The sequence below is a fragment of the Gymnoscopelus microlampas genome (genome assembly GCF_963454915.1).
Source record: "Gymnoscopelus microlampas genome assembly, chromosome: 16".
NCBI classification, from domain to species: Eukaryota; Metazoa; Chordata; class Actinopteri; order Myctophiformes; family Myctophidae; genus Gymnoscopelus; species Gymnoscopelus microlampas.
Window position 1 is genome coordinate 29679518 of NC_139953.1, and position 72089 is coordinate 29751606.

Sequence of the window (72089 nt, forward strand, 5' to 3'; positions counted from 1 at the left end):
CGAGAGGTGACAGGTCAAAAGATGAAAATCCACAGCAAACACCTCTACCCCTGACAGAATGACTGGATCTACTAGATACACCCTCTGATGATCAGGGAAAGGGTTCATTATGACACGACTGAGATTTAGGTTGTTTAAAACCATCTGTTAGAAAACGTTTACTCTGGCTGAGTCTGAACCCAGATTTACACATTCATTGAAAGGAAACAGAGAGATGTTTCGTAATGTCATAAAAATTCATACCCTTTTTGTCATTTATAAATTCCTTAGTTTCAGATGATCAAAACTATAGCAGTTTTGGTGTTAAATCAAGTAGGCTACATTGTTCTCACTTTGAACTGGACATTAAAAAACATGTCTTAAGTTTTCAACTATAGTTCCTCAAACAGTGCTGTATTATGACCACAGATCCTCTATGATTAACTGAATTAAGTTTAAGAAAATACCACTTCGCACTCATGGCGTGCAGCATATCAATCAAATCAATGATCAATTATAGGCCGAGCTCCATACTTCGTTTTGAGGTATTCTAGTGACTCAGGGATAACAAATTACATAAATTCAACCACTTAAATGTCATGTATTTATTGCAACAACCAACCAAGTGTGTTGCAAACGGCTGAGTTTGTAACAAAATGAGGAAACTCACAAACAAAGAACGTTTCAATTATTTTATTAAAACTAACTTAACCCCATATGGGTAACCGGTGAGCCTCAGGGCTCAATACTAGTGTATTTTCTGTTTTGTGTTATTATGAGGAAAGTTTTGACTGAAAATAGCCGATCGACAAGCTCACAACGTGTCGCAGTGAGCTTGTCGATCGGCTATTTTCTGCTAAAGCTATACCCACTATACGGATACTGGGGTGGTTAACAGTGCTTAAAGGGCAAGACCACAGAGGTTTGGGTTGTGTAGTTACCTTGCCATGATGCATCTCCACAGGTGGGCAAGAAATCTAAAATAATTGCTCCATTGATAATAAAAAAATATGCTCCTCATTGAATTACATTGTAGGCTGAAACAGCTCTCATAGTCACTCTTTTAGCACAAACCAACACAAATAAAGTTGATTCAGACTATATAGATCATCACCAAACCCAGTACCGTTTGTTTTTTAAATAAAAATGCTCACATCCTGTTGATTTTGCTATTTTTATTAAAAAGAACTCGAACTGGATCCGCGGATCTGGATCTTCAAATAGTAAAATCAACAGGAAGTTGACATTTTTATTTAAAAAAAAAACAGTACTGGGTTTGGTGATGTTCTATATTGACTGAATCAGCTTTGTTTGTGTTCGTTACGTGCTAAAAGGGTGACTTTGAGAGCCGTTTCACCGTACAATGTCAATGAGGAGCATATTTTGAATGATCAATTTCTATTCAATTATTATACAGCAATTGTTTTAGATTTCTTGTTCACCTTTGGAGTTACATCATGACAAGGTAACTACACAACCCAAACCTCTACCACAGTGATCTTGTTCTTTAACAAGCAAAATCCAAAAGGCTGGAGTGCTCCCACTGAGCTTCACGGTGAGAGAGAGAGAACAAGAATGAAGTCCAGCCACCTCTTTTATAGAGGACAATCCAGGTGGGCCAGATCTCCACTGATGACACACTCCGCCCTCCAATCATTCTGACACACATGACACATGGTTAGTAACCATGACAACCACACCAGTCACCCTGACAACCCCCAGGGTTGTCACAAGAACGACAGGACTATATGGCATTTTGTTTATACTAAAGTATTGTATGACTTCATTTTTTATGACACAGTACGAGTTTAGTATGACTTTTCTCATATACTATTGTGTCAGTGTAGGAACTGAATTAATAACAATCTAAAGTCCTTTTTGCATCAACTCCTCCCAAGGAACAGGCCATATGGTGTAGTTGGCAGGGCTTTATTGAAGAAAAGGTGACATTAAAAACAAACAATTAGACAAATAATCATACATTTATGATGACAATGAAGTGCACATTAGCATTCACACTGATTTACATGTCAACCTTAAAGTCACATCAGACAATGAGCATGAAACTGTCACTTTTACAAACTGTAATAAAAGTTATCCTTGCCTGGGCGTACATCTGTGCTGGAGGCTGATGACAGGGGAACAGGTTCTCCTGAGAGCAAGAAGCTGCGATGGAGAGATGAGTGAATGACATGGTCCAAGGAGTCTCAGATTCACTGAAGCAGTTAAACCGTGCAGGGTACAGAGGTCTGACTGTTTTTTTTTTTACCACTATAGAACTGTTGTGTGTATTTGAGCATTGCCCTGCATGCTCTTCAGTGAAAGATTACAGCCAGCTACAAACATGAAAAAACACCTATAGTGTAGGTCAGGGGTCTTCAACGTTTTCAGGCCAAGGACCCCCTAGCTGAGAGAAAGATGAAGCAGGGACCCCCTCTATAATTGTATAAACTTGTGTTTCAGATTAAACTTTTTTGTTTACTTAGTCTGCTCTTTTTACCCTCTACACCTCTACATCTTTGCCAAAAATAGCCCACAAAGTTTTGGCGGACCCCCTGTAGTAACTCTGAGGACCCCCTAGGGGTCCCGGACCCCCTGTTGAAGACCCCTGGTGTAGGTATATTTTGCTTGTTACGGGGCCAGAGCTCAGCTCTGGACCTGTTTTATTACGGGGCCAGAGCTCAGCTAAGCAAAGCAAAGTTCGTTGTTTACCCAGGGTGTCGGACTAAGCACGAAGCTTGTTTCCAGCCGGACCCTGCATGGAAGCCTTGCTCAAGGGCTATTCAGCGGTGATTCATGATTGATGTGATGAATTGGGGAATCGAACTAGGGACCTTCCGGTATCAAGGCCGCCCCTCTAACCACTAGGCCACCGCTGCCAGCTCTGGACCCGTTTTATTATTGGCAGTATTTTAGTTCTTCTTCTGCCACTTTTCGCAGTTCTGGCTGAACCGTGCTGTCGCTTTTTACGAAACTCGGCAATATGGTAGATGGTAATGAAAAACGATCAAGAAATAATTCTCACACTCATTCGTCAAAAGGTGGCGCTATAGCACTCAATTGAAAAATGCCAACTTTGAACAGGTACAACTCATGCCCTGTTTGACCTACAGCCATGAAACTTGGATACACATATGCGTCTCCTCATGCTGAACAACTTTCACCCTCTGACTTTTGACCTCTGACCTTTAGATCGCCCACCATTTTGAATTATATGAAAAACAGCCATTGGCTCATAACTTCTGCATTTTTTCACCGCTTTTGTTTTGTCAGCAAAGGTCCTAAGTTCATGTGTAAAATGTTTCGTACAGATTACTCAAAAATCCCAGGAGGAAATAGATTTTAACTATTTCAGTTTTATGAAAATTATTCATCTGCCCCTAACACATACATGCAAGACTCACATTTCTTTGAAACGTTGCAGTTATGTAGAGAGTCATTCCAAATATCACTGAAACCAATCTCACTCCAATTGGCCCTTAGATTGTCCGCAATTTTGAGCAGTTTGAAAAACACTTAAACCCAGGATTTTTCAGCTATTTGCGTGAAACTGTATCATCTGTGTGATCTCCTTTTTCACAGTTCCTTGTCTGTTGTTCCAATGGCGTCTCCCTTAAATGAGTGCCTTTCAATCTCAAGGTCGCCAGTTTAAGCCTCACTTGATGCAGACTTCATTTAAGTTGAATTGCAAACAACATGACTGTATCAATGAATACATGTGCAAATGGTAAAGATGACCTGAAATGCTTATTTGAGAGTATGTTTTTTCAATCTATGACATACTTCATTCTGAAAATCTCAAAACTTTTCAGATAGCAACGTGTTTCTGAGCTTGTAGATCGGCTGCTTTCACTGTTTTCGGTTGCGAGGAGACATACAATTTCTCTATTGGCAAATGGTTTGTGAATGAGTGATCTTAGTGTTGGCTTGGTTCATGACAGAAGGCAAGAGTTTATGATCTTCAACAGACAACATCAGCCTGGGCAAAGCTATAGTACTATAGGTAGTGTTGCAGCATATTAGTCCGAAGGTTGAGAGTTCGATTCCAGTTAATGGCAATAGGATGAGATGTCCAATCAATCTATTCCGTTTCCATCTCTCTCTCATCAATCTATTCCGTTTCCAAGTCTCTCTCTCTCCAATCTATTCCGTTTCTATCTCTCTCTCTCTAGTATCCATGTCTCTCTCTCCAGTATCCATGTCTGTCTGTCTGTCTGTCTCTCTCTCTCTCTCCCCCTCCCCCCCTGGCCCCGTATTATCGCTGCTTGCAGCTATATTTATTCTTATGTTACCTCTAAATCTGTCTGCTTGTACAATTGCTTAATAAAAGAAAATGGCAAATGGAATAGCAGCTACCAAAAACAGAGATGCTTTTTATGATATATATATATTGTGTGTGTGTGTGTGTGTGTGTGTGTGTGTGTGTGTGTGTGTGTGTGTTCGTGTGTGTTCGTGTGTGTGTGTGTGTGTGTGTGTGTGTGTGTGTACGTGCGTGCGTATTTTGTAGTTCAACAGACACCAATTAGAGAATTGTGATTGTCTATAAAGTATTTATTGTGAATGTATAGTCTGTTGTGAATTGAGATGGAAGGGCTGTTCTAAAAATACTTCCAGCATGGTTATCGACCCCACACATCCGACCGGTGTAACTGTGTAAGCACGAGACTACTCTTTCCACATAATGGCATATTATTCATGAGGTGTCCACAAGGTCAATGTCCCCCCTTAGCCTTTCTCCTTGCCTCACATGCTCATGTGACTGACAGGTAAGAAGAACCTTGTTACAGTGCCTCCTAACCTGAATGCAGTGAATTGATATAGCCATTATGCAGATGAGCACTCATATTTACCTTACTACACTTGAGAGGACATCCCATTGGCTCTATTTATTCCCTGACTTCAAACCTCTATATAAATCATAAATAAATCACACCCACTACTACAGATACTACATACCACACTCGAATTGTACAGTAGATACTGTGACATCCCTGAACAACATCTTTCAATCAAGAGGCATATTAAACACTATAAACAGGCTAATTCTGTTTTCTAATATGCTATGCCACTACTGTTAATCACTCCAACAATAAATGCTATGTCACTGTGACTGACTTAGTACTTGGGCTGTTATTTCCCTACAGGCTTTATGGCAGACTAGTCCAAATGCTTTATCGCAAAAGACAATTGGCTTATTTTAACTGGAGAGGTAGCAATCTCTGAGCAGTGGGGGGTCCTTCGGACCCCAGAACAAGGAATCAAAATCTTCCTCGCCGACACCTCTCTCCTCTCGCACCTCTTCCTCCAACTGCCTCTGCTTCCTCTCTGATCGGGTTTGGCCCGTCACCAGCTGACCAGTCAACCTGTGGACCTCCTGGATGGCTACCTTTACATCAAGTTTGTCTCGCGAGGCCTTCAGAGTGGCTTTGTTGAACGGGAATGTCAGTATGAAGTCTCCAACTCTCAGCGGAGGAGTTCCGTCTCTGGCTTGTGCTCTGGTGCTTCCCCAGGGAGGTCTCAACGGCTTGCGTCTAGCACAGTGAATCAAAAAGCAAAGTTTAGTTTTCTGTCTTTTCTTCTTTTCTTTTTTTCAATTCTGTTTGTGTCTTTTCACGTCAAAGTCAGGCTCTCTTATAACGTTCAGCAAGTCTCAAGTATTAAAGATCATTTGAACTTGAAGGATAACTATTTCAAATGTATTTTGCAAACATAAATAGACCAATAACTACCTATGGATGTCCGGGAGCTTACAAGGCCCTGCTTTAACCAGGGCTCCATCGACAGGTGGATGCATCTGCCTCAGATAGCTATGTTGTGGCCGAGGGCTATCAGATTTCACTGAGGAAACATTGGCGTCTTCCGGCGTGTCCATCTTGGCTCTGTCATTGTCACAGCAGTGTGTAACTTCAGACATGAGGAGTTCCCCGTTGACCGTTGGCCATGATGCCAGAGCTGGGCGTATAGGTTTGTTTATGGGTGACCTTAAATGTGGGTCATGTATCGGGTTCACACCTCGCACAGTGCGGGTCTTCGTGGTTCTGCCAACATTGGTGTTAGTTACCCAACGCCTCTCTGCGTGTTTCCTTTTCAAGTCAAAGGAAGGCAGGTATCTTTGGCGGTCTGCTAACAGGTTATATAAACTCAGCTGGCTGTGGCTTCTTTTATGGGACTGGTGCTGGCAAATCACTTCAGGAAGAGGAAGTTTCTGAGTGTGTGAAGACCGAGTCGGTTCACAGGGGGTTTTAGCCAGAGTTTGTGAGGACTGACTACAACTCTGTCTCTTCCGAGTCTGGGATCTACTATACTTAGGGAGGACAAGGTCTGAGGTCTGGCTGCTGAGGCAGCAGGGCCGCTTGTGCATCTGTCTCTGGTAGCCACTCGCTCGCAGGCAGTCATTTGACCTGTAGTTCATCAGATCGATTAAGTCACCAATTAACCCCTTTTTTACCGCAACATCTACCTGGCAGTCTAGGGTCAGTGCCGGGCTGTAGTTGACCTCCAGTAGCCATGGTTTGAACTTGGAATCGACAAGAATGTCAAACCCAAACAGCTCAATACAGTTGGGACTGGAGGGGATGGAGGGGGCAATGGTGAGGAGGGTAAGCGTGACGATGTTGTTGATCTTTTGCCAAAGAGGGAACGCGTTGATGCCCTGGCTGTGGAGGAAGCATCTGAACTTACTCATGGTCCACTTGCACCCTTGGCCCACGCTCTCCTTGTCGCTGGTGTAGAAGGGACCAAACTTGTTGATGCTGGTGTTGGTGAGATGAGCGAAGAGATTGTCCAAAGAAGACAGGTCGTACTTCTCGGTGGCAAAGCGCACCAGCCCCTCCTGGTGTATGTAAATGGTCAGCGGGACGAAGCTCTTCACACACACGTAGATCCTGAGGTCAAATTTGTAGCCAGAGATGAGCAGCGGGCTGCTGATGTACCTCTGCACAATTACAGGTGAGTCGTAGACCAAGTCCTTAATGTCCTCGAAGATGAAAATGCCTCGGCCGCGGGAGAGACCAACGGGCTTACAGATCCAGTAGGCCGACGAGCCTCCACCTCTGATCAGACGGTGTTTGGTGTATTCGGCCAGGAAGCGTGTGTAGTCATTAGGGAGGATGAACACGGTGGGACTGAAGTCGTAGAGTGCTGAACCATGTGCACCCCTCATCCTCCTCAGGTGCCGTGCCAAATAGTCCTTCAAACAAAATACACATCAATGTTTTAGAATGTTTTGTGTGTTCCTGTACCGTTTTGTGAATTAACTACTTAAACCTGACTTCCTTTAGGCGCAACAGAAAGCTCCTGAGTCAAGGGATTTTGTGTTGTGTACTGTATATTTTAATGTATTGTACCTTTTAATGTTTTTATTCATGGGTTTTCGACAATTGTGTCAATAAAGTAACTAACTGGTTAAGCACTCACTCAGATATTTGTATTTGAAACTGAAACTGCACACGCTCTTAGATCCTATTTAAGCATGCATAATGTTAAAACTAAAATGTTTGATATACTTTTACACAGATATTACAACTGCTGTGCTGGCAATAGAGGTGTATAAATGATATCACTATCAAATCACCTTTCGTGTGATGCTACTAGTTTTTGGATGGTGGTTGAGGCGCTGCCATGGAAGCAGGTTCTCATGGTCTGAGTTGCGGAAGGTGGAGGCTCTCCAGTAAAGGTTCCAGTCCCCATCCTTCTGCTCCTGTTCATTATGCTCCTCCCATCCACGCTCCAGCAGCACCTCCCTCACCACTTCAGGGGCGCCGTGATGAAGCCGGAACACCAGGGGTGGTGGGCGGGGGTCCTCCCCCCTGTCGCCATCCCACATCAGAAACACTTTAAAACCCATTCAAACCAGGAAAGCGTCCGTGTCATTTTATATTTTAACTACATAGCAACATAAGTTTTTCAGAAAAGTCTTTAAGATTTAGGACATTGGTTTAGAACAGTGGTTCTCAAAAATAGCAGATATACAAGCGCTGCGAGCTTCTACATCTGCTATTTTTGAACATTTCTTTGAAAAATCTTGAAAGTGTTAGAATTTTTTTTAACGCAAATCTTCTCTTCTGGGGATGTCCCTGAGGGACAAAATATTTTCAGATGGGGGTCCACGGCCAAATATATATACCAATTTTGGAGGTCTTTGGCACAAAAAATAATGCATGTGAACTAGTGATTTAGAAGGCATTTTTAGAATCGGCCTCAGGTCTTAATGGTTAACCTGCTTCTTTTATGGATGGCATGGGGACAGTCACAGCACCACCAGATCATATGGATGGCATGGGTATACAGTGACAGCACCACCAGATCAATGGTCAGACGGTTTGAATAAAAATAAAACATCAGTTTGGTGTCTATACATTTTTATGATTAATGAAATTGTTGCACTCCTGTCATCTTAATTTTTGGTCTGGTAAAATGAATCCTCTTTAGCAAATGAAATGCCACCCATTGCTCACTATAAAGCACATGTAATAATTATAATTAATTTTCTAGCAACATTATGCAAATGTTTTAGGTATAGAGAGTGCAAGTTGGAGAATGCAGATTTTTTTTAAACTTCAAAGTTCAACCAAAATGAATAGGCTTACTACTTTAATAGGCAATACTAGATAGACATATTGGCAATAGATAGACGTATGGGCTAGGCTGGCCTATTTTATTATGCAATAAATAGACAACTGCTATGCATTCATTCTCAGTGCTTGGTTTTTCTTACCTTGCCAAGTCCACAACGTGCTGAACCCTAGTTATTTTCTTCAAAGTTGGCTACGTTTCTTTCTCCGTCCAGATCAACTCCGATCACGTCTTGATCGCCGACTCTTGGAATGTACACGCGTGGACTGTCGCGTCAGATCAACGTGCGCGTCACTGCACGCTTTGCAATCTACAGCGAGCAAAGGCTGCGACTACAGTAACGGTAACATTTTAGATGAGCCTCAAAGTTAGCCAATGGAAATTGCGATTCTTTGGGTGGCAGTGACGCCAAAAGGTGTGGAGTCTGCGTCTGGCCGAATGATATCTGTAGAGTGCAAGTCAGAAGAATTAATAGGCATGGTGTAACTAAGTACATGTACTCAAGTACTATACTTAGGTACAATTTTGAGGTATTCTTTTTTACTTTCTTTCGTATTTACAATTTTACACACACACACACACACACACACACACACACACACACACACACACACACACACACACACACACACACACACACACATTTACCTAATACTTACCTCTACCCCACACTACATCTCAGAGGAAAATATTGTACTTTTACTCCACTATAATTATATGAAAACTTGAGTTACTAGTTACTTTATACATTTCGATGATTATTAAAACACACTAACCACTTCAGCCCTATATATTTCATATGCCATTCGAAAATAGCAGATCTACAAGCTCACAATGCGTGCAATATTGTGAGCTTGTAGATTTTTAAATTTTGAACTTGTGCACAATACTTTAACTTTTGGTAATTTAAGTGTGTTTTCGATGCTCATACTTTTGTACTTTTACTCAAGTCAATTTTGATTACCGGACTTTCACTTGTAACGGAGTATTTTTACATTGCAGTATTGATACTTTTGATACGTAAAAAATGTGAGTTATTTTTCCACCACTGCTCTAGGCTTCTTATACCCAGATGATGAAAAAAAGCACATTTGTTTAGCTCCTCTTTCAAATTAATCTAGGCGTTCAGAACTTTCAAATCAGGAAACTCAAATCATGCTGCAGTTGGCAAGAATGAAGAGATCATCTCTTTCAACATCATTTGCATTTATTTCTTTAACAGGATTGACAGACAGTCATGTATTTCATGTGTAGATCCCTTCCCGTTGTATAATTACTTGCCACCAGAGGGCACTGTTTTACATTTTAGGCAAGTCCTAGCTCTGAAACAGGACTGTCATACCATGTCATGGAACCGATTGTTCCTGGTATTCGATTTTTTGACATTTACAACTCACATGTACATAAACGTTCAGATTTCAAATATAAAATGCATACCCCTGAGCCACGGATGTTGCAAGTTGAGCCGGCTTACGATAAGTACCCATAACTCTTGTATTGTTCAATAAAAAGCATTTTAATCTGATCAGCAGCCATTTTCATTTTTTTTTGGTAATGTATCAGAGTACAATACACCTCCCAACCAGTAGTGTCGTATAGTTGAAAGCTTCGGAGAAAATGGCCGGCGATCGGATTAAAAAGCTTTTTATTGAACAATACGGAATATACAGGTACTTAGACCTTTGCCGGCTCAACTTGTTCCATCCGTGGCATGGGGGTCAGCACTTTATATTAAATTAAATTTAAGCGATACATTTGAACGTTTATGTACATGTAAAAAATAGAAAACCAGGAACAAACGGTTCCATGAGGCTTGTGACAGACGAGCGTCATGTGAACCATGGCTAGTCAAATCCATGCTTTGCCGTTTGGGTATCTCTGAAAAGATGTGGTTGGTTACTGTTGCTTATAGTAAGAATGCTTACTTGATCACGACATCTGTGACTCCAACACTTGAGTCACATAGTATAATTCGACAGGTCACCCATTGGCAATATTGGTGAAATACCTGGTCAAACCACCTACACACTAGTTTGCAGTGTTTGGAGCATATGCGACACCTAGTGGTGAATAGAAGAATCAGGATAAACTATTTGGTTTAACCAAAGGGTTTAACTAGCATGCATGTCTGCCAACCTCAGACCGTCCAATAACAGGAGGTTCTCACGGCGTGAGAAAAAAAAATAAAACGGTGAAGAACGCCGAAATGTAGAAGCAGGGCTCCTAAAGGAGCGCTACAACATTGAAACGCGCCGGTGAAGCGTCATTCTTTTTCGACTCGGACCCCCCCCATGGGGAAATGTGAATGTCATTGCACAGGTATCTAGGACTCAATTGTAGCTGGAAGGTGTGTGGATGGGGAAGAAGATCAGGGCAGTAGTAGAGGAAGAATAACCTTTAATACATCCGCACATTACACATCATCAACAACATCCAGACATAAGATTTAGATCAGTGCTTCTCAAACCGGTTTTGCACTGGGAGCCCAAACTTACCGTTTATTGTCATGATTAACAATGGCTATGAAGTTGTTCTTTGTCCATGCCCCTCATGATTGACCTTCAGGTCCCAACCCATGGGTGAAGAAACACAACTGTACAATTCATACAACGTCCTGTGATGTCTCCAACACCCAAGTTCTTCTATCGCCAGCTCCGGGGCTTGTTTTGTCATGTGGCCCAATTATAGTTTAATGGTTCCATCAATTGGTTGCAAAGATATCCTGGTGGATTATTCACAGAAATACACGTAGACAGACAGGAGGCAAAAACACGCAAAACATATAGAAAACAAAATAAGAGCGGCATGTGTTCAAAATGTGATTGCTGAAGTTGCTTGATTTTGGACGGAGTGAATGTTTGGAGTGCAAATTCATGACCTCATCACACAGAGAGATGGAGATCTTTGGAATATCTCCTCCCTCCCAACCTTGAGACTTTTGTGAGTCTTCCTAGATGAATGGACAAGAATTGCAGTCAGAGGCTGTCTACATGCAGTACTCCTCTGTTTCAGGCCTATTTAACAATATCTTTCAGTGGTAGCAAATGTTTACCTCAATCTAAAATCCAAACATCTTCATCACTCAACATTACGCATTAAACACATTGTTGGGGCCATCTAGTTGTAAGCAACAGGGGACAGAGATAGGACAGTACAAAGCTTTTATGTATTTACACCATATTGCCCCATAGATTCAGTTATTTTCCTGTTTGGCCGTTGCATGATGGGAAATGGAGTTCCTCCACAGGACGCAGCTGATGGCACCTGGTGGTAAGGGAGCTACAATTTCAATGTGGCAAGCCTTGGTGTGGCCAGGCAGTTTAACATATAGCCTCCTCAATTCCCTTCACTGGCCTAGCCGCTGATCACACGATGCATACGTCTGCAGAGCACCCAATAAGTCCTTGTAAGACACGTCTATATGTGAAGGCAGGGAACTGTAACAGAGACAGACAAGAGAGGGAAGACTTTTAGGAGAAGGAAGACTTTGTTTTATCCACTGCAATATTGAAGTAACAGAGTAGCTTACAACATGGAACGTCTGGCCTTTAAAACCACTTTCAACCCAGCATCCCTATGTTGGGCATGTCATAGATGACATTTTTCTAAATTAATAAACAAATAATAGCAGATATGTAATGTGACAATGATTGTGAGCTTATAGATTGGCAATTTTTGGTGGCAACACCTTCATATAAGTATAAGTATAAAATATAAAAAAAAATAGGTCTTAAGTACTTAAGATCTAGGACACAGCATACCTAGTGTTTCCTACTAAATCCATTCTTTACGTCTACATTGAAAGCTGATGACAGCTGTGAGAAGACAACCTTTGAAATTATTAGAACTATGCTACTGTCAAAATTCTAAAAAAGTATTAAAGCACTTCTGCACTAAATATATTTTCTAAAAAAACATGACTGTACAAACAGAGCCTCAAAGTTAATACTTTCCAATGACAGCACAATACAACACACTAGCCTGCATGTGGACATGCACATCCCAAAGTATAGGAGGGAGCTCTTGGGTAAATATACTTTTCAATTGCTCCAGCTCTCCCTGCACTGGGTCACATGTCAGAATGAAACTTACTTCTACTGCACATTGCCACACTGACCATTCACATGGTGGCTACTTTGCTCTTATGTCATACTTAGGCATGGATGGGTATGATGAAAGAGCAAAAAGGTCTCACACACACACACACACACGTTTCTTACATGAACTCGGTGAGCCTGATGTGCCAGGGGAGGAATCCCAGTGTGCTGTCCACTGAACCAAACTTCACCACCAGCTCTGGGTCTGGAATATTCCTCGACTCTGAAAAGGAAGCAATATGATATATGATGATTTTGACATAACAGGAAAGGCTCTTTAGCACATGCATACCGTTCAAGTATTACAATGTCACAGAGTAAAAAAAGCCATTATTATGGCATGTCCCTGCAATAGGCTAGCCGTCTGACAGGGTGTGTGCATGTGTGTGTCTGGCGCTAATCTCACAAACCGCAGGACCAATCAGCGCCAAACTAGGTAGTACTGTATATCCAAGCTCCACACTGGAGCCACACAATTTCTATGTGGATCCCTAGATCCACATTTTTCTACTTTCTGTTTATTTTTGTATTGGTCTAATTTTACTCTGTGAAGCGTTTTCTGCCTTTGAAATGTGTCATACAAATAAAGTAACATCTGTGATCTGTAACTTTGTTTCTGTATCTAAATTAAACAGTAAGGGGTGATGATGATATATCATCTGGCCTGACAGTCTTTCACACTGTTTGATGTCTTCTGCACACATCATCTGCAGAAGTCACTTCTTTGATATTGCGTTGCTTGCTCCCTAAAGGAGATTCACAACTTTGTTGAGATTCCCACATAACCACTTATACTGTATATACTTGATTGACCGGGGTTCCCGAGGCAAGTAAGCCTTGCCGAGCCATGTGGCCTATAGGGCAAGAGCCTAGCTATCTCCTGTTTTTGTAGTGTCACTAGCGTGAGGAGGTGGTTTGATGTACAGCTAAATGGTAAATGTATATAGTGCTTTTATCCAAAGGGCTTTACATAGATTTTGGCAGAGGAAACCATGCAAGGCACCAACCTGCTCATCGGGAGCAATTAGGGGTTCAGTAAATGGTAAATGGTGCATTTGTATAGCGCTTTTATGCAAAGCGCTTTACATAGATTGTGCATTACATTCACCCATTCACACAAACACATTCATACACCGATGGCGGAGGAAACCATGCAAGGCACCAACCTGCTCATCGGGAGCAATTAGGGATTCAGCGTCTTGCTCAAGGACACTTCGACACTAACTCTGGGGGAGCCCCCCAACCTGGGATCGAACTGGGAACCTTGCGGTTTCCAGTTCACTCTACCCTGGTATGACCCGGCCAAGGTCATCCCTCTACACTAAATCTCTTTGCCCAGAATAGCCGATCTACAAGATCACAACACGATGCATTATGAGCTTGTACTGTAGATCGGCTATTTCTGTCAAATGTTTGCCTATTATGACATGCCCAGGAAAATGGTGTTTACCACTGAAACCCGGTGCCGGATGGAATGTCACTTATTCATTTCTCATTCATTGTCACATGGTGCTGGGTGAGGGTTGGCAGTGTGGAACATACCCAGGCCAAAGTGCATGCCACTGACCAGTGCTCACAGACACATATTCAGAGCAAAGAATATGACTCATTATCCAGCCTACCTCTCTGGGATTCCCCATAAACCTGATCCCAATGACTCCCAAAGGGGTGGGGGTTCTGTCTCTATCAGTTGTGCTAAGATAATTTTCAAAGATACATTTTCTCTGCTTCATTTTGATAGCACCAGTGAGAGAGAGACAGGAAAGGCGGACAGAGAGCAGTGGAATCACACACAGTAAACAGTCCACCAGCCGGCCGGGAGTCACACCGAGGACACACTGAAGAAGACATTTTGCTCCGGGTCCCCCAAGTTAAAAATATTTTAAGCAGAATAAATGATTTGCTAGTTCAGGCTAATAATTTATCATTACACAACAAAAGGAAAACAAGTACATTCTTTCACAGAAAGAACCCCTGAGATTTCATCAAATGCCCCCAGACTTTAGACAAACGGACATTGTAAAGGAAAGTCTATCCCTCAATGTGTGCCCGAGGGGTACATACATACAACTCTGAATGGGCAAGTCTTACTGGCAAAGTGATTATGATGCCTTAGAAACACACACACAAAGGGAATCCCGACGTCCCGGGGACATACAAATATGAATTTGGGACGCAAATTAATCTCCCCTGGGACACAGACGGGGCAAATAGGATTTTTTTAGCCAACTGCGCATATCAATGTCACTGCGCAAACGGTGCGCAAACTCGCAGCACGAGACAGTGAGACTGAAAATAAATATCATATCATCATAATGCTTAAAAGTTGCCGCAAGCAGTGCTGATCATCCTTTTCAGGTAGAACTTAGTTGCAAACTATTTGAAAAGGGTAACACAGCAGAAAGGTGGAGAACAGACATACTGCCAATCTGGGAACTATAGCCAATCCAACAATAAAATAGCTGATCTACAAGCCGTTCCAACTTCCAATCTGCCTGGTTATACTTTGTCTGTACAACAGCGTTGCGCGGTGAACATAGCCGATCTAAAAGCCCTCGAGGATGCGACGTGTTGTAGATCGGCTATGTTCACCGCGACAGTGTCGTTCTCCGTACGACACTGTCGTACGGACGAAGTAAAACCAGAGTTTACCGTAATTCGTCCAACACTTGTGCATGGTTCTTTACCGTAGATGACACCCACATCCCCTCTTACACCAACAACCCTGGCTGGCAATCAGATGTTTAGCCACAAATCACAGTATAAGAAATAGAGAGGATTTCCAAGCATATTTCACCAGCAATAATAATACATTAATGTATTAATTAAAAATATATAAAATGTTTTGGGACAGATACATTTATATTTTGGGTGGTGAAAAAAGTTAGTCTGGAGCCGTGGCGCGCACACACACACACACACACACACACACGCCTACCTCTTAGTAGTGCATCTAGCATGGAGACATCGATGTCTTTGGAGCTCCTCTCTTTCTGTTCCACGGCACGACACAGCTGCTGGGCTGCTGCAACGATGCTCTGCTTCCCATCCGCTGGTGACAGAACCTTCACTACCGGCTGACAGGACAGCACTGAGGAACACAAACACACACATTACAATATATACCCGACTGATTCTTGTCTCTTTTCTTATACAACACTATTTTAGACTTTCTCCTTTTAGCTCAGACAGTTTGCATGACACTCAGCTAAATGACTAAAAGGGAGCATGTCACTCACATCATGCAAACAGCCTGATAATCTGTAGGAGGCATATTTGAGATGAATCACTGACTATCCATTACTGAACCGAATTTACTGTCCAGCATGGAATTGACTTCCCTATCCATTTCTGAACTCAATTCACGTTCCATTACTGAATTGAATTAACTATCAGCCACTGAATTGAAATCACTATCCATCACTGAACTGAGTTCACTGTCCATCCATCACTTTATATCTATTTTCTGTAGAGGTCCTTGTCTTTGAAAATGTTATGAGTATTATAATAAGCACAGCTTGACTGACTCATTGCTGACTTAACTGCTCGCACACGCTGATGAAGCTGCTACCAGCTTTATTGTTATCTGTTTGTGTAAAATAAAATACATTGAACTTTATTCCTTACGAATCCACACTGGCTACATGTATTGTCCAACTGCCCGTAATCCTAACCCCTCCCTAAAATGGTCCTTGACGGATGAGAGCCAGCAACATGTGATGTCCTCATTCAACTCAGTCCTAATGTCCCCCTCAAATGGCCCTCAAACAGATAGAAGTACAAGAGCACACACACTGCAGAAGAAAAACATTCCCGCCCACACTGTTGAACTTTAGACTTGCATGCACCTGACACACACTGTTGATGACTGGGAGCTTTTATGACTCGACCAGATGAATAAAGTTCTACCAAGATGTATCGGGATATATAAGGCACAAAATTATACTTTGCTGGACCACTATTTTGCTTGAGTAAGAAATTACGTATTTTCAACTGAAACTTTTTTTCAGTCAAGTCAAGTGAAAGTATATATTAGTATTTAACTACATGCACCAACAACATTCATATTTGTAATCCAGTGATCTGTGTAAAAGGGTCAGAGAGTTACAAAAGCTACTTCAATTTATAAATGGAATATACAGTTGAGTATTTTAAAGGCATTTCCACTTTGTAGATGTAATGAGAGACAGTTGGGGGGGGGGGGGGGGGGGGGGGCATATGACATGATGAGCTACATTCAAACTCAAAGTCAATTTGTTTTGAGCAGGTCTACTCTAGACTCTGTACCTTCACTGTGTGGGACAAATGCTGACTATGGAAGCCACAGAACAACTCAGTTTAAATCACTTTTTCAGTTTTCTGTAGTTTTGCTTTATGCCACGGCCCCTTTTTGACATGCATGGATATTTTTAACCACTATTGGACTTACTGATGAAGTCCAATGGGGGGAACAACGGAAAGACTGCAAGGTATTTTGCCCTCTATACTGCCTGTATATCGTCTGACAAATTCCGTAGCTGAGGGACAATAGAGCTGTTCCGCTATCAGCGTTGAACAGATGGGCTGTAAGCAGACACTTCCTAGTCAGTGTATATTGGCTGACCGAATTCCATCTCCATTGGCCCAACCCTTCCCCTTATTAGTTATTTCACACCGACATGATGGTGTCATAAAAGCAGCTACTGTGGAGTTCGTCTTCTCCCTCTGAAACGAGATGTTCAGGTCTAACCTGAGGCTGAGAGGAGTAGAGCTCTGTCTAAAGGGTATTTAGACAGACCACAAAAACAATCAGAGAGAAAAGAAATGACTCTTTCACATCTGGCGGGTGTAAGTGGAGACCATAATGGACTTTGGGGTAGTTTCTGTCCCATTGTTACAAGTTCAAACCTTTTCTGCACTTGTTCTAACAACTGTTCTATGTCAGTTTATCATGACACTCAAGCAGAACTCGTCTGGTGGGTATTGTTTGGGCGTGCAACCGTTGGGCAATGAATGAGTGATGATGCAACACATGGCAGAAGGGATGCTGTACCGTATTTCCATCCATTTTTGTTCCTGCCAGAACGTGCTGATGAACAAATTCTCCATCAAGAACTAGGCTATTATAGTGTGGACAGCTTGGTTATAGTATGTCGCCTCTTGAGGCATTTTTATTGTGTATTAATGTATAATGTATCACATTGTAGCCAAAATGAAAATAGCCTTCTCCTTTGCTTACTGGGGGAAACCAACAAACAGGTGAGTTAAACTAACAAATGTTGCTGTGTACAGCCTGTTTCTGGGCACATTGTGAGATCTAGAAGAGCACTAGGCCTTACTGTGGGACCAAGAACACCAAAACCTACTGTATGCCCTTGTGTCTCTCCACTGTCCTCTCCTCCTTAAAATAATACTAAAAACATTATTGAGGCTAAAGTAGAAGGATGTCTTAGAAACCTGGGCGTTACTTTCAATGGTGACTTCAATCTGGAACAACATTGTAAAGAAGGATATTCAATCTAATTGTTATCATGAGATGTCCACTTCTGATCTGAAAAGGTTGTTCCTGCTTGCATTTCCTCACATCTTGACTACTGTAAGTCTCTGTACACCAGTCTTACCCAAAATTCTCTACATTGTCTGCAAATGGTACAGATTACAGAACACTTCAGTTTGGCTTTCAACTGCCTCCAAATAATTTGACAACATTTCTTCCATCCAAGCATCCCTAGACTGGTTTCCCATCTTTTAGAATTGATTTTAATCAAATTGTACTATTCATGTCTGGTCTCGCTCTGACCTACATTTGTGAACCACTTTCCTCCTATGAACCAAACCGTAGCTTGAGCTCCTCAAGCAAAGCATTGCTCATCATTTCAGGCTAATGCTCAATCCTCATAATTCTAATTTATTTACCATGTTTTCTTCTGTATCTTCCGATGCTGTCGTCTGCATGTGTATTTTATTACTTTATTTTGTAACGCTGCTTTTGTGAAGTGCCATAGATTTAACATTTATTTATAACGCCCATAATAATCCCATGAGGGATGGGCCACAAGGTGGCATGACACTTAAATAATAAAATAAATAATTCATTCATTATTCATATTATTATTATTGTCCATCAAGATAGACACAGGACTTCGAATCTCAACTCCTCAACTCAGCAACCACTAGCCCAAAGGAAGAGAAAATGTTAACGCCGGACCTAACAGCAAAGACTTTTTCTTCCCACATCTACTATCAGAGGGTGCAGTCATCAAGCCAGTTGGCATGCTTTATGACAGATGTTGTGTAATACGTTACTGAATCAGACAATAAAAAATGTACTGGACCATCCCTACTGTTAGTCTCTTAAGCTGCATCTACAGTATCTAGTATGATTATGCAAAGGACAGTTACATGGGATCCAACATCAAGGAAGCGGAAGCGGTTCCATCACATTTGGAACAGTTTCCGGAACCCGTTTATCACACTGTCAGAGCTGGTAGCTGGACAATTACAATACCAGTGGTTCTCAAACTTATTTTTTTTCAAGGACCCCCATAACTCTGAGAGTGTACAAATGGAACCAAATGCACCCGTAAGGGTCTATTTGGTTCACTCTCAGTTGGAACCCTATAGGAATAGTTAAATGGAACTGTTAAGGAATCGGACCATTAAGAGGGAATCGTTAAGGAACCGGAATCGTTAAAATCCTAAAGGATCCCATTCCCAACCCTAGCGAAAACGTAGAAAAGTTGAAAGCAAATGGCATTACCTTGGTGCTGGTGCTTGTCATTCCCATTGCTGAGGAACTGCATATTATATTTAGAAGCCTCTAGGCCCAGCAGGTCCTGTTGTTGCCTCTCTATCTCCTCCAGGAGGCGAGAGTTGTTCTTCTGGAAAACTCCTGGCAGAAGAGAGTTATTTTTACAAGAGCTATTTAGACATTTAGTTGACTGACATTTAGACATTTATTTGCATCAAGAACTGAGCCTGGAAGCTCTGGGGCCTGTCCATTATCAATGGTCAGTAATAACCACTGAGCCATCTCCTTGTCCCCTTGAGTCAAAATCACACTTCTTCATGGTTGTAAACTGTAAACAGGTATTGTGAATGACAGTCCTTGAAAATGTGTGGAGAAGACTGTTTGGAGGTAGGTAGGTGTGTGTTTTTGTGAGAGATTATGGTAAAAAAGTAATACACTTTATGTCCTGTTTGGAGAGGTTCTGGGTTAGGGGCTAATATGTCAATATTACATCAATACCATACATATCGTCTGGGAGTTTGGATATAGTAATATTGTTATATGGCATAAATGTTGTCTTTTACTGGTTTTAAAGACAGCATTTATAGTCATTTTACTAACTTACCTGACAGTTGTAGCTGTTCTATTTTTTTACAATTACCTTCAAGTTATTATAGGCATTACTGATCAAAAATCTAATTGTGTCAATATTTTGTGAAAGCACCAAGTCATCCTAACAATAAAAAAAATAGTCATAATAATAATCATTAGATTTTGTCCAAGATCACCCATATAATGCTACCATAATCAGGGGGAAAATGCTTTGTTTTTAAATGATCATATAGTCTATGTATTGTGAAAACAAAGTGTGCATGCAAACATCCTTAGATGTACATTTATATGTAAAAGTGTGAGTACATTATCAGGATTCTGTGTTTATGTCTATAGATAGAATTTGTCATCGAGATAGAATCATGACCGTGCAAGGTGCGGTCACAAATCTTTACAGGTGTGTGTAGTGATGGTTTACCCATGAGAGCCCCCCCTCTCCTTCACTGGAATGAATTAAGCATTTTCGGTCTTGTGTGGATACTTGACTTGTACAAACGAGGAAATACGTCAACAAAACATAAATATAATATGTCAATACTAACATAGGTTAAAGTTGACATAAATCTGGCACATTTCACCTGTTTCACCAAACTCTCATGTCATGTGTTCCATTGCACCATCTGATAGATAACTATTTTGGTAGATTTGACTGTTACTAGTCATGCCAATAAAGCAGGTTGTGAGTGTGTGAGAGAGGATGAGAATAGAAACACGGGCCCTGATATGGCCTAGGATCAAATCCTGCCAGAGAGCCTACCTTTCTCTCCCTAAGTGATTGTGATTCAAATAAGCCCAATCAGGGCTATTGTTTTTATCAGTAGTTGTATTGTTGACTAATCTCTGTAAGAAATAAGGGCCCAGTTCCACAAACATTAGCACAAGTCTATTCTTATGCAGCTATGGAGAAATTATTAGTAGAAGCTTAATAACAGGTCCGAGACACACAATGTGAAACAAATGACCCTTGTTAGTCATAAAGAGGAACTACTGTCATGTTACTTAAATGTCCCAGTCAGTAAATGTGTGTCGAGCCTTGAACTGGGGCAATCGCAATGTCAAATACAGCCTGAAACAACAATAGTTAAGATAACCTTACCATGATGCTATTGTATTGAAGGGCAAATGGGTAGCTTTCAAGAATCAAGAAGTCCACAAGATTGTGCAACAACAGCAATAAAATAAAGCAATACTTTAAGACAAGTGAAGGAGCTAACAGTGAAAGCTGCAGGAAAGGGTCGTTCTTGGCAGCATCCACATGCAGCTGTGAATTCCAGATATTTGTGAGGAAATCTATTTGCAGTAAATCGCTGAATTGGGTGAATGGGTCATGCCGACATGGGGCCTCAAAAACCAAACACAAGTATTTCGATATGCAGTCAGTGCATGAGTTGCCAAAATCAGAGGTATAACTTTAGCCAGTGCTGGGTCATTCTGCAATAAACCAGACACAATGTAGCCTGCCAGTCAGTGGGAACGTTAGACATGAGCGCCATAATTGTACACGTATTGAAGAGGAGGACCCTGGGCTAAAAAGCAGATACACAGCCAAATCCCCAGAATTAATGTATCCATTTATAACTGACAGGTGTGCAGTCCATTTAGGTTCCATTACAATTCACAATCTCTGAGTTAAATCAACACCAAAGAAGACTGTACTGTGTATGGTCTGGGCAAAGCCATGATTCAGGTTATTAATTTAGAAATGTAGATACAAATAGATGTAACTAGCTATTTAAGAGCAAGACCACTTCTTGTAAATAGAACAACCCCTGCTGCCTTCCAGAAAAACAAGAAGCTGGAGCACATGATCGTGCAGGAGGGAGGGAGGGAGGGAGGAGGGGTGTATTTCATATACATTAATTAAAACCATAATAATAACGCTCACCTTGGCTATCATACACACTGACATACGATATGCCGACAGCCATGCACCAGACCACGAGGTTGGCGATGTCCGTGTAGCTCAGCTCCTCCTCGGCTATCAACAAGCCGAGGTGCAGCGGCAGCTTCTCCAGAGCCTTGCCGTCGGCGGCGCACCGTGTGAGGCGGCGGCCGCCCGCCGAGCGCTGCTTCCCCTGGCCGCCGGACGCCGCCGGGGTGAGCTTCTTGTAGTGGTCCGGGAACCCGGCCAGTGCGATGGGCATGAGGAGAGCCGCCACCGCCCGCCTCCACCACGGCGTCGTTGGCGCGTTCCAGTTTCGAAGCCGCAGTCGGAACCAAGTGACCACCGTCCTGTGGAGGTGGAGGAATACGTGCAACACCCGCCACACCAGCTCGTAGATGAGCGCCATGATGAGTGAACTACCGTCCGTTCTCCCCACCCTCTTTTCCTCGGTAAAGAGTGTCAAAGGATAGCGGGTTAGAAGTCGCACCAGAGCCACATGTCACTTCGGTAGTAAGTTGTGACGCATACATACGCAGGCTAATCTACTTTAAAGGTTTGAGCCATTTAGCTTCGCTGCCAAGTTCCATCTCCTCAGTCCCCCGGCTGCCATCTTCATTCATCTGACTGGCAGCAACCCTTCACCTCTGAACCCGTGCAGCGTTGCTTGCCAGATTGTGTGAGAGAAATAAGCAACGTGGAAAACAAGCCCCAAAAGCCCAAAGTCGGTTGTAATGGTTGTAATAAGCGGACATGGCAACTCTGCTCTGAACCCGGTGCGTGGTGATTACACGGAGCTCGCTGATTAGACGAGACAGTGGTGACGCATGTGCCAAAAATAGCCGATCTACAGGCCCATGGCGCATAGCGAAGCGACGCCCCGTAGGCTTGTAGATCAGCTGTTTTTGGTGCGCGACTCCGTAGTACAACGAATTATATAATCTAAGGCTGTAGCAGTGACGTTGTGTTCTTATGTCGCCCTCTAGTGTGTATATGATTGCATACCATCATGTTCCATTAGTAGTAGAATTAGTGACAGACTTACCTGTCTATCAATTAACATCAATCAAATATATTCATATAAAAAAACAGTTATGTGTTGACCCCAGCAAAATACATTACGTTTAATGCAATCTCTATGCAGGACTGATTTTTGTTTTATTTATTAATTATAAATATCACCATCATCTAACATAATATTTTGTATGCATTCAAATCTGTAACGGGATACAAAAACACTGAAATAACTCAAATAATGCAGTGAATATCATGATTTAATTAGATGTCTGTTGCATCGGAATATACCAGAAGAAAATAATTCACAAAGACAATGCATCCCGTTTTAAATGGTGCTTTTATTGCAATGTGTTGCATTCTCACATTCATGGATGTTATAGATTTGTTAGTCAAAGCATCATTTCTTCAAGGTCAGCATCCTCACCTTGGAAAAAAGCAGAGGGACCAAATGCACGAGGTGTCAGTGTTTTTGAGTGTAGTCGGAGAAGTGTGTGTAAACTTTTAAAAACTAATCCCAGTTTGAGCAGCCACGTACATATGAATGAACATACCTCCAAAATATGGACAAATGACTTTTTCAGTAGATGCAAAAAAAAAAGAAAGAAAATAAAAAGTTTGTTTCTTTAACCAGCAAACAAAGAGTTTTGTGTTTGTTTTATCAGCCTACAGGGCTCTCATTCCCTGCAGGGACTGGACCCGGCCTGAGACTGATTGTCTACGACATTCCTAAGATCCACACACCTGAACAGAGGCGAGAGACAGAGACAGACAGAGAAAGAGCGAGAGGGAGAGAGAACATAACATGCATAAAAGTCTCCCACATGAACATCATTCATATTGTCCCGTTATAGCTGCTCCAAATTGGTGCCTCTTTAAAAACAAACTTTACAAAGTGTAATATACAAAACTGGACAAAAACGAGTAAAATGTATAATATATATTTATTTATATTAATTTGTACAGGGGAGAAAGTGGAACCTTGGTCTTTTTTTCTCTCAAGCTCTCCAGAGGAAGCATAATTGCCCAACCCTAAAACACAAAGGGGTGAGATACTGTAATAAGCCTTCTTTATCATCACTGTACCACTTCCAACCTCAATTCCAATAAGGCAGCACATACAAATACTTGACAAATATTGGATCAGCGACCCGATTGCTCCAGTAACTCACACACATAAAGTTGGGAAGAGTTAAAATACCTGCATTAGGAATGAGTGGGGATTAGGCCTACTACTAAACATGTAGGCCTATGGATATACGGCGCACCAATACCACTGATGAATTAACCACTGCTGGTTAACTACCACTGCTGACAAATTTAGTAGTGCTTCAGTATTTCTCAACTGGCTTAGTACTGGGACCCATATTTGTCAATGACCGTGCAGTAAGGAACCAATAGATCAATTTACACTTGAATACTTGTTTTCGAATTCCATCAAAGCATATCACGACAAATGTTTGGGTTCCCCAAGACCGCAGCTGAGAAATGCTGTTTTAGAAGAGTTAAATACATAACATATATTCAACTGCCAATCATTGCCAACGACATCCCATCTATTTTTGCTGTTGAATTCATCCATGGAAATGATATCAGCTTCAAATAGCATCGTGCTAGCAGTCACTTAATTCTGTGGATTTCACCGATTACAGACTGGTATTGGTGCACTGCTGTATACTTAGCAATAGGCAGCACATGATTATGACAGTGTGAGATGACAACTAGGTTAGTATGTTGTCATTTCGATCAGTGCACAAAGTGTTGTTAGATAGCAGAAGCACAGTCTCGACTAGCCAGACAGATGCGAGTGAGCGTCCAACTTAGTTTAAGGGAAAACACGCCGAGGGGTATTATATGGAAGAGGAGATGGATCGCAGAGACCTAGTGGTCATAGACGGAACAGAGTGGAGCGTGGGCCATTAAAGCAGAGCTAAGTAGGAATGTTCAATCGCTAAAGCTGCAGGACATTTAAAGTACAACTAAACCCAAATCTAAGTGAAGTCTGATGTCTAATGCTGAAAAGCAGGGTACTGAATTGGTGATCTGCTATTGGCTGGGTTTGGTGTCAGGTGTTGCCACACTCTGTGGGTAGACATCGCCTAGCATCAAACCCAGCCGGTAGTAGACAGCCAGTTTGTACCCTGCTTTTCACCTTTAGTATAAATCTTCACACAGATTTGAGTTTGGAGTTTTGTTGCACTTAAAGGTGAAGCTTAGTGTGTACTAAACAAGGGGAGAAAGGAGACGTGGAGGTCACCTGAAGAAGATAGGCATAGTTTTTATACTGAGAATCAGCTGGCAGAGACAGAGAGACGAAGAGAGAGAGAGAGAGAGAGAGAGAGAGGGAGAGATCATTTCATTACATAGAAGTTAAAGCATGTACAATTTCTCAATCATCATCTTGGATGTATGATATCCCTTACAACCGAGTTCTTTGCAAGAAGACCCTTTCAATTCAAGGACTTCTCATGAAAGTAACATAAATGACTAGTTTACTTTCTTTGTACATTCAGGGGATATCTTTTCTCTATCTCCAAATTGTGATCCGATTCAAACAGTAGACTTATGATGGCCTCTTTCCTCCAGTAAATTCAATATAAAGTGCAAAACTAGATTGTATTTGCAAATTCCTGGAATAATTTTTGATTAATATTGTACATATGTAAAAAAGTCATGTAAAATACAGTAAACTTGTTTTTTTTTCTATAAAGATAAGAAAGTCCTTGTTAACAAGGCCATTATCATTAAACAGTAAAGGAGCAATCTTCTCTGCAGAAAATATATACAAGAGGCACCTCAAATTTGGTAAAAAGTATTCACCTAATGAAAAGAACTGAAAATTTTCACAATAATTTTCATATGTGAGATTGATAGTTGAGAGAAGTCAAAAGATTATCAAGAACCCAAATCTAAAGTCAATGATGGGGAAAATGGACGATCCCATCTCCGGGAGTTTTTTTTATTATTAATGATTTTGTAAAAAGAAAGGTAACAATTAACTACAACTAACTTGACTATGAAATTACTGATTTTCGATTCAAGTCCTGGGATTTACTGAGCCAAATCCATGTGAAGAAATGCTTTTTTTTAGTAAGGTGCATAGCTAGCTGTTGCAAGGTTTTTCTTCCTGCAAATACTGATGCCACTTCGGGCTCAAAGGAGCAGTTTTGTGTTTCACTATGGGAGTGACTGGCAATGGGGGGAATGGGAGGGGATATCTAAATGAAACTTTGGGATCGACTATGTAATAAAATATGATATTGTTGATAGGCCACTTGTCAGGGGAGGTTACAAGATTTAAGTATTTAGGACAAATGCACAGCATCAACACATAGACTTATTTGAAGAGTGATTAATAAGCTACATCAGGAAAATTTAGGGATTGGGTACCATGAACTCTTTCAAATACAACTGAAAGGGCCGCTACATTATGTCTTGTCCAATGATGATGAGGCTTGCATATGATCTACAAACATACTGAAGCTTTGGTCATTTACTTTTGACAAATGCAAAAAAAAAAGGCTACATCAGTCAGTGAAAGAAAAAACTCAAGAAAAATAATAAACAAACAGAAAGCCCTCTCACAGAACATCACAACCCAGCCAGGCAATGCTTCTCCAGAAAACCAAGGCTCCACTCTCCCAAGATCTGCTTTTAAACTTTTTTTTTTTTACTTTTTTAATACAACAGAGAAAATTAAATAATATGGCCTTTTTCTGTCTGTTTTAAATTAACCCGTACAAAAAGCCAGTCCACACTGCTTCTCTCTCAGTAAAATCACATTCAGCAGTCGTCGCTTACAAAAAAACAAAAAACACAAAACCATTCTCTGGCATTTAAAGAGTTAGAACTGAACACCCACAGTTTGGCTGTGCAGGGTCGAGAAAGTAGAAAGAACTATAGAGCAGAAAAAAACAAGGACATCTTCGAGAGTTTTCCATCTTAGAGAGAACGCCAGATATACAGTATTAATCACGTACACACATACACACTCGCTGATAGTCATATACATACATACATCATCAGAGAAATAGAACATAAAATAAAATTAAAAAAATAGAAAAAATAAAACATGATGGAGGCAAGTAGTTATTTTACCACAAACTTGGAGCACTAAGTTTTTTTGTCGATTCTGAACAAATACATATTCACATTTGTCTGTTATATACATTATGGTAACATCTTGAACCAATGTTAAAAAATATTTATTCTTGTACCTGTTAACTGTAGTGAGGAGGAACTGTCTTTGCCAACTACCGGCTCTTGCATAAAAATAACGTCTAAATGGTTACATGTGCATCGTTTTGTATTTGGCATGTATTCATCACACGATCAGTTCTGACGAAGAGTTGCTGAACAACTGCGTTTTAACAGGGTTGTACAGGCGACTATATATATATATACAGGAATGCCTATTCCAACGGTGAAGAGAGGGAGGTGGAGGGAGGGTATATTACAATATGCATGAAAAGAAACAACTAATCTTTTCAAACAAACAAAATAAAAAAATAACACTTAAGTGAGTGAGTGAGGCGGAATCATCGGTTAGAGTAGATAAACGTACACACAGGCCTACGCTGAAAGTGTCCTTCCAAAATACATTCTGTCCTTTTTCGCGTTGCTTCTGTGTCTTTTTTGAGGTGTCGATATATTTACAAACAGACCAAACAGTGGCGCAGGACTGTCTGACCCTGAAGCCTCATTTATACTTTGTCGTACGACGACGTGTTGTGAGCTTCTAGAACAGCTATTTTCAGCGAGCGACATCGTCGTACGATGGAGTATAAATTAAACATCACACCGCTCTTTCAGCTAGGAAAAGAAAAGATCAGAAAGAGCTCTTAATTCTGTCCGTTATGAGGGTACAATTAATAGCATACTGAGGTAATGAAAAGGTGCTCTAACGTCTCAACTATTGATTATATATATATTGACAATTCTCTAATCATAAATATGTACAAAAGGAGTTATAAAAATAAGTGCAACTGCAATGCAACACTCGAATGACCTTAAAACTGACATCAGCGATGATCGGTATAGCGTTACCAATGGATCTGCTTGAGTTGTTAAGGAACTGCATGAAAAAGAGGATTTCTGTTTTTAAGGGTCAAATTGCAAAGCAAGTTGTGGGGTGGACTGTTCATGGGCCACTGTTTGGGTACAAAGTGCACGCACACAAGCACACACGCATGCACGCACACACACACACACACACACACACACACACACGCGCACGCACACACACACACGCACACCCCTGTACACAAAGTGGTTCTCAAATCACACAACAGTTGAGGAGTTGGCTGGTATATTTCCTAAGGTAAGGGGGCTTAGCAGGCAGGATGTTGATTTTGTGTACTGTCCCCCCTGAATTTGGGTGAAGTCGCACACTTTGTGAAATACCTTGGTTCAAACAGACCAACGTGGACTGAACAGCCAATTATTCCATCAATAGCTATTTTTCCATCCATTTTCTCCAGTCTATTTTAAGTGGACTTTTCAAACTTCGCTACATTGGAGAACATCTCTGCCAGAAAAAAATGAAATTGTCCTTCAAAGGGTTGAGTAGTACTGCTGGGCAAATTGACAGCGGAAACACTGTTGCATTGTGATTTATCTGACAGCAATAAATAGGTGCCTTTGTTTGCATCCATTCATCACTTATAGAAGTGAGTGGAATTACCGTTTTGCGATACTATGGAAGATCAACGAAATGTTCCATTTCTATTCAGCCGTTGTAATGCAGTATATTGTAATTTGCATAAAATACTTGGATGGAGATCTAGCTACTAAAGCCTTAAGGTATAATTTGAGCCCTGTATCAGTAGATACCAAAGAAAGAAACAATCAAACCAAAAACAAAACAAAACAAAACTAACATTTCATCTTTTCATATGCATCAAAATATTAGTGTACAGTATAGTATATTCATTTGGGAGTGGGGGCCCATTGCAAATGCAACAATAGCCTACTTTGCAACCAAGGTCTGGTCAGGGGTTTGTATTCCTTCTGTTTACTAATGTGTATAACATAATTCACACATTTTATCTTGCATGTTAAGGTGTGTTGTTGCCGAGGGACACAGTGTCTGACTGGGGAACAGTAGTCATAGAAGCACTCAAATGGGAAATTAGTGTGTGGTCAAGTGGAGTGATAGCACTGGGGTACGACATGTGGAGCGAACACAAAAAAAAAAAAAAGGGCTGAAATCTTAAAAGTCCTCAATTATTTGCCAGGGCACAATCTGGGATCTCCTGCTGAAACAGATTTTTGGAGGTGATGTGAAAAGCGATAATGTCTTAGACTTCATCACTTTTATTTTCTTCAGGATCACTCCTTGAAGTTTTTAAAACTTTTAACAATGGTAAAATATCAACAGTACCTTTTTTTTTGGAACTTCTATGACTAAAAGCTCTACACAATAAAATCCTCAGTGTTGCTTTATTTTGTACACTCAAGAGTTAACTCATTAATGACGAGAACTATTAAGTAAAAGTCTCAAATCTTTTCTATTAGAGGGAGAGAATTGAATTGGTTGATTTAAAAAAAAAAAAAAAAGCAAAATGATGTAAAGGAAATTATAAAATTCCACTCCGGATATTAATGGCTTAAATTAACACTGAGGATTTTACAGTGGACTTGAACATTTTGTTGTGATTATAATTATGACTTACGTGGCATGACAAAAAGGTTTTAAAACATTATAGAGAAACATTGCAGTGGTCTGAATTAGTCTGAAATAGGCTTAAGACTAAAGTACCCAAAGGTCATGGTAATGGACTCCCTCTCATTATATAATTTTATACAAAGTATGTTCTTTAATTTAACCACATGAACCCAAGTGTCCCTATTTTGAGGCAAACATTCGGCAAAAATTGCCGATCTACAAACTCGGACCTATTATAGAGCCCTGAGGACCCCGGTCGGGTAAGTATATATGGTTTAAGTGGTTGAAGAAGATTAAATAAGGGGGGCATAACTAAGGTGACCATGAAGGATAGTTCAGCAAACCACGCCACTTTAATGGGATGTATCAGTTTATCGTTTAGAACACCTCTTTGTCCTCTCAGAATTCCTTTGTTGAAGCTATATGTTGTGCGATGAACGACCCCGTTCCCGATTTGTTTTGCAGTTCATTTGATTGGGGGGGGGGGGGGGGGGGTTAGCTATTTCAAAATCAATCGCTTAACAATTGTTACTCAGATTTTTTTTTCACATTTTAGAAGATGGAATAATTTCCTCCTCCACAACAACAATTTGCACAATTACATTATGATGCCAAACATCAACGTTTAAACAGAAATGAAAACAAAAGAAAACATAACCGGAGCTAAGATTATTTGGATCAGATCTCAACTCTGAATAAAAAAAAAAACCTGGATTGAATCACACTATATATAGTTTGAGTTTTTCTGCTGTGAGACATCATTCAACAAACATTTCTTTGAAGAGGAAAAGCAGTTAGAAAATCTTTGTCCTTCGGTGCTGTACAATACTACCCGCCTTGCATGATGCACATGGCAAACAACACTGATAGGCCAGGAGCGAGGAAGTTGGAACGAGAGAAAGAGAAAGAGGGGGGGGGGGGTTGAGAGGGAGAGAGAAAAAGGGAAAAAAGAGAGAGCCTGACAGGGCTCTATATTCACAGCTGCTGAGGTGAGGGGTAAAAATGTGAAGGACAGACAGTTTTAATAATCATAACAGTCTATTTCTTTTTTTATAACTCTGAAAAAAACCTCCTCCCAGCAGAGAGAGGTACACAAGTTCCAAACTGAGCAGCATCCGGTCCGTCTCCCATCCATCCATCTGTCCATCCAGCCATCCAGCTGTCCATCCATCCTGTCTGTTAAACGAAGCTTGTTCCGATGATGATGGTGTTGATGATGATAATGATGATGGTGGTGGTGGTGAGAACAGAACATTTAAAAATTAAAAAACAAACAAAATAATTCCCGAAAAAGATTTAAAAAAATAAAAATCCCAAAATAGAATAAGTAGAAGTTGAGCTTGGGGAAACTACAACTTCCATCAGGCACTGCAGCGTGGAGAGAAAGAAAGAACAAAACAGAGAGAAAGAGAGAGACAGTCAGTCACAGATCCAGCTGAAACTGAGCTTCTATCCCACAATGCCACACAGGTCTGAATCGTTATATTCCAACATTGCAGAGAGAGAGAAGGAAGTAGGAAAAACCAACAAAAAAGGCAACCATACTCTCTCTACGACGCTCCCACGCACAGAAAAACTAAAGAAAATAAAAACCAAACCAAAGAAAAATAAAAATAGAAACCCAACTGGGCTCAGCTGTATATGCTCCCATGATGCACGGCTGCTTTGAAATCCCAGTGGAACGAACGGTTCCGGTCCCGGATCAACAACAAGGACGACGGCGGCGACTTGATGAATCTGGACGACGTTTCACGGTTGATTCTCTTTCTCAGGTGGCGTTGGCGGCGCATGGAGTCAAGAAGCAGAGGAAGAAGAAGATAGGTAGGTAACCAGGAATGAGCAGCGAGACAACACTGTCTTCTTTGATAGGCTGAGGCAGACAAAGACAGGTTGTCGGACAGATTCTAGACAGACAGGTGGGTTTGAAAAACAAAAACAGCGAAAAAAAATAAAACAAAATAAAACAAAAAACGCACTGCTGCCATCGCTTCTGACTCCCGTGTAAGTTCGCCTGTAGTAGTTTAGGCTGTACGACGCCACTTGACAGCCAGGCCTGTCAGAGCCCGTCTTCCATCCGTCCGTCCATCCGTCTGTCCTTCCGTCCGTCCGTCCCAAATCCAAATGTGCGATAGAAAGACCTGTTGGTCTGGAGCGGCAGCCAATCCAATCCTCCTGATGATAACGGAGCAGTAGCAATAGCCAGAAGAAGTACAACGAGGAAGAAGAGGAGGAGGAAGGAGAGTGGGGGTGGGGGTCGTCGGCAGGTAGGTGGCATCACTCGGTGAGCAGCTGTTGGAGGAGACTCTTCTGCTGAGCCTGGCTGTTCTGGGCGCCGCCTTGGGGGCCCCCTACGGGACCCTTCTGGGCACCGCAGCCCGCTATGGAGCCCTGCTGGCTCAGGTAGGCGTCGCCACCGCCGACCAGGTTCACCGTGCACTGGACGTCCGCGAACACCTGGACCTGCTGCACCTGACGGAGCCAGGGAGGGAGAGAGAAAGAGGCAACGTTACTGGTGGAGAAGCAAGGCTGGGTTGCCTAAGGAGAAATGGTCCGTGGTGCACTGATTAGGTTCAGGGTTCAATTTGCTAAAGAGACTGGGGGGGGGGAAATGGGGAGTCACATTTTCTTAAACACTTCAGCCCTTACTTCGTTGTACGTCTTTAAATATGGAAAAAAAGAAGATTTTGTTTTTGAATTTGTCCAAAATAGGGACACCAGGTTTTATGTGGTTAAAATACAATTATTAAATTGTGATATTATCAAACATAAATATCAAACAATATATTATATCAACAAATAATATATCGGGAATTTATATAGTGCTTTTCTAAACACTCAAATATTCTACGATCTACATTTCCCAAAAGGAATACACGCAATGACCAGAGAGTGGGATATCAAAAATAGAGGCCCAGAATAGCCAGATAATAATAAATGCTGGACAGGATTCACTGACCTGCTGGTCGCTGCACATGGGGCTGACATTACCGCTGCTTATGCCCACAGGCTGCCCCATAGGAGGCAGAGGACCCATGCTGCCTGACCCACCGGCCATAGAGACGGTGATGCTCATGTTGTTGTACACCCCCTGCTGGCCAAAGGCCTGCACTGCACCCTGTCCTGGCTGGCTGAACAAGCTGTGGCACGGAAGCAACAAAGCAAAGGACATTCTGTTGGTGTTCGGTGCTATCCAAATAAAGCTCCCACTGCACGGATCCTGTATGTTAACATATAGCTGCAGATGCTGCTAATGACAAACTCTGACAGGCCAGAGTTTGTACATATATTATGTACAAATTATGTACAAAAATGTTGTACATATATTACAAGTGAAAATCTATTCACGGAAGATGTTTATGTAATTGGCTCCTGAGATGCACCTAACAATTAGGTTACAGTTTGTCCCGAGTTCACGCCTGAAATATTTCTTAAATTTAGGCAAATCGTTGGCCTGTGGGATGGAATTAATGCGTACATTTGTTGCTAATCTAATTAACCTGGTCATAGCAATACTCCAATTGTAGTAACTGTCTAAGCCAAATGACTTCTCCTGATAATATTAATTATAGTTTAACAGGCCAAGATTTTAGATTTTCTCAGTCAAATCTCAGGACAAATCTTCTCCAATACAAACAAATCCATGCCAACCTGGATTAATGAGGGGCACCACATTAGTCTGAATAATGTAATACCTACCTATACTGTAACACTAATCTATCACCTTAAACTGCTTGTCCTCAATAACCGTGTCAATGTATGATATGCAGAGGGCACAATACAAGTTTCCCATTTACAGTAGGTATGACAAATGAAGTGGCTCTGTATATCTGTGCAGGTTTTTGTCTCTTTGAAGAGATATATTACATTGGCTATTTTCACTTGGCCAGCTCACCTGTTGCTGCCAATGGCTGTTTGTTGCCAATTCTTCATGTCAGACGACTGATAGCCAGGGGGTGGAGCCTGCTGAAGCAAAGGACTTTGGGGGGTCGAGTTTTGAGGTGACAACAGCGGGCTGGTGGGGCCGAGCTCGGCAGGGAAAGGCGGATCTTGCTGGACTATAGCTATGACAAAAGGGAGTAAAAGTTTAAGAAGAGCATAATACACTCAGGATGCTATGGATCTTTTTTTTGTAGACAGTAAAATCATCGGTGTTCATTTATCCATATGAAACTCTAAAGACCATTAAAGAGTGCACAAATGTTACGTTTATGATACATTTGTACACTTTCTGAGTTAAATGTAGCACTCATATATTTACTGTGCACTCACCAGACGCTCCAAACTGCTGAAACAGCCCCTGCTGCACCGACGAGTTGACTGTGCCCCCAAATTGGCCCTGGATGCCCCCAATCAGCGCCTGGCTCCCTAGGGGTCCTCGTCCTGACAACTTAGGGTCCAGCGGTCCGCCCGACATGGCGTTGAAGTGGCTGGGTGAGGTAGGGGGGTTCCCTGCCATGGGGCTGTAGCCCGGTGGGAAGTTCAACTGCTGCTGCTGCTGGGGTGTGGCAGGGGGACCCTTGGGGAGCCTGGCGGCTCCGGTGGTAGGCCCCCCAACGATGCCCTGCCTCATCAGCATGACCTTTTGCTGGAGGAGCTGACGCTGGCGGTGCTGGAAGCTGTAGAGCTCCCTCTGACGCTGGGCGAGCATCTGGGCATTCAACGGAGGCTGAGGACAGACGGGCAGACAGACGGAGGAGGCGAGAATATGGAGGACAAACAAAAGAGAAGACGGATGGACATGTGAGAGGGACATCGTAATGGGGAAGGAAAAGCAATGAGTGGAGAACAAATACGGGAAGAACAAAAACAGCATATACTGTACTGAAAATATATACTGTATACATATATATATATATATTTTGTATTTATTTATATTTCTTTACTGCAAAAAATCCATGTAGTAGGTAGGCTTGTGCCAATTTAAAAAATCGACCAAACTCTAGTAGTACACAGTAATTACCTCAGTGGTCCATTTGATTTACCCATTTGTAACTCTTAAGAGTGTAGATGGGGTGACTCACTTGAGAGGGCATCTGAGGCTGCTGCACTCCCGGACGTATCCCCATGGAAACGTGCTGCTGCGTTCCCCCCGGAAACTGGTTCATGGCCGTCAGCCTGTTCTGCAGCTGACACACACACACACACACACACACACACACACACACACACACACACACACACACACACACACACACACACACACATTACTACAACGCCTGATGTGCCTTTGTGGGCCTTCACAAATGCCCCCTCACCCCCACAATTCTTCTACATTAAGCGGAGCACACACCACAGCAGACCCTCCCCAAGCGTTCCTGAGTGCACACAGTCAGCTCATATAAGTGATATTGATGAAAGCATTTGTCCCTATTCGATTTATTTTTCCAGCCAGGACTTGAAATACATTTCCCCATACACGGTTGCAAACTAAACAATCTAGACGGCACAAACAGGCTGGCCAAAATAAATACAATAGATGTGTGTTTCTGGAAAATACAGTTATGCTTCCTGGCTTAAATAATGTTTCTTAGCAGGTCTGTAAGTAATTAAGTACAGTAAGTAAGTAGGTTGGACAGAGTAGCTTATGGTTGGTATCAGCCAAGCGACAAAGGTGCTAGACCCCTGGGAGATGGATTGCTGAGGTGGAGCGGCAGACATACCATCAGCTCCCAATACTTACTGCATGTCTTAATTACCCAAGCTGTGCTACTCATATACCGAGTTTGTGGTGCCTGGGAATCGAATCCTGAACCTTGCGTTTCAAATGTCATGTCATCTGTTGACTCTATGTCAACACTTATTAAATAGAGATGATGACGCCATGTCAGCCGCTGGCATCCACAGCTGGTGTGTGGGGCTTCTACTAAACAAATGGGAGCTATGTAATGGAATGGCCATGGCACGTCCGTGATAGGCGGCATTTACTCTGGGCGTTATGATTGCCGACCACTACTTTGTACGTGTTTTAAATTCCAGCAACTTTAATATCTATTAAACATTATATTTAACATAATATCCAAGACAGCAGTTTGAATTTAAGGGATGTGGTTTTGTTTTGTGGCCTTTTTAACACGCTTGCTGCTTTGGCAGTGTTTTAGCTGCTGAACAGTTCTGAGAAGGGGCATGTTCCATGACAGCAGTGATTACTAAATGCAGGGAGTGAAACACAAATGACGAGGGAGGGAAGGACGGAGTGGTAGAAGTATAATATGCACAGGTGAAGAAAAATAAATGTGTGTGTATACTGTATATATCTTGGCTTAAGGGAGGACCGGCCGGCTGGCTGGCTGACCGTCGGACCACGTCGTCACGCTCATATCACTATCACTCAGCCATAAATATATAAGGAGTTCCCAATGCTGCTACACCCACATATGGAGTGTGTTGTCTAACCTCAATGTGTCGTCATGGCATCAGGCGCAAACAAATCAGCTCCATATATGGTCAAAGAGGGGGGCATGCACATATATGGGCATATATTAATGACATCAGCTATCTCCATTTATGGGCAAGGGATACAGTGATCTCCATATACTGTATGGGCATATTGGTCGGATCGGCAGTGCGACGTAGGTGTGTGGGCCACGTAGCGTCCCTAAACCTTGAGTGTGTGATTATGTCCTCACCTGCTGAGGACCCTGCAACCTCTGCTGTAGCTGCAGTCTCAGCTGGTTGGGAGGCAGTCGGAGCTGGGGTGCCATGCCCTGCGGTCGGGCCATGCCCGGCCTCAGCCCCATGGTCATGGCCCCGCCGGGGAAAGCAGCACGTGGGGCCCCAAATCCCAGCCCCTGTGGCCCCACAGCCTCTGTGGGGAATTGAGCTTGAGGGGCCGGGGTGAACGTCGATGGGTAGCTGGGTAGTTTGGGATCCATGGCGATGGGGGTGGTAGTGGGCGGTTGCGAGGGGAAGCGTTGAGGCAGGGGGTCGAAACATCCTCCCTGGAAACAGAAGAGCATGATACATACTATCAATCTGTGCTGGTTTCAGTGTTGGAATCCATTCAGCATTGCATCTTAAACTCTCACACAACCATTGTCCTCTGAATGTTTGCCCCAGAATAGAGACACTAGTGATCATGTGGTTAAAAGGCCTTCTGTTCAACCCAACTGTTTATTACACCCCAGGTGATTAAACGTCATTGTGCTTTTATCATATTCATACATCCATCTCTCTCCCTCTCACCTGTACCAGTTTGTCTATACCAAGGGCCTTGTCCAGCTCGGCCAATTCACTCTCGTCTGTCCCGCTGAGAAAGGACACCAGCTGCTCCAGCAGAGCCTTCTCGTCGTTGCGACCCTCAGGTGTGGTGGGCGGACACAACATTTCATCCAGCGGACAGGGAACGCACTGCCTGCTCACAAAGAAAGACAACCACACACACACAAACACACACACCCAATAGGTAAATAGAGACTCGTGTTCAAGTACACAGGGGAACATCCGTCTTGGCTGGGCACTCCAAAAAGCACAATTTTCACCGATGGGAAACAGTTTGGGGAGTGCCATTTCTGTCGCTGCACTAGCGATTCCTCCAGATTGGTCGAGGCGCCTATACAGTAGGGAGTGTAAATGGGAGGGATAGCGTGTTCCTCCACATGCATTATGCCCTCCCACTGAAGAGCCTTGCTGGGGAAATGAAAATTAAATTAATGGCCTTGGACGCCGGAGAAAACCAGCAGTAACAAACCTATGCTTACTGCTATGAAAACCAAATCCTGATACCATCCCATATGAAGGACCGGTCTAAGATCTTTGCATTGGTTCTGTGAGGCTGTTATTTTCTGACATTTCCGATTTGTTTCCACTCAAATTTAGCCCATTCATAGAATTTAGACGTTCATAATGAAAAAATGGGAACAAATATACAGGTGCAGGGTTTCTGATAAAGCTGGTGGGGAACTTAAAAGTGATATTTCTTGTGTTAGTAAAGCATGGCAGCAGAAGGTCAAAATGGAGAGATTCCAGTCAAGGTGCTTGGGGGTTACACCCAATTTCATTATTCAGAAACTTGATATTCTTTATCATTCTGCTATCCAGTTTGCTCTAAATGCTCTGTTTAGAACACACCACTGGACTCTGTAAACTGGCCAGTGTAAAATGGGTTTAGATCAATTGTATCATCCGTTTTGACTACAGTGAGGGTTAGAGACATAGTATTATCATGTATCTGCGGTTAATAAGAAAAAACGGTAATATTTACTCTTGTGGGGACGCTAGCGGAGCTTGCACAGGGGTTCCCACACTTCCGTCGAAAGACAGCGTATCAGACATGGCCAACGGCTGAAACTGGGAGTCTGCACCATCCATCTTGGAAAGACCTGGGACGAAACAAGAAACATTCATGAACGCAGCAACCAGTGTATAATGAACTGCAGATGTAGTCAAAACCTCTAGTAGGATGTCAAAGCAGGTATACAGAATCCAATATACAGTAGGCTGGAGGTAAAGAATAACGACCGAAATGCAATTCAGACACCGTTCAAAGCTAAATGTCGTGTCAAAACAAGTCAAAACAAAGTCACATTTTAGAATTCATCAATGCAAAGGAATACACGCAAGTGACGTCACCTTGTGCTATTTGCAAATGATACAAATGAATGCAGAAAGTAGCCTGCAGAGCCAAATCCTTCCTTACCAGTGCTGGAGTTGAAGGGGTTGATGACGTCTGCCTCTGGGAAGGGGCTGGTGGTGTCTTTGGGGTTCTGGAAGGGGTCTCCCTGTCCCTGACCTTGGGTCTGGCCGGGAGTTGGGGGACCACAGAAATCGAAGGGTGACTGACTCTGCAGGCTACAGCCTGAGGGGGGGCCTCCGTCACTGAGACCTGATGCAGTGAACACACACGGTGGATTAGACAGATTCACTGACTGCATTTAGATGCACACACCTAGATTACTGGCAATAACAGGTCAACCTTCCTAAAATCCTATGTGTTAATGTATCTCTAAGAGTGTACAAATGTAACCAAATGGACCAATTAAGGGTCCACCATGCACACAAATGCACCGATAAGGGTCAATTTGGTTACATTTGTACACCCTCAAAGATGATGATTTTACTGCACGTAATTGTGTTCTCTCTATCCGGTGTCAACTCACAGTACATGTAGTTGACTGGCCATCCCTAGGTGTGCATAGAATGCAACAATGATACATTTGTATTTCTAAAGCTAGGTTTTTATTTTTGCAAGGTACTGACAACTTAAGTGTGGCATTATATAGTAACTGTTGTCAGAACTGAGGCAGGCAAGATTATTTATTTTTTTAATTATTAAATATTTTGTTCTATCAAAGCTAAATGGTCATGGATTCATTTGCCGTCAAAACTCAAACACTACTGTACATACTGTATTCTTACCAGACTGCTCTTGTTTTTAAACCCTGTACTACTTAATGCTGTGTAATTGTTTTAATTTTAATTAGTATTTTATCATTTTAGTTTGGGTGCCTGTTGTGTACTTCTGTTGTTGTTGTGGTTGTTTTTATCTGTCGTGTTATACTGCTTTGGCCTGTGTTTGGTCACAACCACAGCAGTGGTCACATTTATAAAAGAAAATAACGTCCTGGATAAATGTTATATATCTTTCACATGTTTCCATTTAATACACAATAAATCCAACAAAGATATTTCCATGCTTCAATACATAACATAAGCCGTATTTATCGGGTTATGCTTAGTACGATTAAGATCATATCTCGATTCAGATAACTGGGTTAGATGCAATAATTGCTGCAGTTTCAGTATTTGCTACTGTGCATGTAATCGCAGCCACTGATGTGGCAGTGCACAAATGTGTGCGTGGTGCAAAGCAACACCTACACGCAGTCACAGTACACGTCGTAAGCACGCCTGCCTACGCACATGATGAGCAACATTTCCATTCAGCCTTCAATCAGATTTTAACCTATTAAACCCTATATACTTAGTCGACCGGGGTCCCCCAGAGTTCTATACTTAGTCTGTTCCTTTTTTCTTTCTACACCAAGTCTCTTTGAATTAAATATTTGGAACTATACAGTAGTGTTTGGAACGATTGGTCACCTGATGGCAAGCGTTCCGCATTCTTCTTGTTCTTGTTATTGTAAGTTGGTTGTGTCAAAAAAACGACTGAATATTCTTTGTTTACAACGGCACTCCATGGGAGAGTCGTGTCTCTCTCAATAATTCTGGTCTAGTTAAGCTGGCCATCTCTCCTCTGGATGACCATGCTGGCCTTTTGTAGCTCCTTGCACCCATCACCCCCTCTCTCTCTCCCCTCCAGCGTTACCTCTATTAGGAGTGCCGGGGGGCTCTCTCTTCACGGTCACACCACGGGGGACGTTGGCCTCGCCTGGCTGGGGCTGCGGCTGGGTCTGGGTGGGCGACTGGAGCTTGAGCTGAGGCGAGGGCGAGTGGAGTTGGGGTGAGGGGGAATGCAGCTGTGGAAGGGACTGCGGCTGGGACACAGGCGACTGTAGCTGAGGCAGAGGGGAAGGCAGTTGGGGACCACCACCTCCTCCTCCTCCAGCTGGGGTCGCAGAGTCCTCGCAGCCTTGTTTGGCCCCGACGGGGCCCCTGAGGCCGGGCAGCAGCTGGTTCAGAGGATCCAGGTCGCCGGGGCCACCAGAGAACTGAGGGACGGGTAGGAGGGATAGGAAAAGTTTAACAAGTGATTGAGAGAGGGAGAGAGGCAGATAGCAAGAGAGAGGACAACAGAGCATACATAACAGAAGATGAATAGGAGCGACAACATGGAAAGAGGAGAGACATGATGTCAACTGATAACTACATTAACCCTGGTACCCCTGTTTTGGGCATGTTATTACAAGCAAAATATATATTAACGGTAAGGCAACAGATAAGGGTGATATGTACATACTAGTCAATATCTAAACAACAATATCAGTTTCGTTTTTCAAATAATTATATGGAATTTACTTAAAATTAGAAGTATTGAAAAGGGGAACGTACAGATAGCAAAATGGAATCGCAAAGTGATAACACTTTGGGAAACCAAAAGGATATTTATATTAATGATATCCTTTGATATTGATGTGAGTTTACCAGGTTGGACATCTTCCACTCCTGACAACACAGAACTGCTCAACATGGGGTGATTGAATGTTGGGAGCAGGGCAGATTTAGCTGTTTGAACACCTTTTCCCAACATTTATAATATGTTATATGTTTTAAACATTATTTGAATATCCAGCATTTAAAAATATAAACAATAGTGAAAATACCGTAGCCATTGTGAGATTGTAGGGATTTCTTATCAAATCTACCGATTGAAAGAAAGGTTCGCAATTTCCCCCCCATTTTCTAGCTACCAATTCCCCACCTCTACTACGGTCCTTGTAACCTGACAGCAAGGAGTTCCCCCTGTGTGTAATGCACACAGAGATTTGCAGTACTCTTCCCCAGTTCCCCTGCCTGCTGAAAATGCGGACCGACAAATCAGCAGGTGTAGTGCGCGCCCCCATGTCCTAGTCACTTCTCACCCGCGAACACTGCCAATTGTGTTCGGTGGGGGAACTGCATCTGAGAATGTAACCAGTGTTTTACCTCTACTTATTTACATCCAATGTATACACAACTATACATGTTAACTACTCGTTACAATAACCATATGATGTACCGTGGAGTCTCGGCTGTCCTTCCGGCTGTCCCGTCGAGCCTCCCCAATAGGACTGGGTTTGGGGCTGAGGCACCCGGCAGCCGCACCAGGGACCGATCCAGATTTAGAAGCCCCACCCCCTGGGGTGGCGGGCGCACCAACACTGCAGGGCGTTCCATCCACGCTGGTTCTCTTCTCCACCTTCACCCTGACCGTCTGCAGGCTGAGGGCCGATGGTGGAGGCAGGTCGCCCAGGTCCTTTCCAAAGGCAAACCAATGTTCCATCAGAAATACATTTCAAATGGCTACTTAAAGTTACTGGACTCCAGATGCACAACTGAGGAGAATAGCTGACAAGTCATGTGGCATGTCACAGTTGCTAGATCCAAAGTATACATCGTGGTAGGGCTGGGCGTTATGATTTCAAATCATTATGATGGTTATTTCTTTTACCTGGATTATGATTAATGAAAGATGATTGTATAAGCAATTTATCTTTTACACTTCCCTTATAGTTCTCTGACAAGGTCTGTACAATAAATAATATACTAATATGTTAGCTTGCTAATGCTATATCTGTTCTTTTTGTCCCTTTTTTCCCTAACAATTCTTTTTTACCCCCTTTTCTCCCCAATGTAATCGTTATGCCAACTGATTCCTCCCCACACACATCTCTGTGCCGTCACTGAAGTTGTATCCTACTGACTCACCTGCCAGTGAGGAGCCTCCACCAGGAGGACGCATAGCCTTCGTCCTACTCCTCCCGCCCAACACTCCCCGCTGACAGGTGCCGCCCCAGCCCGTAGGAGTACGTGCAATGAACAATATCACCCTCCCCGCCCAGCTTCCCTACCCCGAACACGGCAAATGTGTTTGTGTAGACGCTCGACAAAGCCAGATGCACCACGGTGGATTCGAACCCACAACCTCCGTGGTGGTGGGCAGTGACTTCTACCACTGCGCCCCCCGAACGCAGATATCTGTTCTTTTTAACATGCAACACGGCTTTGTACCAGAGAAATGAGAACAGAGTGAGAATGGCGAGTGGCGACAACTCCGTTCACTCCAACTCAATTCCTCTTCTTTGTTTTAAAAGTAGTTGGCAGGCAAGAGGCAATACAACTGAATTAAACAACTTTATTAGACAATCGATGTCTGTGCACCAATGACTTGATTTAAATGATAAGAGGACTCAACCAGTCAACCATCACCTGTTGCTTTTTGATCTGTCAATGTCACCGCTGGCAAAGTGAGGCTCTTTTATTTTCTGGCTAGTCTTCTTAATTCACTTTAAATCCAAAATATCACTATATATCCACAAGATGGGCCGTTGTACACTGCTACCATGTCATGTATCTCAAGAACGAGACAGGAAAGTTCTTTTGGTTTCCCACATGATTCCCTGTTGCTCTCTGCTGTGCTGCCGCTGTTTCCTGGTACTCTACATCACTAGTGCAACATCACAGCTGTTTTAAAAGAGATAGATCACTATTAACCAGATCACGTCCATTTGCTTAAATTGTGGTAAAAAAGGAAAAAAGGGTCATTTAACAAATAATTAACTTTAGATGGAAATCTGTTTGTAAAATGAGATCTGCCATCCATGTGACATAATTCTCGACACAATGTCAAGTTAAGGGGACAGTTCATGAATTAGCAGACAAGATATGAGAAAGATTCCTTAGGCGAGAGGTTCTAAATGTCGGTTTCAATATATTTTTGGTTAATAAATCAAATCTACTTGTAACGACTGAATAACCACCCTAGAAAAAGCATGACACATTATCTTAGGACCCATCAAAAATCATATATAACAAGTCTAGGCGTATTTTAAGCTCACTTTTTCGTCTGTGTCCAGGAGGAAGCGAAGGAGCTGGTGGTCCTGCGGTTCTCTGGAGCCGGCCTTAGGGGGTCCCGTGGCTGGGCTGGCCGGCGGCTCTTTCTTAATCTCCACGTCCTTACTGCAGAGTCCGTCCTCCGTGGCGCCAGCGGAGGAGTCATTGGGGCTGCTGTCCTGGAGCAGCCGGTGGAGGATCTTGTGTCGTTCCGTCAAGGTGCTGTGGGAGGCGGGGCACTGGGGGGGAGGGGGAGGAGCCGGAGGAGTGGGGTTGGGTTGAGTCTGTGGGTGGGGTGACGGTGTCAAGGAGGAGCGCTGGCTGCTGCTGCTGTGGTTGTTGTTGGGGTCGGCACCCCCGACGCCCCCAGCCACCCCGTTGCTATCCAGGAGCTGGTCTAGTCGGGGGTTGCCCAGCTGTGACATCTTGACCACGTCCTCCCCTCCTCCTTCCCCTCCTCCTCCCTCTGGGGGTTTGGCTGGTGGAGGGCGAGCGGGGGAACTGGTGGGCGTGCTGGTTTGTCTCTGAGGAAGAGGGGAGGGCAGGGAGAAGGACCCAGCTGTCCCACTGCCACCACTCCCACTCCCATCCCCACCGGACTGCTGTCTACTGAGGCTACCTCCGCCCGCCGGGGAGTGGAGGCCAGGCGTAGGAGTGGAGGGAGAGAAGGGGTTCCCTGGAATGCGCGGGCTGCCCCCCAGCCCGGGGCTGGCCCGCGGCAGCCGGGGCGAAATAAAGGAGGTAGGGGTGGTTGCTGTCGTTGCGAGCGGGCTGCCCAGAGGGGAGGGGCTGTTGTTGACCTGCTGGGGGCACATACGATTGGGCGTCAGGTAGCCTGCGGGCGTCGCCGGGCCATGTCCGTGGGAGGAGCCGTTTCCATTGTTGAGGTGGTGGCCCGTGGAGGCGTCGTTGCCGGGAGGGAGGGCCGGGGATCGGGAGGCGGCCGGGGCTGAGTTGGCCGGGGTCAGTGGAAGGCTGGGGTTAGCGTTTTCCTGAGAGCTAGCAGTGTTGTGTTCCCTGGTAAGACGGAGGAGGGGAAATCATGATGGAAATGACAAATTTCAATCTAGCCAAAACATTTTGTGGCTTGCTTGGGGAGGAAATGTTTAGTGTTGATAAGACCAGTATGCCGTAAATATGGCAGTGCCATCAACCTAGCCATTCACTTGGCTGGTAAATGTTTACTGACCTGAAATGGTATTCAACTAAAACAATGTTACTCTGGGAAATGTAGAAAGTCAAGCTTAGACTATGTATACTGGAGGACAAGTGGGTATGCCAAGAAAATAACTTCACATAAATACAGCAGGGCATTATTGAACATTAATAATTGAAATCTTCCAACAGTGTGCAGTGAGTATCTTGGGATGAAGTTTTTCCAATGTTATACATGATGGACTTGCAGTGTGTGTTCTTTCAGTACCTGTCAATAGTGTGTATGCCCATGATGAAGGGCTGTACGTCGGGGTTGGGGGGGCAGCAGAACTTGCAGCGCGTCTGAGCGCTGAGGGGTGTGCCGTCACTTAACGTGAACCGGTACAGAGGACTGATGGCCGTGCCATGAGTCATCACTGGTGGGAGCAGACACACACACACACACACACACACACACACACACATTTTCACAAAAAAATACAGTACATAAATTATACAATGACATCTTTCACAAGAAAGAGTTAATAAAAACAGAGTTGTGCAGGTGAGGTGAGAAACCCGTATAAGGCCATAGGAGGACCTAAATGAATACATGGTTCAAACTTTCTTTTTTTTTTACTCAATTTTCTAAAGATTATTTCCAAATTAAAATGGCAACAATGGCAAAATAAAAACAGCAGATCTAGAAGCCCACAACAGTCAGCACAACAGCCTTGAGTTGTCCAGTGTTATAGGGTGGAGGCCATTTAAAATGTGATGAGTTCTGGCCTTGTCAAGAATCAAGAGAACCCTACCCATTCTAGGGTGTCCCGTTGTGAGCTTGTGGATCTTCAGCGAAGAGAGATTTGGCCTCGTATAGGCCCCCTGCGAGACTCCGGTCAATGACGTATATAGGGTTTAACCCTTTAAGACCGGGAACGCATCTGTGTCATTTTAGATTTCTTTGGCTATTCAAATCTTTGAATATATATATTTTTAAAGTGAACATTTGTTACTCAAATCCTTGACATGAAAAAGTTTGAGAACCACTGATACAGCAACATAGTTGGGTTTTTTTTAACTGACATTTTGCAGAATCGGCCTCAGGTCTTAAAGGGTTAAGTGGTTAAGTTACAACTCTCGATTTCTCAGATCTCAGATTTTACCCTCATGCAACAACATATTGGAGGGAGGGCCTGTTGCCCATGTCTTTCCCTTTCAACTCCCTCCCCCCCATTCCCCTCATTATGTGGCATTATTCACCCCACCCTCCCCGTGCTCCTTACCCTCATGCAGCAGTTTCTTGGCGTGTGAGGGTTCTTTGCCCTGTGGCTGGAAGAAAGCATAGATGCACTTCCGGACCAGATCCTCCCAACCGGGCCGACCTGTCGCTCGCAGAGCACTGGTCTCTATGGAGATGATCTTCCCTGGAGGAAGCGACGTGAACACAGTCAAATGAGTCCACATATCATGGGGCAGCACAATTCATCGAAAATCGTGATTTTACGTTTCACACATGTAAGTGTGAAACGTGGCAATTAATACAAACATCTTATTTGGTCTTCTGTTGCACCTTTCCGTCGTCTCCTTAACACATTGAATGCCTAAAACGAATTAACTCGTTTTTAGCTTTTCATCACTTGAGTGCCAAGATCTGCTAAAAACGAGTTAACTCGTTTTTAGCAAAAAAATAATTTTTCAAAAAAAATTCCTACTTTTTAAAAAAAAAAATTGACCCAAAGACCAAGGAGATATGAATTTTCGAAGATCTTTACTCTCATCCACTTCCTTGTTAACTTAAAACTTTAAAATTTTGTATCTCGGCTCCTGAGTACTTTTTTTTTTCCATTGAAAAATCTCTGGCATGAATAACAATAGGCAGTGAAAATAATTCTGGCAGTCAATGTGTTAATATTACATAAGGGTCAAAAACCACCAGAGCACTGTAACATCTCTACATCCATCAGGCACATAATAAAATGACAGAGGCAATTACTTACTGTACCATTAAGCCATAGACATGGCACCAATAAGCACAATGAGTAACAAAGGCATTAAGAAAATTATTAACACCCCTTTCCACCAAAAATCGTCATTATCAGTAATTGTATTAATAATAATCAGAATTATATTTTTTCAATAATAATGCAGCCCTACCACATATTGAACAAAACCTGTGCTCATATGGATGCAATGCGTGCGTGCGTGCGTGTGTGCGTGCGTGTTACCTGTGGGGTCCTGCTTGGTGATGAAGGACTCTGTGCTGACAGGCAGCGGCTGGGGGCGCGGCATCCGGCAGGCGATACAAATCAGACAGCTCTGGAGGTCTTAACACACACACAGGGAACTTTCTGTCAGTGTTTGTGTGTGTGTGTGTGTGTGCTGCCCTAGTAAAGTAGTTATCAGGCTATGTGCATCTCTGAATATTGCACTTGCACATGACGCAATGCATTGTGAAATTGGAGATCAGCTATTTTTGGTGTGTGACATCATCGTATGATTAAGTAAATTATAAATCAGGCTTTACACCAACGTCATGAAACATTCACCCCAGGTAGGCAATGTACCAATATCTATATCTATATCATGATGTGAGACAGATATCGTAACATCTTTAAGTTGCTTAAATGCTGCATTACAGTGAAGTGATAATATTTTCAGAACTTCTTAGACCACTCTTACTGAGTGAAATGAACGATGAATGCCTCTACCAGTTTGATAATCATCCACACCAAATCTCTTTGCAAAAAATAGCCATTGCGACATGTAGATCTGTTATTTTGGTTCCCCAGAGAACATGGATGCAGGGGTTCAAGTGGTTAAATCACATTCTAAGGCACCTTTAAGGTCCATAATCCATAGATGGTTTTGTCTCAGTCACCCACAGTGTTGAGGATGTGTACGCATTACAACTAGAACATCAGCGGTCAAATAAACAAATTATGCGTTTCCCAGAACCTTCTTCAAAATTCGAGCCCACTCCTGACCTTACATATTTGAATACAAATATTCCAAACCATATTACTAACATTTTTGATCGTATCAGAGACTTTGAAGTAATTAGACTTGGTCAGGTAGTACAGATATTAGACACTTTGATATGATTGGCTGAATATCACGTGCCTAAAATGAATGAGAGGAATATGAGAAAGTGGCATGTGTATGCGTATGTGGATAGTCTATATTAATAGCAGCGTGTGCACTGTGCACGTACCATCTCCTTCCTCCTGCAGGGCACGCGGCTGGGAGATGGTGAAACACTGCATGATCTCGTATTGCTGCCGCGCCTCCTGGTTCTCCGAATCCATCTCATCTGGCGGCCTCTTCAGCATGCGGCAGTTGAAGGTGTGGCTGTTCCTCCGGCCTGGTTCCTGTGGCCATGGCACGCCGTTTACTGCACACACACACACACACACACACACACACACACACACACACACACACACACACACACACACACACACCCACACCCACACCCACACACACACACACACACACACACACAAATTGTTTGTTACCACACAAAAACAAATGAGCCCTAGGATTTATTAGCTTATTAGCTCATTAAGATAATGAGCTAAAAATGATAACAAAGATAAAACATTTCTGTGGTTCATCAGGTTATATTATCTTATATAGGCTGGTTTGTCCATATGGATCACGTCCACGATAATATACTGTAAATTTAAACATTCAAAATTCAAACGGCTAAAAATCTCCTCAAACCTCATGTGAAAAAATATAAGTATATAGGAAAAGAGCTCAAAACATTCATGATCATCATTAACACATCCACTGCCAGGCCCGTAGTCCTACGGGCCGTTAAATCCAACCGTTAACTGCCGTTCCCGTAGTCCTACGGGGCGGGTGTTTTCCCATGTTAAATCGTGCAGGTGCAGATTCCGGATTTTTTTTGCACTTCCGGTTTCGAAGGGGGCGGACCGGAAACGAAATAATACTGTTTCCGGTTTTTCTCCCGCCTCCGTTTCCTGTCTAGCGATCAACTTTGGACGCCATTATCTCTGGCTTGTTGTTTTTCTCACCACATCCACCATTTTAGCGTTTTCCTCTCGTTCTCCAGAATGCAGTGTCGGATCGCGGCACGGTTTTCAGCGTTTTGTTCGGTCGGGTCCCGTGTTTGTGTCGAACCAAATGAACGCGGATTTTAAACGGATTTAGCGGGGCCTATGACGGAATCAAAAAAACAAAAAAGGTAAGAAATAGCTTGGCACTACGATGGACGTTCTGAGATTAGCCGATGGCAGTCAATGTGTTAATAATTGATTATAGGTAATAATAGGTTGGAGGCTGGAAAGTACTGTCTCCCAGGACCTGTCCTTAGATAAAGGGTTAAGCATAATTTAATTGGCTGTTCAACATTTATCTTTATATATCTATATCTTTTATAAAAAGTACAGAATTATGGCACGTATGCCAATCGTATGCCAATCCTTAAGCACAACCCCCCAAAATCACGCTACAACATACAGTATGTTGTCTGAAGCCTCAAGGAATTTGATTCTGGTGCAGCGGATCTGGAAATGTTCATGAGTTCAAGTGAAGAGGGGCATGCGTGAACAGTTAATTAAGTTTGCATGGCCTTAGTGACTAATCTAGAGTTATAAGGTCAGTGATTTTACAGCTCTCTACAGCATTAACCCAGGGGGGATTACAGGGTTTGGGTAAACTAATTGGACAGCTCAGACACTGCTCAGCCATATTGTTTTGCTCTTCCTTCTCGTATCTTCTGTCCTCGTACGACCTTTTCTGCCCCTGTGATTCCTCGCTACTTTCCTCACAGCAGCAAATTAACATGGTAAAGCTTCCAGGTACAGCCAACCTGTGGCATGGTGGTGCGTAACAATACACTTTGTTTGGGAATCGCATACTGGTATACTATTCATACTAAATCTGGCACTATCAAGATATATTTGTATTCACATCGTTCAATAAAACACATCTAACGCACTGGTGGAATCCGATATTTTGCCCAGCCCCTACACAGTAAAAACCCTACGTTTTTATTTAACTCTGAATAGTGTACAAATGGATGCAAATGGATTTGGTTCCATTTTGTACACTCTTCGGGCTTAGATTAACACGCCGTGTTTTACTGTGTGCTCATAAATCATCCTGACAACATAGCCCTGTCTGCTGAATGCTCCTAGTGTTGGATGACATTAATATGTGGCACACCACAAGGAAACATCCAGGGCTGCAACTGGGCATTATTTTCTTAGCGATTATTCTATCGATTAATCGAATAATTGAGAAGCACTTGTTTTTAGTTTTTTTTGGTGATATATATTTTTTAAATAAACATCTATGTACAGACATTGAAAATAACTAATTGTATTTTCTTGTATGATCAATTACATCGACTAAATCGTGATTATACCACATAAGCCCTATTTTAAACTTAGTCACTTAGTGGCACACAAAAATAGCAAAGATAGCAGATCGACAAGCTGATTTACTGGCATTGTGATAAAAAATTGGGAGTTAAAAAAGCAACATTTCACATTTCCCCTCCAAAATAAAAAACAAACAAACAAACAAAAACAAAAAAATGTACTCTATTATCGATATTCTTTTTAATAATCAATTAGCTTGATTAACTGTTGCACCCATAGAAACATGTCAACTCACCCAAGCTCTTGGGCAGCAGGTTGCGTACGAACTCGTTGTGGTCGCCCACGTGCAGGATGCTGTACACACTGGAGGTCATGAGCTCCTCTTGGCCATAGCCCAGGTAGCCTGTCACGTTCTCAGACACAAACACGATGCGACCCTCCCGGTTGACCACAAAGAAAAAGCCGTCCAGTGCCTGCGGGAAGGAATGGAGATACTGTAAAAATCAGGTTCAATGTCATTGGCCTGACTGTGATGAAATGAGTTACGGATGGACTCTAATAATATACATATCATCACTGTGGGGTGGAAACCTTGTATGTCCGAACATTTTAAAATAGTGAAAATAGCCGATCTACAAGTTTGAGTAACCATGGCAATCTAATGTGGTCTTTGATTGATTGATTGATTGATTGAATACTTTATTTAGAAGTTTGCAGAAAAAAGCACATGAAAGCACAGTTCAAATACAAGGTCAACTAAATAGGATAAAAAAAACAAGAAAGCCAATAGCTTGTTTCCCTAGATGACGTGAAATCTCACCGTCAAATGTACGTATGTACAGTATATGGAGTCAAATTCACAAATAGCCCTTGTCAAATGCACATATATGGAGATCAACCTGCATTGATGTCATACACAACATAAACCAAATGCACATCGAGATTTGATTGTCAACATGCACTGATGTTAGACACAACAGAAACCGTGTCAAATGCACATATATGGAAATGTCAGACACAACAAGGTATCCCGACAGCAACAATATATACTGTACATGTAAGCCACTAGAGCAATGAGAGCAGAGTTGAGTGGGGAGATTACCACTCCATACTCACAAGGCTGTTCTTATACTCGACTCTATCGCTCAAAGAGATTCCCTGCTGCTCAATTCAAAAGCACTCACCGCTCATCTCGATTCATTTTTTTTGTAGACATGCAGCGGCAGCCTTTTTGCAGTACAGTTTGCTCTTTTGACACAAACATCTACCCAATAATCAAAGTGTATATACACCCTTACAGACTACCCCAATGCACACTTAAGCACCATGGACAGCAACACTGTTGCAAAACACATGCCATCCACTGGGGGCTAACCTTTGACATCATTTAAACAAAGAATTAACAATCAGACTTTGCTGATTACAGAGAATCACAGAAATCTGTTCAGAATGACTAGGTACTGTATGTGCTGGATCTTATGAGACCAGGGACATGCATTGTGTAACCTTATTATTCATCATGTATCAATCACAGTGATTGACACAAAGCTTTACACTGTTATAGGGTGCCCACTGGCCTAGCGGTCCAGGTGCATACCACGCTCTAATGCAGCATGGCGTGGGTTCGACCATTGCTGCGTGTCACTCCCTGTGATCTACTATCAATAAAATGCAGAAAAAGGCTCAAAAAATATCTTTTAAAGAAATATATAAAGATTACAATTTTATAAAACATATAACATTCTGATTATCACACCAAATACCTTACTCCCCATCCTAATTATAAAAAAAGACATATCAGACCATGAGACCGGCCCGACATGGGCTGTTGGATTCCTACTCTTGGGGTTGGGCAGAGAATCAAACAACTAACACGGCTGCATTGTGAACTGGGCTTGCTTCAAACACATAGTATCAGTGGTACTGGAGCGCACTGGAGTGGCTCCACACTCCACTAAAAATCTTCTCACTCCACTCACTGTCCGCGTTCAGCTCACATAACTGTTATACACACACATTTTGTTTTTAAATGGAAGAACGCTGTCACACTTTGTTTCTTGTTGTATGTGTGAGTTTAAAACAACCTTTATTTTTCTTATTTCTATTTTTATATGCGAAGTTTATCAGGGTTGTGAAACGCTAAGTGATTCAGTCATAATATCATTCCCACTTGTCTCACTTATTTCAAAGCATCTGATGCCAACACAATTGTGTGAATAAAAGAAAGTGGACAAAGGGGCAGACACATAGAACAATAGGTATTTGCTCAATACCTGGAACAACGCCACAGTAATTTACATGCTTGTAAATAACTGTGTTCTTACTTGATTATGTACTTGAACTTAACTTCTTGTTGGAATGGACAGCACTCTCTTTAGGCTAGGTGTACAACTCCTGTAGTTCTATTATTTCGTTTTTGATTAGATCAGCGATGCTGCAGCGGTTCCATAGATCATTGTCTCTCGACAAAATAAACGCATTTGTGACCGCGATGTTTAATAAAAGCATACCCTATGATTTATTCAAAAGCTGCTTGAGCAGTGCTGTGTCCAGTGACCACATGTTGTGACGGGATCTCTTGTCGCTGAGATCGCAGCAACAGAACCAACAGAACACGGCCCAGTCTAGTTTGCAGTGTGCTCATGTTAAGAGCTTCAGCACCAATCAGCACACCTCTCAACAACTGCGCATTGATTTATGACTGATGTTGTTTTATTTCTTTCTTAAAGAGGGTAAATAGAGCGCTTTTTCCACAGAGCCCTTTGATGAAATCTAGATTTTAAAACGCGCGTTTGAACACTGGAGCTTGCTATTCACAATGTGGGACAGCGTCTAAATTTGTGGGACACGTGAAAAGTCATGGAAATGACGAAGCGGGACATCTGGTCTCCCTACTCACGTACCTTTGCGCACCCCTAGGGGTACAAGGAATACCACAGTTATGTGTGACTGTGATTATTTTGAGCTCATTACTGCAATTGTTTTATTTTAATTTCTTGCTGGTAAAATTTACAGCAGTGCATAAGGTTTTGATATAAAATGTAAGCTTACCATAAACACAATCCTAAAGTATTTTCAAAGGATTTTGGGGAGAAATTAAACTTGTCACTTCAACTTCGTGGGAGGGGTTAACTTATGAGGAATATGTGTGTGTGTGTGTGTGTGTGTGTGTGTGTGTGTGTGTGTGTGTGTGTGTGAATATTAAGGATTTCTCAGCTTGAGTACTTGATATGCATAGATTACGTTCAATTGAATATATAAACACACAAAACAGACAGAAGCATAAACAGTTGGAGTTGGTTTGCAAGTGCTACTTCTGTGGTAAAAAATCACATACTTACTAAGTAGGGGTGTGCCGATATATCGCGATACGTTTTTGTGCCGATATGTATCGTTTTGGAAAAAAAAATATATCGTTTAAAAAAAGATATACATATACAGTATATATATATATATATATATATATATGGGCTCCCCCCCCCCCATATATTTTCATAATAAAAAAGTGCCATATATCGTATCGATGTTGTGAGCCCAATATCGTATCGTTTCATGAAATTAGTCTATCGGCACACCCCTATTACTAAGCCAGATGTTAAGTCGGATATTTTGGCACATTTTGGATTTTGAGCCAGGTGACATAAGGCAGCGGACGAATTTGGACGAGTTAAAATGACGCATTTGTAGGAAAAAAATATCAGCTGTGAGCAAATACATCTAATCTAAGATCGCATTAAAGGATTAAAGGATTCTCTGAATCCTCTGAATTCTCTGAATTTTGAGCTGATGTCTTGTAAATAGCCACACTTTACAAGTTCACGGCTGGTATAGTTGAGATGACACCAGAGTAGAAGGCTTTAAAATAAATGGTGCATTTATATAGCGCTTTTATCCAAAGCGCTTCACATAGATTGTGCATTACATTCACCCATTCACACACACATTCACACACCGATGGCGGAGGAAACCATGCAAGGCACCAACCTGCTCATCGGGAGCAATTAGGGGTTCAATGTCTTGCTCAAGGACACTTCGACACTAACTCTGGGGGAACCCGGGATCGAACTGGGAACCTTGCGGTTTCCGGTTCACTCTACCCGGCCACTCTACCCCTGAGCCAGTGCCGCCCACCTCCCGTTCGTTTGTTATACGCCGTTAAAAATAGCATGTTTCGGCCAAAAGAAATCACAAAAAAGAATAACACAGGAGCCGAGATACAGGATTTTTAAGTAATAAGTTAACCAGGAAGTGAATGGGGCAGTAAATCTTTGGATCACGTTATCTCCTGGTTCTGTGTGAAAAAAAAAAAGTGGGATTTAGATGCTATGCTAAATCCCACTGTTGGCCGAACAGCTGTTCTGAGGAAGCTTGCAATAGCCTTAACGGTTAGATTGGTAATCGTTAATGTTAATGTCCCCAAACATTTGCAAAACGTTGTGTGTTTCTGTGTAGCTCACCTCTAGCAGCATGGGCCCCAGGGCCTCCTTCTCCACCAGGCCCTGGCTACTGGAAGAGATGTCGCTCTTCTGCACCTCATCATCAGGGGACAGTAGCGCCGCTTTCTCTGTGGGCAGAAGTAGCACATCATTTATATGACATTGAACTTGGTCATAGTGATGAAGTGATATGCCGGTGAGATGGAACTGTAAGTGTGTTTACAAGACATGTACTTCTTCTGTGGATACATTTTAGCAAACAGCTACCTGTCAGTTAAAATGCATCAGGAAATAGAAAAGAATAGAAATGTACAATTCAGCGTTGCCTAGAGCTGCCCTTGTTTATACTATTATTTAACCAGGAAAGACTCAATGGCCCCGATTCATAAAGGGATTTGCGACCATATTTTGTACGTACCGGCATTTAGGACAAGTCGTACATATCCACCTGATGCATAAAGATTTTTTGGTCTGTGTTTTGTGCGTCAGGTGCGCACGTTCTCAGGTCAGCCCCGAGGCTGGCGTACCAGGGCTGAAATGTGCGTATGTCTTTAGAATGCTTTGTTCTTCATGTCAAAATCAATTACAACAGTGGCAAACCTCAAATAAAATATATATGTGCCCAACATTTGTCAACACATATATATAAAACATTAAAAATAAATGTCAAACGATATATTGCTTGTAGCCTATGCATAATGTAGACATGATGTAGATTCCACCGCTTTTTATTGATTTTCCATCTCAGCCAAAGTGTCACGTAATAATGAAAATAAGCTATGATGCCTTAATGAAACTGCGGAGGGACTGACTGCATCAGTGTCCGTGTCGCGGTATTAATTTGTAAAGCCTACTGTAGGCTACTGTATATTGATCACATGAACGCCACACACAACAGCCTAATAAATATTACCATCTGATGAGGAAAAATAAAGTGGATGAAAGCTGTGTCCAGAACCATTCCCCATTCCGACGTAGGACAGTGATATCCAAAATGAACTAATTTAATCAATAAGTCATCAATAAGCTCTGGTCCATAATCGGATAGCAGCGTTCCACTTGTATGCCCTGGATTTATTTTCAACATCATCTTTTTGATAACGTGAGCAATGTTATATCCTTTCCAGGTTATTAGTCTATTATTTGCTGGCGGGGTTAAACCTTGTAAACATTACTCATTACGTTCAGCTGATCCATCGTGCAATAGTGGGACTCGCTTCCAGACAGATCAGAATGATGTTCAAGTTCTCTGTCAGTGTCAAGGCATTGCGGCCGGGCCGACAGCTGTAAGTTTGGACGAGAAGTTAAACTCCGGTGTTGCCAGATTTTGTGAGAGAAATAAGCAACCAGGTCTATGAAAATATACCCAAAAGAAGCAACTGGCACTTAGGCCATTTATTATAAGCACTTTAATTAAACCGTTGTGAGCTTGTAGATCTGCTATATTTAAACAAAAATCTTGTAATACAATGTGGAATATTTGGAAGATTTTTTAAACATTCTAACAACACAAATCTGCCTCCAGCTGGCACAAAACATTTTCAGATGGGGCTTATAGGGATAAATTAGCCTACATATTAACTTGGGGGTCCATGACATAAAGATATTTGAGAACCACCGGTTAAAACTATTGAACAATTGTGAAGCAAGCCCAAATAACCAACTACACTTTAGAAACAAGCCCAAAAAACTGCACCCCACTTCTACCAATATTTACAAGCAACTTTACAGAAAAATAAGCGCAAATTCGCTTATAATAAGCGGACATGGCAACACTGTGCCGTAAAGTGACGTTAAAGTTGGATGCTGTTGGATGCAGACTTCGAGATTAATCAGATCCTACACCTGGTCATACGCACGTCTCTGTCATATACGACACCCCTTTTGAATCGCACGTCCGTTAGTGAGTACCAGAAATACGACCTCCTTTAAGAACTTCATTTACACCATATTTACGACCCTCGTTATGAATCGGGGCCATTGAGATTAAAAACCTGGTCAAGACAGAGCAAAGAGTTTACCTCTAAATCATTCAACAAAGATTTAAAAACTGGAAGTAAGACGTCACTCTGTAAGCCCATTTTGTGAGCAAATCCATCCCAGTACAGTAACTGTCAGTTTTCTGTACATAAATACAAAAGTAAGTAGTAGATCAGCTTCTTTTTTTTTTACTTAAAAAATAGACCCGTTGGGCACTGGCCAATAGAGGATATGCGTGTGACATCATCATCAAACCCGGAAGTTATGCAGGAATGCCTACTGAGTGTCAAAAAAATACTTTCTGGCCTTGACAGCCCATGCATCCAAACAGAAAAGTCATATCTGATTGCATTAAACAACATTAAACAATGTTAAACTCACTTTGCATGTCGCTTTGCCACTCGATGTGCCATTCACTTTAAGCATGCGCATATCCTCTATTTGGGAACGATGCAAGTTGGAAATATATGCCCCACCTGGTTATGCAATACCCATTGTACACATTGACAGAGTACCTGTTGTAGTCGTCTGGCTGTCTGTGTCCCTTTTATGCCCATATATGGAGATTTCTGTATCTGTCTGTGTCACTCCCTTTTATGCCTATATATGGGGTTCAGTGTCAGGAATGCCATATATGGGGATTTGCGGATTTAGCAATATCTTTGTACCCGTCTATGTCCCTGTTAAGCCCATATATTTCATGCCCAACTGCCTATCCGACCAACTCAATGCTGGGCACAGCACTCCCTCGGGTCGAACTATAGACAGACGTACACACTCACAGACAGGCGGATAGAGATTTTGTGCATTTATAGTAGGATATATGAACATTTACATGAACATTTTGTTTAATGTTTTTGCCCTAAATGCCCAAAATAGGGACAACAGGTTGAAAATGGTTAAAATAGCATGGACAACGATGTGGTAATAATGATGTAAATATGACAATTATGTTAACTTCATCCAGCTGTTTTTAGCTAAAATAATTGTGATCAGGTGATTAAGTAATAATTGTGACAGACCTACAGTAGCAACGTGTATATATAATAATCCTGGTGCTCCAGGTTTGAATCCTATGTCACACATAACCCCCATTCTCCGCTCTCTGTCTCTACACTGCATTATGACTTCACACAGAAGGGCCCCAAAAGGCTCTGTGTTAGGACAAGTTCACAAAGTTCTTCATGTTTTATACTGGAACTGGGTATTCTATTAAGCGTCAATCAAAGTTACAATGACCATGAACATTAATAATAGGCTAGCCGGACTTAGTTCACCTTACTATCGGCTTATTTACATAGTTCGCTGATGTTGACCACTTGTTATTCACCATTTCTGCCCCTTATCTCCCTCTGTGGCCTCACGCACAGCTGCTCTTGTGAGAGAGGAATGGATGGGGCATGGTGGTGGAAAATGTCCTCCGTGGGCAGGTGACCCCAGTCCAGTGGTGGAAGTAGTACTTGCATGTTTTAGTTAAGTAAAAGTATTAATACTGCAATGTAGAAATACTCTGTTGCAAGTGAAAGTCCGGAATTCAAAATTTACTTGAGTAAAAGTACAAAAGTATTGCCATCAAAATGTACTTAAAGTACCAAAAGTAGACAGTACGGTACTCCTTATGCAGAATGTCCCATTTCACAAGTTCACATTTATAAAATGTATACAAATCTTTAGCAAATAGCAGATCTACAAGCTCACAATGCATCACATCGCGACGCATTGTGAGATTGTAGATCAAATGGCCGAAATGTATATAGGGCTTAAGTAGGTAATGTATGTTTTATAATAATAATCAAAATCAGCAAAGTAACTAGTAACTTAAGTTTTCAAATAATTGTAGTGGAGTAAAAGTATAATATTTGCCTCTGCGATGTACTGTAGTGGAGTAGAAGTAAACGTACTGCAAATTGGAAATACTCCAGTAAAGTAAAAATACCTCAGAATTGTACTTAAGTACAGTACTTGAGTAAATGTACTTAGTTACTTTCCACTTCTGATATTTGAGTGTCATGTGTGGCAAGTTAGAAGTTTAAAATGTATGACCCTTATGCAGAGAATCCATGCAGTTACACAAGTATTGGCTTGTTCCCAGTCTTTGATGTGTTGACCGTCAAAAGAACAGAGGGGTCTGATCTTTCAGTGACACAAACACCGCACATCAACACAACTGCCACGCAACAACGTCTGCCATTTCTGGTTCTGTGGTTCCTATGGCAACACCGAGTGAAATCGGCCACTGTGGAGAATCTTCCATATTTGTACATTTTGTCCCAGATTTGGGATGCGAGTCATATTTGCCCGTTTAGCTGTCATTTGTTTCTTGAAACAAATTAGCCGTGGAAGGGCTTGGTGACAACTTCAGATTATGGTTTGCATGCTGCAAATACTTATCTTCTTCCAAGAATCACTGTTTCAACTTTACAGCACCATAAAAAAAAGCTAGAGTATAAATTATAATATATATATATATATATATATATATATATATATATATATATATATATATATATATATATTTCTGCAGACAAACAGACTATTGCATTGTATTTCCTCTTGGGTCCACACTCCACAGGGGTGTGATGGCAGCTTACTGGGGGGTCTGGAAAGTGAGACATTGACAACAGGGGAAGATGGGATACGCAGGTGAGTGGTAGAGGACATAAGGTTCAAAGAGAGAAGGGGGGGGGCAAGAAAATAATTGGAGGAGGAAGCGAATATTGTTTGTGCGCCGTGTGTTCCCATTTCTGTGTAGTGACAGAGAGGAGGAAAATACATTGAGACAGAGAGAGAGAGGGAGACAGAGAGAGAGAGAATTGGTGAGGGAAAGAGAGGGTGAGAGGCCCCCTTACACAAGGTCAGGGGGCCTGGCTGCTTAGCTATTGGCTGTACTGTCACACACCCTGCTTCACTCCAGAAGCTGACAAAAAGGGAGGGAGAGGGAGAGAGAAAGGAAGAGAGGAGGGGTGGAAGGAAGGACAGAGACCAAGAGAAAAACAGAGAGCGGGAATGAGAACAGAGAAAGAGAAAAAGTAAGGGGGGGGGGCGTCTTTGGTTAGCTAAATGACTAGTGTCAGGGTCAAAGGTCACAAGACATATAGTGATAAATACTGAGCGAGTAATTCGTGACACTTAGCTTCAGAGCAGACCAGGGAACCGATCTGTCTTTTTAATGTAAAAAGCTGTTTGAGCCTGGTAGCTAAAATCCTGAGTGTTTATTTTACACTGGGAGTGTAAAAATTGACCTCCTGGGTCCGATGACACAAGTTGCCACATCCTCCATTTTGCCATGGCTGCCATATCTGTCAACGCATCCATTTGTCTTTGTCTTCTGACTCATTCTCTGTTGTGGTCCTACAGGGCAGATTCCTGCATCCTTGTAGCTTATACTCACTCTCATTGCTTCTATAACATTATTGTCTAGAGTTAAGGCTGGCAGCAACATTTGAGGGCTGTCCTTTATATCCCTGAGGCTGGCTGCACTCTGTATCCAAGGCATTTAAGAAGGTAATAGTGATGGTAATGGTCGGGTAGCGGGGTCACTAAACTCACTTCTGGGCTGCGGACAGAGAATCTCAGCTCAAAGTGACAGGATTCCACAACCAGACATCACTACGGCCCAAGTAGAACATTCAACAAGGAACACCATAATGTTTAAACTTTAGCGAGAGAAGGGGAGAGAGAGAGACAGACAGAAAGAGAAATGCTGCTATGTCCTTCAAATTTACACACAGCATATACTTATGAATGAGATCAATCAATGAGAGCAAGGAACATATTCCAAAACTATTTCTACCTGTTGGAGGCAGGTAGTAGCTTCACAAGTTTCTTCAATGTTCTTTTGTTTTTTTTGTAAAAATGAATGTGAATATATGCAGTTTTGATTCCTTCAAACCCTTGGTTCATAAGGCCAAGGCTTATAAGTAGAAAAGATTACATAAAGCCTCACAACAACTCACATGTTATGAAGTAGCACCTTCGGCCACACATTCCTCTATTGAGCCCCACACACACAAAAGAAAAATCAGGGCTGACTCAAGGGCATGCCGGCTTAGAATTGGCCAATCTTTAACCAGCTAGCTACGATTCTGGCCACTAGGCCTATAAGGATGCAAACTGTCTTGGGAATGTGTGTGTTTAAAGTAGGTGAGAGGGTTGCCTTTCTCACCTACTTTAGGGCTGTTCACTTTCAACCAGCACATTAGATCGTTTGGACTCTGATTTGAAAATAACCCACATAAAAGCTGTTGTGAACTTGAGAAGTTATCAACGGTATCATAAATAACGCTTCCTCCTCTTCCCCACAAAATACACACACAGCCATGCTAGTAGTCACCTAGATTACTTGTCCGTGGAGTGGAGTTCAAGTTCAGCAGCGACCTAATCAATCAATTCAAGGTTATGATAAGATGCTGTCTGTTGCCCTCATACTTCGCCTGCCTGTTTCTCTCCAAATAAGTGGGCCAAAAGCCACAGAAAGAGAGAGAGCGATCTCCAGCCTATGTGATATAACCACATGAACCCTACAGTCCCTATTCTGGGGCGAACATTCCCGAAAACAGTGGGGGGAACGACCCATAAAAGCTTAATACATGTACTGTATCAGCAGCAGTAGTGGTTTTACCATTAATATTCAAATCAAAACCCCCACAAAGGTCACTGCATAAAAGTTAGTTACAGCAACCTACCTGGTTCAATTCACACATGCACAATTAAACAAATGTAAATAATTTCACCCCAACACAGAAAGTGTTCAGTTCAGTTCACAAAACCCAAATTATTCCCATACATAAACTTAAATCCACTTCAGGTTTTTAAAATACCCACAGAAATGCAAAACAGGTGCCGTGCACCAGTTATTTTGTCCAAAATAAAAAATAAAAATCGGGATTTAGTTTAAACCCAAAACAAAACAAAACAAGGAAGCGTTCCAGTCGTGTGTGTATATGTGTGTTTGTGTGTATCAGTAGCGTATTAGCTCCTTTTAGCTCACCCACAGTAACCACTCAAGGCTCGTAGTAATGGATGATCTTCAAAAGACAGGGGTAGAGGTAACGTTGAGACAAGAAGTGAGCGTTTGTAGCTGCCGTTGATACTAGAAGTCGACACAGGAGGATCTTCAGGCGACAACCCAATGTTTACACGGAGAAAACGCGCTCAACCGCGGACTTGACTCACGTGACAGAGGATGGAGGACCAAAACTACCCACTCTCCAGGCGCCACACGCCATACACCCGCGACTCCATTCATATGATTCATGCATTCAAGGTAAGGAGCTGAGGCGTGGCCAACCAGAGCCACCTTACTGGCAGACAAAGACTGAGGGTGTGTACTGTGTACTGGTGCCTGTGGTGAGTTAACGTGAGCAGTCAGAATATGAAAAGTCTGTTACTTTGGCTGATCGCCACATAACATCATAAATAATACTTCCATTCACATCCATTATATAAAATTAAAGTTACATATTAAAAGAATAGATAAAGTGTAAGTGAATGGAGGTATTTCCTTGGCTTTCTGGCAGCATGCGCAAATACTTTGGCGCAGAGCGGCCTAAGGGTTTACAAGATTAGCCCCAGACAAAAAAGACAAAAAGACAGACCCATTTGTAGACATCTTGCCTCTCAGAGCCACACTGTAAAAACATCAGCCTGATTTATACTTAGTTGAGCACCAGTGTTTCGCACCTAAAATAGCAAATCTACAAGCTCACAACACAACATGTTGTGAGCTTGTAGATCTGCTATTTTAGGTGTGCGACAATGGCGCGCAACCAAGTATAAATCAGGCTGATGTTTTTACGACATGGCTCATTTTCAGTGTGACACTATTCACAGTACCAAGTACTGTATTTATTTATGTTTAGTAAAAGAGCATACACTGTCCGATCATGACACGTGATTTCTTTGCCATTTCAACTCCAAGTTACAAGAGACAAGCTGTGAAATAACCATCAAGTTGCACTCTCCATCAATTTGGTCAATAGGTTTAGTGAGCCACTGGAATAACTAAGGCTGAATACCTGAAGCTAAGAGAGATCCATCTATCTACCCCATTTGTAGACACAAAGTGGTGGTAAATATGCTAGGTGGAAAATCCTCTGTGATATTCAAATCACAGACAAAATAAAAAGAGTAAGCCACCTGAGAGGTGTGTGTGTGTGTGTGTGTGTGTGTGTGTGTGTGTGTGTGTGTGTGTGTGTGTGTGTGTGTGTGTGTGTGTGTGTGTGTGTGATGGCTGTCAGAACGAATTTCGCTATTCGAAAATTATTTGAATGTGAAAAAAATTAATATCATTCGAATGCTAAAATTGCCATTCGAATGTAGTTTAAAAAACTTTTTTTTTTTTTTTCATTTTAATATTTATTTTTATTTTCTATTTCCTGAACTACCAAAACAAACGAAAACAAATGCTTTCATCATGTCACGCATGATCAACATCATAAATGTGTGTATGTGTACTTGTGTCGGATTTTTCAGTGTCCTTGATAAATTGTCAACATTAGAATGGAATTGAACAACAATTTCAGCTCCTGTCCGCCATTGGCACGTGTTTAATGTGAGGTGATCACAGATTCCATCGGAGGTGACATAACATAACATTTACCTCATCTCCTTATCAAATGTTTGCTATCATAATGCTGTTGTTTGCAAAGCCTAACAGCAATCTGAAAGATTCCTGCTCAAGACACACAAGGTGTGATGTCACATGACTCCCAAGCCTGTGCAGAATCATGTGTGATCAAGAGTCACGGTCACGAAAATGTGAAAATGACACAATGTTGTCATAATGAATGGGTAAACAAACTGTTGTGATCTTATGCTCGTCTGTGTTTTCTTACCCTGCTCACGGCGTTTGATCTGTTGGATCTGGTCCACCGTGCTCTTGAGGATGTGGCACTTGTCTGGCTTGACGTTGAGGCTGGCGATGTCACCCATGTTGGCTGAAAGCAGATCGGCCAGCTCCTCGATGTAGCGGCATTCCAGCTCCCGCCTCCGCTTCTCCACGCTATGCAATGCAACATACAGATAGGTATCAGTAAACAGTTTAATGAAATGTTGAGGACAAGTTGAGGGCCAGGAGGAAAGAAAGGTGGCAATGACGGAAGAGAGGATGTGGACTGGACAGTGTAGTGTCTCAATAATTAATGCTCTAAAAGAAGATCCTGCAGAAAGAGAAAGAGATAGAGAGACAGATAGGAAGGGAGGGGTAGAGAGAGGGAAAGTGTGTGTGTGTGTGTGTGTGTGTGTGTGTGTGTGTGTGTGTGTGTGTGTGTGTGTGTGTGTGTGTGTGTGTGTGTGTGTGTGTGTGTGTGTGTGTGTATGTGTGTGTGTGTGTGTGTATGTACAGTATGTATATACACATACTGTAAACACTATGTAACTATGTATATATAAATGTATATATAAATGTATATGTATATATAAATGTATATGTATACATATGAATATATATATATATGGGATGCACCGATGAGACATTTATGGCCGATACCGATATTCGATATAATTATTGCCGTTATGGCCGATACCGATGTCGATATGATCTCATTCTGTATTAAAACAAAATAATAATTTTGCCCATTCTGAAAAATACATGTAACGGTAACGGGGTATCTGCAGGTTTAGGCAAGTCAGATTTTACTTTTTGAATACCTTATATTATATTTAAGACCAATTTATCATTAACAAAAAGGCACACAAGGACATCAATAACTCAGATTTAGGGTACATTTTTAGTTTACCCATGTTTAATTATTAAATATGGGTTCCATAACGATCCCACTATGAATCCTTTTCTATTGTTGGTAGCTGTTGGCAAATTTCGCAAATATTTGCCCCTATACACAGACACACCCTAATATATGCTACCTCCCACCACCACACAGACACACACTTCTGCAGCAGCTAGACAGAAGCAATCAATCATCGTTAATTAAAAAATAACCAACATCGGCCAATGTCGATGTGATTGCAGATAAATCGCCCAACACGATATGAAAATTAAATAAAAGTACGAAGTTGAGCAGTGTATTCAACTTTTTTGTTTTGGATTATACATGAATAACTTTTAGTCTTACATAACATACTCCGGGCTCTTGAACGACCTACATTTTCCCTGGGAGAATTACTGTAGGTTTATCTTATCTTCATAAATTCTGAAATATGTGACGCTGCTGGAAAATCCTGTGGTCTCTGATATGTGGGCAACAGAGGTAAACAGTAGATCTGCCTTAACCACTTAAACCTTCCATTCTTAGTAAAACAGACCTGAGTTACAACTGTACTTGGACCGCTTTTTTCCGGCTAAACCAAATCTCTTCACCAAAAATAGGTCATCTACAAGCCTGCATTGTGAGCTTGTAGATCTGCTATTTTGGCAGAATGTTCCCCCCAGAATAGGGATTCTGGGATTCAATTGGTTAACCACAAGGCCTTCAAACATGTTGAACATTTTCAAAATATTAGTTTCTCAAATTGTCCAACAAAATATATTAAATAATATCATATATATATTATATATACTTATATTATCTATATACAATAGATCTACAATGATATACAAGCTCACAACCTGCTATCATTAGAGAAAAAAGAAGGGAAAAAAGTCACTTTTGGAAAATGTTTGCCTATAATTAATGACATGCCCAAAATAGGGACACCAGGGTGAAAGTGGTTAAAACCTAGGATGGACCTTCTCAGTGGACTATGGAAGGAATGTTAGCATGTTTTCCCTCTGGTGGTTTAAAGTTTGGATAAAACATCTATGGTTGGTGGTGGCTCAGCTGGTTAGTGTGAGTACCATGCAGACATAGATAAAATTACATCATGCTGGGTTCAAATGCAGCTCATGGCCTGTGTTGCATGTTTTCTCTCTCCGGTCTGTCTTACTGTATTGTACTAATAAACACAGAACTTTTTATAATTCCTGCATAAAATAATCTACCTTTTCCAGTAATAATTACATGGAATAAAGGCCACCTTGAGCTTTCACTGTGTTTCATGGCGATATGACGTAGTGTGGGTATGCTATTCAAAAACAAATGTTCTGGTAAAAGTTCATGGTCATGAGAAATTACTTCCTTTTTGAAAATAGGCACGGTTTTCTCAAATGAATACAAACGGCAAATGTCAACTGATATCTTGACATTCAGCTTGTTTCGAGTTTATCAGGTTGCAGCGTTTTCAAACTGACAAAATCATGTAAAATTAAATGATAACTCAAGGTGGAAGAAAACGAAACAAAAAAACGACTAGCTCTTAAGGTGCATAATAAGAGGTTAACATAATAAACCCAACAGATTAGCCCAAACAGAATGTTTTTAAACAAACAGGTAGGGGTATGTCAGAGCGTGTATGCCTAGTTGCCTACCTGCAGACTTACAAGTTGAACAAAACATTGGCAATTATGCAGAAATCATGTTGTGTTAGGGGCTTTAAAAGCAAAACCTCTGTGCATAATGAACTTGACTTTTTCTGTTTTCCTGCTTTGAACTATAATAACACATCTATAACACACAGAACAGAAATTATTTGTGTTTTGTTGAGTGTGATTTGAGTGTTTATCTTCAAAATGGGAGACTACAATGTAAAATCCTGAGTGCTAATTTACCTCTGAAAGTGTACACATTTTTGGTTCACACTGTACAAGTTAAATTAACACCAGTGATTTGATTTAACTGTGTAGAGGTTCAGATGAGGTTGTTTAGTGTATGTGTTCCTGTGTAGGCTATGAGAGTAGGGAGGGAGTGCATCCTTCCTACTCTGATAACCTACACAGCGACAGAGAGCTACATGTCAATGCACAGGTTAGACGAGGAAAGCACAGGAGTGAGTTGAGTGGGTGAGAGGAAATGCTAGAAATTGACAGGTGATAATATTCGCCTGTTTGCCGCACTCCTGTGTTGTGTGAGAACAAGCCCATGAGTACATGCAGTTATGGTGTGTGTGAGAGGCAGCCAGCGGGAGTCACTGAGTGCATGTGTGACTTACGGCCTGATGTATGTTTAGCACTATGTGTATATATCCCTGTCCGTGTGTGTGGGAGACAACAACAAGGAAAAGTAGGTCAGCGCATTGCCCAGCTCGAACACGCAGGCGCACTGAACATGAGAAAGAGAGAGAAACAGAGTGAGCTTGCGCAGGTCAGTGGCTGCGTGAGGTTGCTGTAGAAACTGCTGTGCTTGGCCTGTTACATCAGCTTCAACTAGGCCTCGAAGAGGACACCCCACTGTACGTACGCGCACACACACAAATCACACACATACATTGAAAAATCAAGTCTTCAGAGGGCTATTCGATGCCTTCCAACCATGAGAGATGGATATCTGTTTCATGTTTCCAACTTAGCCACAGTGGTCATACAACAGTGTTGCACAACCAAACGTGGGTATTGTCTGTCAGTCAGTCACTTAGCACCTGACCTTACGTGCTGTGGCGGTGAGAAGTGAGCAGTTGCTTATTTCCCTGAGTGTGCATGTAGTGCTGCCTACAGTATGTAACGTAAAAAAATATGCTTCCCTGTTTAACCCTATTGTCCCTATTCTGAGCATGTCATCATAGGCATACATTCAGGGAACTGATGAATATTCCTGTGATTTTCAGTGAAGGGTGTTGTAGAGGCAAGAAAGGTAGAGACTAAGTATAGACCCATGGGTGACCCCGGTCAACAAAGTGTATAGGGTTTAAGTGGTTAAAATACTTCCTACTTTGTCACTCGAATGGGATCCATCCCTTTCAGGTGGTCAACTGGAGAAGACGGTGCATCTTTTCCAGTTGTGCATCTCACGTGATGGTGAGTGGGGTGTAGTGTTTGGAATTTGAGCCACCCTCCCAGTGACCACCTGACCGCTGAAAACTAACAGGCTTGGAGGTGATGCATGTTTTGACCATATGCTGCAGGTAGGAAAATAATATAAACGATTTTCCATCTTATTGGATCATTCTATTTAGTAGCCATAGAGTGGATTATATGACGAGCGCTAATGATCTTCATCCTCACACACTGCAGCCCTTGTATGCATGCATAATCCAAGTTCTTATGACTTTGACAATGAAAGAAGCAATAGATTGTTCTACAAAATGGGAAACTCTTGATGATGATCAATCAATGCATCATCAAACAATAATTATTACTAAGGGTTACTGAGGGTGGATGTTTGCTGTGTTTACAGCCATTGGCTTTATCTGCTGCCAACTTGAAACACTGGAGGCAGCTCCAAATTCAGAACACACATAGCAGCCCACGCTGTACCACCACGCTACTAGCATACTGCTGAACTCTGCCTTCTCCGGTCATCATCGCTCCACCCTACTCCCTCCCGGCCTCCACAATGGTGGACTGACCTTCCCGCTCGAGCCAACGAAGCTGCAGAGCTTCCCTCTATTTTCTGTTGTAGCTCCGTAGCGGTGCTTGTTAAGAAGGAACATTATCTGAGCAATCAGACTCCTCCAACTGTTTCTACATGTGTGCTTGTTGTGAACCCAAGACAGGGACCTCATGGATAATGGATTTACTGGCCTTTGTTTTTTTTTTACTGAACTAGTACTTGAGTAATTCTTAATCCTGACCTATGAGTGTTGGTTGACTACAGAGAGGGGAGCCGAGCAGCTAAAAATGAGCCAAGAATTTTTGGTTCGTTTCTTGCCAAGTTTCGGTGCTATTTTTGTTTTTCACAATAAAAGCTCTTGGCTGTTGCGCAATGGGGTGAGTGTTGGCAGCATGGTACAGCGAGAAGAGATTCTTGCCCAATCAGAAGACCTGAGTTCAAGTCCACCGTCTGTCCAGTTGAAGTTTTGTGGCGCTCAAAACTCCACATGGAGGGAAGCCAGCAAGAAGAGAAATGCCAATCCCCAAGGCCTCATATAATATCATGAATAAAAATAAACAACTTCAATTTTATACAGGCTTTTAGTGCCTCTCCCTTCCTGTTACACTGCACACAACTGAGGCTGGCAGAAGAAAACAAATGGGAGAGATGTCCAAATGTGACAAAAGTGGTGAGCAGGGCTGTAGCCATAACCACAAGTTTGCCATGCAGCAGTGGTTCCCAAACGGTGTGCCGAGGAACACTGATGTGCCTTGTGATTTTGTGACAACCACACATTATTATTGTAAAAAATGTCTAATTTTTTATTGTGTTGATTTTGTGTTGAGTGTTGATTTTCCCAATACAGAGGCAAATGATATACCTTAAAAAATATTTTGACTACTTTCAACCTGCCGTCCTTATTTCAAGTATGTCATTATAAGCAAATAAAATGTAAAATACGTTTATCTTTTTGCACACATTTTTTGAAAATAGCATATCTTATAGATATGCTATTTTCACTATGAATACAGGTGTGCCTTGAGATTTTGAAAGTTGAAAGTTTGAAAGCCCCTGCCATACAGTGGGACTTGGAGGCTTCCCATGAGGTTGTAAATATCACTGCCTTAAATTACTTTTACAAACCCTGGGTGTGGAAGTTCAGTGTTTTTTTTTTTGTTTGTTTGTTTTAGGTCAAAACCAAATCACAGCAACGCTACTGAGTACCATGAAGCATAATACCACTTGAACAAACTGTGGGTGAGGATGTCTCACAACAGACGTCAATGTCAGATAGCAGCAACAGCAGGGAGAATGAAACTCAGGAGAGGTACAGGAGCGAATAGGAGTCAAGAACCAAACCAGGATCATTAAGATTAATACAAAATACATTTTAAATTAAATAATGAGCTTAGATTCTGGCACTAGATAACTGAATGAATGAATAACCTATATTTAAGTCTATCAATAAATATATATGTGCAGTCTATCATCAGTGAATACAGACCATTTATCACATTGCCAATGTCTCTGAGATGTTCTAAATCCCACCAGCTCTGTCTACAGTCTATTGAATTCTTATGAAGTAGTAACTTGGCAACATAGGTTCAATTTAGGAGGCGTCTAAGAGGCATAAAAATCATAAACAGCCGTTTAAAATATATAAATAAAAATAAATATATAGTTATATTTGTAATCATTCATTACCACAAATGTCAGCAATCACCCCCCCAAAACAAAGGCCTATGTCACTTATCAGTCCAATGACGCCTCCCATGTATCACCACAACGGTTTCCCTGTCAATAGTAAGCTAAACCCGGTGATTCACAATGGGTGTAGTCAGTACCCAAAATAATGACTTCAACATGCACACACGGTGACGTTTAAGGTAATGATCTATATTGTCCTGTCCCAACACAAGGTTCCTATATGTGAAAGCATGTGGCCAATTCCATTGCCACCATCACCTTAACCTTCAAGACCGAACATAATATCTTCTCCATCTTGGGGCAGGGTGGTATCTGTGTGTATCTGTGTTTACCTTTGTCCTGACGTGTCGCATGGAGAGGCCTTCCTCTTCCGGGAATCCGGTGTGGCAGGGTCCAGCGGACCTTCCCCTACTGCGCTCATCTTCAACACACCTGAGGCAGGAAAAAAAGAGTCATCTTTAGCAGTAGCACAGCATTTCAGTTTTTTACAAGCACCTTGCAGATTCAGTAAAGCAACTCCTATAAGAGCCCTGCAGGTGCAAGCCCAGCAAAGCGGCACTGTATGGTCAACTTACAGTTCATCATGCCTGGAGAAGTACAGTACATACTCTGACAACACACTTGGTATCGGCACAAAAAATCTTCATCAGAGCATCACTAGTCACATTGATACATTTTCTTTGGACTGACTTGGGGCTATTATTTGTTTGCTTTGAACGATGAGTTGCAACTCAAATGATGTGAAGGTGTGACCAAAGTGATGGGAATGAACAGCCCTGATGAGGGTCACCTCTTTATTTTCTCCCCTTTTCTTTCCTTAAATTTAGAGTAGGCAATTATATTGACCCCCTTTTTCTCCCGAAGTAGGCGTTATGCCAATGAATTCCTCCCCCACACTTCTTTTTCTGTGTTGTCACTGCTGTTGTATCCTACTGACTCCAGTGAAGAGCCCCCACCAGGAGGACGTAGGGCCTTCGTCCTACTCCTCCCGCCCAACACTCCCTGCTGACAGGTGCCGCCCCAGCCCGTAGGAGTACATGCAATGACCGATATCACCCTCCCCGCTCGGCTTCCCTCCCCCGAATATGGGCCAATTGTGTTCGCGTAGACGCCCGACCAAGCCGGTTGCACCACGGTGGTTTCGAACCCACAACCTCCGTGGTGGTCGGCAGGGACTTTACCACTGCGCCACCCGAGCGCCATGAGATTCACCTATTGTTATTCTGCAGCCAAGCGATTCTGGAAAAAGCTTACAAAACTGAAATGCAAAAAAGGGGGAAAAAAGAAGGGGGAAAAAAAAAATCGCATAAAAATATGTCTCTGTCCACCGACTATCAGAAAGCACTGTTATCTTGTCTGGGAATTTTCCCTATCAGTGGTAACAATTGGGGGTGTGGTATGGAGGGCTGAAAGAAATTCATAAACAAAATCAGTGCTTACAGCACAAACAGACACCCTGTCACTCCCAGTGGACCTGCGGTGGCTGAGCATTTTGCCATGTCCCCAATTCCTATCATTTCATATCTCTGCAGCGGCATCTCTCTTTGGTCTCTTCCACACATCAGATTCTGTCTAGGTAGCCATGGCAACAGAGCACGCTGCAAAGTGTGCAACAGTGCCTAGTGAAAGTATTCACTTTTTCCAAAAAAAATGTACAGCCTTATTCAAAAATGTATTAAATTCATTTTTATCTCAAAATTCTACACACAGTACCCCATAATGACAAAATAAAAAAGGTGTTTTGCAAATGTATTAAAATAATTAAAAGTGTGCATACGTATTCACACCCTTTTCTATGACACTCAAAATTTAGCTGAGGCGCATCCTGTTTCCACTGATTTCTATAACTCTGCCTATGGTAATTTAATTTGACATCAATTTAGAAAAGGCACACACATGTCCCTATCAGGGCCTACAGTTAACAGTGCATGTTGGAGCACAAACCAAGCCAAGAAGGAGTCTGTAGTCCTCTGAGACAGGATTGTATCGAGGCACAGATCTGAGGAAGGTTACCAAAAAACTTTCCGCAGCATTGAAGGTCCCAACAAACACATTGGAGCCACCAGGACTCTTCCTAGAGCTGGCCACCTGGCCAAACTGAGCAATTGGGGGAGATGGGTCTTGGTCAAGGAGGTGACCAAGAACCCGATGGTCACTCTGACAGAGCTCCAGCGTTCCTCTGTGGAGATGGGAGAAGACGGAAACCAATCCTTAAAGGAACATGACAGCCCATTTGGAGTTTGCCAAAAGGCACCTAGATTCTCTGGTCTGTTGGAACAAAGATTGAACTCTTTGGCCTGAAAGCCAAGTGTAATGTCTGGACAAAACCAGGCACCGCTTATCACCTGGCCAATACCATCACCACAGGGAAGCATGGTGGTCGCAGCATCATGCTGTGAAAATGTTTTCCAGCAGCAGGAACTGGGAAACTAGTCAGAATCGAGGGAAAAATTAATGCAGCAAAATACAGAGAGATCCATGATGAAACCCTGCTCCAGAGCACTCTGGACCTCAGACTGGGCCAGAGGTTCACCTTCCGACAGGACAAGGAGCCTAAGCACACAGCCAAGACAACAAAGGTTCAACTTCCAACAGGACAAGGAGCCTAAGCACACAGACAAGATAACAAAGGTTCACCTTCCAACAGGACAAGGAGCCTAAGCACACAGACAAGATAACAAAGGTTCACCTTCCAACAGGACATGGAGCCTAAGCACACAGCCAAGATAACAGAGGTCACAGGACATGGAGCCTAAGCACACAGCCAAGATAACAGAGGTTCACCTTCCGACAGGACACGGAGCCTAAGCACCCAGACAAGATAACAAAGGTTCACCTTCCAACAGGACATGGAGCCTAAGCACACAGCCAAGATAACAGAGATCAAAGGAATGGAGCCTAAGCACACAGAGAAGATAACAGAGGTTCACCTTCCGACAGGACATGGAGCCTAAGCACACAGCCAAGATAACAGAGGTCACAGGACATGGAGCCTAAGCACACAGCCAAGATAACAGAGGTCACAGGACATGGAGCCTAAGCACACAGCCAAGATAACAGAGGAGTGTCTTTAGGACAAGTCTGTGAATGTCTTTGAGTGGCCCACCCGGAGCCCAGACTTGGACCCCATTGAACATCTCTGGAGAGATTTGAAAATGGCTGTGCACCAACGCTCCCCATTCAACCTGATTGAGAGGATCTGAAAAGAAG

The 72089-nt window shown here is 42.3% G+C and overlaps 4 protein-coding genes across 4 annotated transcripts in view; all 4 read right to left on the reverse strand.

Moving 5' to 3' along the window:
* Positions 1 to 5051: 5051 nt before the first annotated feature.
* Positions 5052 to 7804, reverse strand: ttll2 (tubulin tyrosine ligase-like family, member 2; the record flags this gene model as incomplete). Its single annotated transcript, XM_084082155.1, has 3 exons — positions 5052 to 5510; positions 5709 to 7168; positions 7553 to 7804. The coding sequence occupies 3 exons, from the start codon at positions 7802 to 7804 to the stop codon at positions 5177 to 5179; spliced, it is 2046 nt and encodes a 681-aa protein (XP_083938281.1). The 3' UTR covers positions 5052 to 5176.
* Positions 7805 to 10930: 3126 nt separating this feature from the next.
* nus1 (NUS1 dehydrodolichyl diphosphate synthase subunit) lies at positions 10931 to 22498 on the reverse strand. Its single transcript, XM_084083378.1, has 5 exons — positions 21857 to 22498; positions 19390 to 19521; positions 15589 to 15741; positions 12774 to 12873; positions 10931 to 11990 (listed from the first exon to the last, which is right to left on the reverse strand). Exons 1-5 carry the CDS (start codon positions 22260 to 22262, stop codon positions 11900 to 11902), a joined length of 882 nt encoding a protein of 293 aa, XP_083939504.1. The 5' UTR covers positions 22263 to 22498; the 3' UTR covers positions 10931 to 11899.
* A 690-nt stretch (positions 22499 to 23188) lies between these two features.
* LOC311063882 (nuclear receptor coactivator 1-like) lies at positions 23189 to 53999 on the reverse strand. The gene is made up of 18 exons (XM_084083506.1): positions 53908 to 53999; positions 49746 to 49923; positions 47311 to 47490; positions 46325 to 46423; positions 45383 to 45523; positions 44386 to 44533; positions 42968 to 43979; positions 41149 to 41385; positions 39799 to 40141; positions 38170 to 38355; positions 37735 to 37852; positions 36717 to 36885; positions 36161 to 36472; positions 34556 to 34660; positions 33804 to 34200; positions 33427 to 33595; positions 32491 to 32671; positions 23189 to 32003 (listed from the first exon to the last, which is right to left on the reverse strand). The coding sequence occupies exons 1-18, from the start codon at positions 53917 to 53919 to the stop codon at positions 31809 to 31811; spliced, it is 4182 nt and encodes a 1393-aa protein (XP_083939632.1). The 5' UTR covers positions 53920 to 53999; the 3' UTR covers positions 23189 to 31808.
* Positions 54000 to 62565: 8566 nt separating this feature from the next.
* LOC311062937 (nuclear receptor coactivator 1-like) overlaps positions 62566 to 72089 on the reverse strand; it is a gene marked incomplete at its 3' end in the record, with an annotated part of 47134 nt that continues 37610 nt past the window's right edge. The window contains exons 3-5 of the mRNA XM_084082156.1: positions 69212 to 69311; positions 62703 to 62869; positions 62566 to 62582 (exon numbers count right to left, since the gene is read on the reverse strand). Of these exons, the coding sequence (XP_083938282.1) occupies positions 62566 to 62582; positions 62703 to 62869; positions 69212 to 69300 (273 nt within the window). The 5' untranslated portion in view covers positions 69301 to 69311. The remainder of the gene's footprint in view (positions 62583 to 62702; positions 62870 to 69211; positions 69312 to 72089) is intronic.

Coding starts and splice junctions, on each gene's coding strand:
- nus1 (XM_084083378.1), bottom strand. CDS start 22,262: ATGGCGCTCATCTACGAGCTGGTGTGGCGGGTGTTGCACGTATTCCTC. Junction 15,742..19,389: donor TGACAAGCACCAGCACCAAG/GTAATGCCATTT, acceptor TGTGTTCCTCAG/TGCTGTCCTGTCAGCCGGTA. Junction 11,991..12,773: donor ATCAGGCTCACCGAGTTCAT/GTAAGAAACGTG, acceptor TCTCTGTTACAG/TTCCCTGCCTTCACATATAG.
- LOC311063882 (XM_084083506.1), bottom strand. Junction 46,424..47,310: donor CCTGCAGGAGGAAGGAGATG/GTACGTGCACAG, acceptor GTGTGTGTTAAG/ACCTCCAGAGCTGTCTGATT. Junction 33,596..33,803: donor TCAGCAGTTTGGAGCGTCTG/GTGAGTGCACAG, acceptor CTTTTGTCATAG/CTATAGTCCAGCAAGATCCG.